Source organism: Mytilus trossulus, chromosome 7, assembly GCF_036588685.1.
Source record: "Mytilus trossulus isolate FHL-02 chromosome 7, PNRI_Mtr1.1.1.hap1, whole genome shotgun sequence".
NCBI lineage: Eukaryota > Metazoa > Mollusca > Bivalvia > Mytilida > Mytilidae > Mytilus > Mytilus trossulus.
This window is the reverse complement of record NC_086379.1, coordinates 72,857,348-72,929,436: the sequence shown is the minus strand read 5'-3', so window position 1 is coordinate 72,929,436 and position 72,089 is coordinate 72,857,348. Positions and strand designations below refer to the sequence as shown.

The 72,089-nt window shown below is 31.8% G+C and overlaps 5 protein-coding genes across 5 annotated transcripts; 2 read left to right on the top strand and 3 right to left on the bottom strand.

Annotated features, from left to right (window-relative positions):
• Positions 1–71: 71 nt before the first annotated feature.
• LOC134727249 (uncharacterized) lies at positions 72–7,004 on the bottom strand. Its single transcript, XM_063591627.1, has 2 exons — positions 6,876–7,004; positions 72–730 (listed from the first exon to the last, which is right to left on the bottom strand). Exons 1-2 carry the CDS (start codon positions 6,951–6,953, stop codon positions 449–451), a joined length of 360 nt encoding a protein of 119 aa, XP_063447697.1. The 5' UTR covers positions 6,954–7,004; the 3' UTR covers positions 72–448.
• Positions 7,005–45,487: 38,483 nt separating this feature from the next.
• Positions 45,488–47,567, bottom strand: LOC134725761 (elongator complex protein 6-like). The gene is made up of 2 exons (XM_063589887.1): positions 46,825–47,567; positions 45,488–45,637 (listed from the first exon to the last, which is right to left on the bottom strand). The coding sequence occupies exons 1-2, from the start codon at positions 47,482–47,484 to the stop codon at positions 45,518–45,520; spliced, it is 780 nt and encodes a 259-aa protein (XP_063445957.1). The 5' UTR covers positions 47,485–47,567; the 3' UTR covers positions 45,488–45,517.
• A 329-nt stretch (positions 47,568–47,896) lies between these two features.
• LOC134725760 (kinetochore protein Nuf2-like) lies at positions 47,897–60,145 on the top strand. Its single transcript, XM_063589886.1, has 12 exons — positions 47,897–47,921; positions 48,978–49,095; positions 50,358–50,432; positions 51,697–51,776; positions 53,328–53,389; positions 53,783–53,880; positions 54,354–54,464; positions 55,163–55,282; positions 55,844–56,106; positions 56,534–56,725; positions 57,852–58,014; positions 59,169–60,145. The coding sequence occupies exons 2-12, from the start codon at positions 48,979–48,981 to the stop codon at positions 59,253–59,255; spliced, it is 1,368 nt and encodes a 455-aa protein (XP_063445956.1). The 5' UTR covers positions 47,897–47,921; position 48,978; the 3' UTR covers positions 59,256–60,145.
• A 2,065-nt stretch (positions 60,146–62,210) lies between these two features.
• On the bottom strand, positions 62,211–63,611 carry LOC134726659 (uncharacterized). The gene has a single exon (XM_063591069.1). The coding sequence runs from the start codon at positions 63,609–63,611 to the stop codon at positions 62,211–62,213; it is 1,401 nt and encodes a 466-aa protein (XP_063447139.1).
• A 743-nt stretch (positions 63,612–64,354) lies between these two features.
• Positions 64,355–66,031, top strand: LOC134726658 (uncharacterized). The gene is made up of 2 exons (XM_063591068.1): positions 64,355–65,146; positions 65,456–66,031. The coding sequence occupies exons 1-2, from the start codon at positions 64,355–64,357 to the stop codon at positions 66,029–66,031; spliced, it is 1,368 nt and encodes a 455-aa protein (XP_063447138.1).
• The last annotated feature ends 6,058 nt before the right edge of the window (positions 66,032–72,089 follow it).

Sequence of the window (72,089 nt, the reverse complement as noted above, 5' to 3'; positions counted from 1 at the left end):
ATTTGGCAGCTAGTTTTTTTATAGGCGTGTTTATATTTTTCCTCGATGAAATTCTTTTCATTTATTATCTTATAACACATAAAGTCCTTGTCTTAAAAAAGTAAAACAGAGAATTCACCTTGATTTCCTTATTTAAAAATGAATGATTATTATGCATTTAGGTAAAAAAAAAATAACAAGGAAAACAAGTAGTTTCATGTCCAACATTTTGGTTGCGAACTAGTTGAAATCTTGTGCAACTGTTTCTTCTGAATTTGATGTAGTGGTGTATATTGTGTCGGTGAAACAAAGGACGGCATGAATAGATCGTTCCCTTATTATTTTTCCCTCAATCTCTAAACCACACTGCAGACTGTTCTGGTTGAATCGCACACTTGCAGAGATTAAGACAAACTCAGAAGTAAAACATAGAGGTGATAATTGCAAAGGTCATTTACACGATCTTCAACTATGGTATTTTTTTTACATCCGGCCGACCAAATCTATCAACACACAATGATCTTCCAATATCCAAATCATACTGACATGTTGGGTAACCAAGGTTAAAGTTCATGGTACAAACATGCCCCATTTTACACTCTGAGTTTGTAAAACACATTTTGTCTGGCATACATAATCCATTGTCACAGTAGCCATCCGGGCATCCTTGTTTACAGTTAAGTCTTGGATAACAAATAGCTTTAAAGGCACAAAACTGATGTTCACAGCATCCGTCTGAACAATACTGGTACTGAAAATAAAAAGATAAGTAAAAGCTTTTATAATATGTCTTCTACGTTTTGTTTATATTCCTTATTTTGTTTCTATATAAGAAAATGCCTGTAGCAAGTCAGGAATATGAATTTCTTTACCATTTATCGTGTTATCTATTTCTATACAATTTGAAAACAAAGAGAGACCGAATGGATCAAATGGCGATCTTCTAGAACTTGTATCCATTTAACGGCGTATTAAAATATATATAAAAATAGCACCCATTGTAAACACATTCGAAATTGAGAAAGCATTATGTCTTGAATTCGTTCTCCCTTCTACAGCAAGTTACGCAACCATTATTAAATTAATACCACATTAATTGTCAATTTGATAATATTTATGAATACTAGTGATACGAGTATGTACGATATGGATATGATAACGGCAATATCAAAATAATACATCGGAAAGGCGCTGAGATCAATACAGATTAGCTAATATGCAAAGACCTCATATATGTGGTTTGTCACTTCCTTTAGATATAAAATAAAAAAGAACTAAAAAAGTTGTAAGTTGATATGATTCTTATCAGATTCCCTATATTTAAAGTACAAATCTTAATAACGTAGAAAGATGCAGAAGCCTCCAAAAGTTATCAATATTGATTTTGTGTGCGTAGATATTATTCAAAACATTTATCAAATTCAAACAAATTTTGTCACATAATGAGGTTAAGATAATAAAGTTATGCAAAACGTTTGGAGTAAACTTTTTAAAAAGTGTACCTAAAAAAGCTTGTGATGAATATTTTTTATTCAAATAAAGAATCATCACGAATGCTCAATCGAATTTTCAGTTAGTGGGGATTCTATTTACGATACTTTATGAACAGAGTTAGATAGCAAAAATACCAATCTCCAAGGAGAGTTTAGAACGAAAAGACCATAATGGAAAAATACCTGACCAAAAATAAAAGAATTCTTGATCACAATTTTATATTCAACACGACCATTAAAGCGGGAGGTTTGGCATGCCACAAAACCAGGTTCAACCCACCAATTTTTATTTTGTTTTTATTTTTATTTTTTAAATATGTCCTGTACCAAGTCAGATATATAGTCAATGTTAGATTATAGTTTGTTTCTGTGTGTGTTACATTTTAAGTTTGTGTTTCTTTTGTGTCGTTTGTTTCCTCTTATATTTGAGTGTGATTTCATTATTATAACATGTGTCACGGTACTTTTCTATCCCAAATTCATGTATTTAGTTTTGATGTTATATTTGTTATTCTCATCGAATTTTGTCTAATTCTTAGTTCGTTTCTGTGTGTGTTACACTATGTTGTGTTGTCATTCTCCTCTTATATTTAAAGCGTTTCTCTCGGTTTTGGTTTGTGCCTCGGATTTAGTATCGATTGATGAGTTTTGAACATCGGCATACTACTGTTGCCTTTATTAATCTCTAAGGAAAGGTCAACCTCCACGAGTTCAACATTTTTAGTTTTGAATGCTTGTACTTAATGTATTTACCTTGTTCATTTGTATGTTCTATACGTTGTTTTTAGAGTGTAGTCTTCTATATGTTATTATTTTTCTTGCTTTCAGTTTTATATAATTTTTGGTATCTTTTGCTTCTTTTTACTTCCCAAAACGCTTGTTTTTGTCTCGAGTGGACCAAGAAATTATAAGCGTAAAATGTATACCGTTATTATTATATTTGAATATAACTTATTGGACGTCATTATGGATGCATTTTTAATTCTGCAATAAAAACAGTAGTTTTTCAAGTTTGTTAGAATTAAGACAAAAAGGCAATTTTATCCACATTGATTTATTCATACGTTAGACCAAACATCGGAAAAATGCAGTGAAACTGAGATGGGTTACAAAATATGGGATTCTCCATACTTATATCAAATTACATGCTGTCTTCATATAGATTGAGAATAAAATTTCTGTAACATACATTTTTCGTTTTATATGAGTAGGAAATAAACATATCTCACCAGGAATGTAAATTCATTTATTATTAATAACTATTATTACAGTATCAACTAATTTACTCTAAACCAATCCATTTATAAGCCATAGAAAACAATTCTGCAGGAGAAATTGTTTACTGAAAACCGAAATCTGATTTCTCAAATCACAGACATGTTAAACCAAAATTTTCACTAATGAACTTATTATATCTGACCTAATGATGTTTTACAATAGAATCAATATAATATACCTTATGTCGTTGTGTATTTTTTTGAATTGGAGATGATATTTTCAAAACATATCCAACGGGAATAAAATTCGGCAACACTTTTTTTTCGAAATCTACAATGGTGTATTTTACATGCAAGAGATATTGCTCTCTCTAAACCCAGATCAGCAATTGATCATTCCCTTACGACGGACTATCATCGGGTTTTAAGATCATACTCGCATAGAGAGCCGAATAAAAGGTCCTTAATTTTCTTCCCATAGAGGTGATCGAATATGGAACCTTTGTGTTTGTAGTCTGATGCGTTAACCATAACACCCCGGCATTCGACATGTTCATTCCGATATACGCAGAATATATACCACTCTTATTCTCGTTTATTCTGATAAATTTGAAAATGAAGACACTGTGTGAACAAAGAGGATAGGTTCATTACTTAAACGGAGTTATGAAGAAGGACGACTGAACTCCACTATTCTAGTTTAACGGTTACCACCTCAAATCGGATGGACCATACTTTTTTTTCAGTGTCACAACCCACTAGCGATATACAGTCACAGTCTTATTCATATCTTTATCTACCAAATTAATACTATTGTCTTAATTTATGTTTTTTTTCAAAACCAGGATCTACAAAATATTTGCAAAGATTTTATATTTCCTATTGTAAACTAATCAATCACATTGATAAAGTTGACGTAATTGACTCGAAATATGTTTTACAATTGAGTCAATATAACCAGATGTAGACGTTATGTACGCACTCTGACAAACCTCTCAATATTATAAAATTTCTTCCGTGAATCGTTTTTATTACTGTTCCATTAGGTTCCACGAAATTATAACGAATTTAGATACAGCAATTGAAATGGCATGTTTTTCATTTCTAATTTGCTTTAGCAGACCGCAGGAAATAGTGTCACTCAAATCTTATCAGGAAAGCATTGAAGGAGATTTGAGACAATCAACAGATAATGACATAGACGATGTCTGTCACTCCTTATTCATTATACACGCAATGTCCGCACAGGAAATTAGAGAACAAATTAAATGAAAACTAACCGTAGTAAAAGTAAACACCGAACTTATTAGTCCTAAAGAAATTAAAACTGTATTCTTTTCAAAATACTGCTTTATATAGACTCACAGAGTTGTAAATTTCAAAGTTCAGAAATGTCATCACGAATTCACTGTATGTAGATAACCCCATTACTTATCAAAAGCAATGATAAGGGTTATCAAGCATCTGGTTATGAAGAAAATTTATTGAAAATGCTATCATATCAAGCTTGCTTTGAGAATGAGGCCGTTGTTAAAAAATATTAAAACAAAAACCGTGATTTGGGGAAATAATCAAAGATTAATGTACCACTCAAAAAAAATATCCCTAGTTTTATTTCTCCAGAGAGACCTTTTCTTACCTAAATATCGTAGACAAAAAAAACGTATAGGGTTGTGCGGTCGCTTCAATATCGCATTTTATTCTGCATATTTAACATATCTACAAGCCGACGTGTATAAATGCATATAAATTCAACAATCATAAGTCGAAACGAAATGAAAACGTAACTTATAAGAAGGTTATTTGAGTTAAGTGGGAAAAAGTTTACTAAACTTACATATATGTCCTAACTATATTGCAACGAACGTCGCATTGGTCAATGTTATCTTCAATTGTCTGTATATACTGACCTCTGCACTCGTCTGTGCGAAAGGAATTTTATGGATACAATCTTATCTAATTTGTAGATAGAAAACCTTTATTTTAAACATAGGACTTATGGAATTGTATCTGTAGACTTAAGTTTCCGACGTCATACCAAAATAAAGTGAAGCATGGCAACGCTCTGGTTTGTAAATATAAAAACCTTTTAAAAAACGTCACGAGTATTATTTCTTGAATTTCAAAAGTGAATTGAGGGAGCTGTTTGAGATGTTATACTTTGATGTCTATAAAACACATTTTTGTTCTGGCACATTTTCGTATAATAATTCCTAGCTAAGATCTTTTATTCGTTTCGGAGACAATTTATCAATCAATTCACCAGACGCTTAGCACGTAAGGTACATATCCGGATTAGAAAAGTCGGTCCTGAAATATTGAAGTGATAATGGATATAAAATTTGCGTGACCGTTATATATTTATATTTATTCATTGTTGTCAGATAAGTAGAAAATATTTGATAAAGATGTGTGAACGATCGAAATTGTTCTTATGAATTTATTACTACTACACACTAGGGAAATGGACATCAGTTCCCAGCGCCAAAATATTTGTTACTTAATGTTAACAAGACTAAACATGAGCTGCTACGTTTTTTTATATGGCATGAATTGAAGGTTGTATCTGTTGTAACTATATCTTCAGATTAATAAAACTCCTTCAGGAAGTGTTGACCTAAGACAGTTTTGACCATTTTAAATTTTGAATTTCATATTTGGTTTCCCATTTATATGATTAATGCAATTGAGAATGAAAATGTGTCAAAGAGACAACAAACTGACTAATGAGCAGAAAACAGCCCAAGTTTTTGAACTGGTCTTCAATTGTTGTTATTAAAGAAAAAGGTTAGACAAATTGTTTGATTGCGTCAAGAAATAAAAGTTAAAATATTTAAACGTTTTATCAATTATAAGAATTATAATTTAAGAAGACTGTTTGTTTTCACTCTGTGTTTGCGATAATGATGATCAATAGAATTGTAAATGGAATTGTAAATCTGTATTCTATTCCCTCAGTTTTAGTTTGTAACACCGATTTTGCTTTTTGTCTATGAATTTACGAGTTTTGAACAGCGATATACTACTGTTGCCTTTATCTATTGAAATACGTTATATAAGTTGAACCACTACAAAAAAGAAATAGATTTAATTTGTATGTCTTCTCAAAGATTTTTGTTTTCTATATAATTTCAATTTTAAATGGGTTTTTTCACTACAATATTCGGATATCAACAATAGAATAGAATTAAATAAATAGATATTTAGATATGTGTTTGAATATATATTTTTTACATTAAACGTTTTTACTGGGTTCTGGATTTTCAAATGTTTGGGCCTCGATCATCACTGTAGTATTATTAATTTGTCGAAATGGTGTTCTAGTGCATAAAAATAGGTACCTATTCTTTTGATTGTGCCAAAAAGACTTTCAAAGATTTGTTAAAACAAAAACGTATTGAAAATACCCAACGATGTTAAGGTTCATATTCCCGAACTGGAGTAAATAAAGCCCATTAGTTAGCACATTAATATATCATTTAGAAAGGAAAGGTTTGAAATATATACATAACTAGGTTTGAAAAATTACAAGTTATACGACTGTCGTTTATGTATTAACCACAGTTTCAAAAATCAAACACCATGACGTTGTGAATAAATCTAAAATGTCCATGTACTCATTTTTATCTATGTTTAGCTTAATTTATACAACGTGCGGTTTTTTACGTAAAACTCTCAGAAACTAATAATATTCATCCGTAACCATGTAACGTTAAGGAATATGGCAATTGTCTGGGATAATATGTCATAGTTAACGAACAGGATGTTTAAATTGATATTAATGTAGTATAGCCGTCTGCTCTTATTTAGGTTTCAAGCCAAGAACAGATATGTTTTAATGAAAATTAGTTTTAGTTTGTTACCCCGATTTTGTTTTTTGTCCATGCATTTATGAGTTTTGAACAGCGTTATACTACATATTTACATCTTCATTTATCATTTGAATAATAATTGTGCAATACCAATTTCAAAATAAATCTGAATTGTGAAATTATTAAAAAATGTTTAGTTCTTTCAATTCAATATAATCTATATAAAAATTAACTTTGCAAAATAAATTTCTTCATTGAAATTTATTTACAAGAATATGTAGACTACTGTACTTTTACCTGAGTCTTAAACTTCTCTTAAGGTATAAAGAAACATAATATGAGTGAATTCTGCAATGTATAATGGTATAACTTACCCGTCCACCGTCCGTTGTTCCCAACATCAAAAGAAGACAAAAACATAAAATAATATTTTTCATTTTAAAAACTTCCATCTCACTTGCAGTGAAGCCATTTCCGTCATTAATTCATCTCGGAGTAAAGTTGCATGCGACAATACCTCGGCTTTTTATTGATGATCGAAGACGTCCAATTCCATAGAGTTTTACCGTATGCAACCTTCCGCTATCAGTTATTTATAAGCCTATATAGATGCTTTATTAATATGTTTCACTGGGGGAGAAAATACGATATCAATAACATATAAATATGACAAAGAGCAAATTATCAAAGTTTTACGTCAACTCCAAACTTCATTAGAGACAATCTCTTCCTGGAACTTAGAATAAAAAATGACATTACACGATGGTCGCTTTTCAATTGCTTTTATAAATTATCAACTTTATGTATCCTAGCAACACAAATTAAATTATGAAATATTTTATGTAAGTTTAATGGAATTTTAAAATTAAAACACACATTATCTTCAAAATCACGACTGAATGCAGATCAATAAAATTAATGATTTATAAAGGAAATTTAGATTGCCTTCTGTTTATATGCATACAAAATTCGATAACTCATTTAAGTTCAGTTAGAGATGCTTCTATTAGTTGGCAGCCTTAACTGTTTTAAGTTGTTTTAAAAGGCACATTATTAAACATTGAACGTGTTTAAGATATTAATCGTCCAAACAATGTCATTAACGTCTTAATAAATTTGACATCTCTTTAGATGTCGATATATTCAGTGAATAAATCCATAAGACGAACGTAATTCACACAAGAGTTATTTACTTCTGCTATTTGTACCAATTGCTTTAAAACTCCCTAATTATGTTTCTTTGATACATATTTGTTTGTTTTGTGTGAATAAATTGTTACACAATGTTGACTATTGTACCCCTTTTTTGACATTTGTATATTTTATGCTTGTTTGTTTATTCACACATAGTTGTAAATATAATCGGGGGGGGGGGGGGGGGGGGGAAATAAAAAAAGTCAAATCACAAAAATACTGAATTCCAAGGAAAATTCAATAGGAAAGTCCCTATTATTGTATGCGACTGTCATACAAGTGAGAGGTTCAGCTAGCTATAAAACCAGGTCTGTTTGATCATTTTCTACATAAGAACAGTCCTGTAGCAAGTCCAGAATATGACATCTGGTATTCATTCGTTTGATGTAATTGAGATTTTGGATTTGCCATTTTATTAGGGAATTTCCCTTTTGAATTTTCCTCGGAGATCGGTATTTTTGTGATTTAACTTTTGATTAATTCTTTAAAAAAATATTTGACCTAATTCGTTTCACCATATAATCGTGAAACAATTAGTAAGAATATCTCTTACAGAAATGTGAGTCACATTTAAAAGTTATTTTGATTTGATATGTATTAATGGATAGTATAATTATTATTTTTATTTTGGTATAATTAAACACGGACATTAATATTTTACATAACAAATTTCGTTGATCTTCCAGTATATATGTTAAGATTTGCATAAACTTGTATTTTTATGAAAACCTATTATGCAATGACTGTAACACACTAGGGGGGGAAATATGTCAATTAATTTTGATATAATTTACATCGATACAAGTAGTTTACTCTTTAATGAAAAAAAAATTAAGATCATTGTCATTTGTGCAATAACATAATAATACTCCTTTATCAACATCCGTTGACAAATATTTTAACCTAAAACAAAACAGAAAAATCAGTTAAGTTTCAATTTTACTTTAACAGATCAGTAGATCTCAAAGGACCTCTCGGCTGTCATTATTCAACTTTCGTTAGGAAAGCAATTAAATCCCAGTTGAGTACTTTTCGTGATTTTTTACCAAACAGGGACATGTAGTTGTCTGAAACCTTCAAGGAAACCATTTAAAGATTACAATTCCCAGCACAATCTGCATTAATCAAGATTCCAAGACATCTAAATGATTTATCAATTATTCGTGTTATTTTCGCACATAGCTGCAGTTTTATATGTCATTCTCATGACAAAGATATATCAAACTTGACTTAGGCGATATAGTTATGATCAATGTACCAATATGTTACAAGTCAGATAGAAAATTAAGATGAAGTTATTTTGTAAGTATCATTCATACCATTTCCGTTAGCAATCACATCACATTTTCTTATTTATATTAACCATTCGCTCGATTAACAATACTTTTCGTCTTTAGATGCATTGGAACAGTAAGGCAATAAATCAGAAAATGTTAAATAAAGATATTTTTATATACTGTTTTAAAATAAAAGCTAAAAAAATCTCTAATGAACTTTGTCATAATTTTGAATCTTGTTATTTCTGTATAAAAGTGCATTGCTTTTTAATTTGAAAATAGCAGCTACGCTATAAATTTATTTCTCAGTATATATCTATCTTGAAAGTTTATAATAAAGAATGTATTTCCTTCTTGTAAAGCTCTGATTTCTTGTCCATGTTTTTGTTTACTTTTAATCTTTTTGAGATTAACTGGATTTTCAACGTTGTGATTAGGTTTTGCATTTTCCTATTGCTCTTCAAATTCTTATATTATTTGAGAGTCACATTTAATTTTTTAGTCAAAATGCGTGTCAATTATATAAAAAGTATACTCTTAGTATCATGATGAGTTTATCTATCCCGATATCTTTTTGATTAAGTAGGTTAGTCCAAATCCTTAATTTAAATAAGTACTGATTTTGTCTTTTTTAAATCACTGCTTTGTTCGTACTGAAATGTTATAACTGTAAGAAAATTAGGGCAAATGTAATAATGTTTAGAGCTCCATAGAGAATAGGGCAACATAAACAAAGCTGTATTTGCAACAATGACATAAAACTGGAATCTGTGTGTAACGTTTACATTATTATTCTTAATAAACTCTTCAGGGAAATCAGAACCTGTTGAAATAAACCAAGTCAGATATGAATAGCGAAGAATTAATCACTGATTACACACAAGGTAAATTAAGAATTATAACAACTTATACTATGAATATCACTAATAAACAAAGCTCTGTATGCACTTTATCGCATATATATAGTAGTATATATAGACTTGAAATATTGGTCAATTTTATAATTCTCAGATACAGCGCAGAACAATTGATCAATTTATAAGAAAACTTTGAACTTCAGAATACTTTACACCCATCTTATATTTTGTGTAAAGTAACTTATTATTAACTTATTTCTCGTTTAATATACACGAATGTCTTTTAGAAATAATTCTTACAAGTATCTATTTTGTGGAAAATATCATCTTTGTGTTCAAGTATGATTCTAATTGCCAGTTTAATGAGCTACAATATATTAATTTTTGGCAGCTTTTTATATGTTCGTCCGAAATATTATTTTGAGTTTAATTCTTTGTTGTCAATATAAAGTGATTTTATGCGACTTTCATACAATTGAGAGGTAAAGCTAGCTATTTCCTACATTAGAGGTGCCTGCACAATGTCAGGAATATGACAGTTGTTATCAAATCGTTTGGTGTGTTTGAGCTATTGATATTTCCTTCTGATTAGGGATTTCCCGTTTTGAATTTTCTTTGGAGTTCAGAATTCTTGTTATTTTACTTGTTCTCATTTTTTTACTTCGATACTAAATGATATATATCAAATTATTCTAAAATTATCCGTTTACAAATTTCAAAATTATATAGTAACAAAGGTTTTCACTGCCGCATCCAAAGTCGACCTCCGATGGATATTACTATTTTTATGTCCTTACTGATACAGGTAAATCCAGAAAAAAATCTTCAGACAAATTGTGTTGTTCCCCTGTTTTACTAGACTTTTTCACACTGAGTTACTTCTGCTTTAAATATTTTTGCATGGTGACACTGTTTATTTTTACTTACAAAACAACAAAAAGTCAATAAGTAGAAAATAAATTACGTGGATCAACAGGTGAACAGTAAAGTATAGTATTACTATAAACGTATAAACAATGGTAAAATTTATAACTAGGGAAAATAACATTTTTCAGTATACAGAAATTTTCAAAAAACAAATTGAACGAGAAAAATATAACACTGTCAGGCTGAGTGAAGTAATCTAAAACTTTTTGTAATCTCAGTCAATATGAAAACAATATTTGTTACGAGTTGTCATTAATTATTTTTCAAAAAGCCTTTTGGGAAATCAGAGAGCAACTGACGAAAATAGATTCAACCTTAAATAATACAGTCACTATGTTTTGTTTGTTCCATAGAAATACAATATCTAGTACAGTTCTTATGTAATCACTTTTAAGTCTAACACCGGTGTCTGTCATCTAAAACTTTCCACAAGACAATACAGTGTCAATCTCCTGATTTTGATTTTTTTCCTTTGAAAATACATGTACAGTAACGGAATGGTTTTTCTTTGCAAATACTTGAGTAGAGTTTGTGGCAGTATCGTATTGATTCTAAGACTTTGATATCAGAATTTAAATATTGTATTTGCACCAGACACATGTTTCGTCTACAAAAGAGGGATGATTTCAATTTCACCATTTGGAACTCTTGGTTTAATAGCAAAAGACTCGTCAGTCTAAATAAAAATGTGTACTAATTCACTCAAAATGGACGTCATGCAGTGAATAGTCGATTGGAAAAAACAAAATGGGGGTATATGTGTTCATAACTTAGCTATAAGAGAAAATATAGTTGTTCAAATGAATGGTGGCATTCCAATTTGCTATTGTGTGCCCTGAATTATTTTGCAGTGCATGTTAATTGCAACATTTTCTTTTCACGAATTAACCCCGTCTCCCTTGAAAACGCTCTATGGACTACTGGCATTAAAGAATTTATTGATGATATAAAATTAAGCATACTTATTTTGTCTTGAATAGAAACTCCTAAAGAAGATATTGAGTGATACAATATGCCTAATTTTAGTTTTCTTTTGCGAACACTAATTCTTTCAAATCAACTAAACCGATTTGATCGCGTCAGGGATGTTTCCTCGAAATTTGGATGCTTATTATTAGCAACGTTGCAAATATAAATGTGTTAAATTTGAATCCATCCGCACATGCTTCTGCATCGTATGGATAATTCTAAGTATAACAAAAAGACATAATTTTTTTTTTAAAACTGTGACATATTTATTAAATTATTTTTTTCAGTTTCTGTAAGTTATTTTTTTAGTTCACGTTTATGAAAATGGAAACTTGGAAAATCATATAATTTTTTTTCAAATACATTTTAAGGTTTTGTGAGAACTGCAGATGCAACTTATTACTAAAACATTGTTGATCAATGCAGCTGTTCGCTTATTCATTCCACAAGTAGATTTTTATGCAACCAACCATGAAATTGCCATTTAGACTTACAAATACAGATATCAGACGAAACATCAGTCGGGAATAACAGCTTAATGGAATTAAAAATATCAAATTCACTCATTAGGTTTATTATTATACCACAGGGAAATGTTCCGTATGGGTTCTAATGAATATCGCTTTATATATTTTAGGATTATAATCAATTCCTAATGGTAATATATAAAATAAATAATTCATCGTTATTGTAGAATCTGAAAGCAGCAGTGGTGAAACAAAAGCTTTGATGGAATATCTATAGAACATTCATAAAAGTGTCCATCGAGGTTACCATACGATATATTATTTCTTTCATGTGTTTGTTTATACATATGAACTTCTGAACTACAGCTTTTAATGTTAAAATTTTATAAATTTGATTATCATATACTTAGACTAAATAACATATGGTTTTTACTTTATGATAATAGCATTAAATTAACGTAAATTCCATATTTTTCGATTTGTTTATCACATACTTCGATTGTTATAACATGTTTTTCCGTAACGTTATCGCATGGCATTCTGGTGATACTCGGCTAATTCAAATCAATTAAAAACACCGCAATGCTACGTTTTCTATGAAAAACATTACACAGTAGTGTAAAAAACAATTATTTTGATACTGGAAAGTATAGTATGTAAAATAATTTAAAAAAAACACCGACAATACATTATAAAATAAATGCATCTTTAAAAGTTTCAAACATAATTTAGAAAGTTTATTTAAAAAGTTAACTTTTCCAAACAGTGTTCATTGTGTATATTTTTGTCAATTCGTCCATATCAAAATAGTTTTCTTCTCTGTTGAGGCATGTGATAGAAATATTTCATATCGAATGTACTAAATTTGGGGTCCGACTTCCGTGAACTTTTCACTCTTTGAACTTCTATTTGGGAACCACGTAAAAGAATCAATATGTAAAATTTGTTATTTTTCTCCATGGTTGAAGTATATGATAAAAAGATCATAACATGCCATTTTTATTTCGAATCTTTTATAAGCCCTCGGTCAATATCAGCCCTCGAGCCATGCGGCTCTTGGGCTGATATTGAACCTAGGGCTGATAATACATGCGATATGAAAAATGCCATGTAATAATCTGATAATATTGCTATTGATATCTTTTAGATTTATCAAATGATATTAATAGTAATGGCAATCGTTGAAGTGACTTTTCCTTGTCTGTACCAAATCAAAAGAGTTGTTTTCTATTCGTCCCGTTGGTTGACACATTATCATTCAGTCAAGTGATTGATGTTGTTAGGCTATACAGATATTTTTATCCCCTTATTATTTTACCTCTGTACTTTTATAAAGTTATAGTGAGCTTTTATTTTTGTAATTTTACTTTTTATCTTTTCAAATATAACTTACTTGAAGTACTTATTCTACTCTCGATACATTTCTGGGAATATCATTGTTTAAAAACTAACATATGTTTTTCTTATTTATTATAGAAGATAATGATACCAGAAGGACTTCATAAATAGAAAATAAACCGATATCGGCATGGCTAAAAATGAGAAAGATAAACAGACAAACCACAGAAAACACGACACAACAAAAAACACTAAAGAACAAACAACACGAACCCCACCAAAAACTGGGAACGAACTCATGTGCTCCACGATAAGCAGATCCTGCTCCAGGTGTGTCATCCGTCGTGTTGCTTACTTATACTGACGACAGCATGTAAAACGTTTGTCAATGATACAACTATCCAGAATGGCATTACATTATAGTTGCACGAGTCAGTGCACCAATTTTCAATGGAATAGGTAATTATGAATCGGACTTTTGAGTATAAATAATAGGAAACATTTGTTAGTGTACAAAACGTTAGTTGTACAATACTCCCTATCAAACATGATCAAAATATTTCTTCCAAATATATAAGTTTCAGACGATAAATGAATATTAAAAAAATAGTTGTATTAAATTTTGGAATATAGTTTCTTTTCGTTTCAGTATAAGTTAACTCTAAAATCATAAACTCTTAATAATCAGGATGCGTTGTAAATAAATAAACTCATCATAGATACCAGGACTAAATTGAGTTTATACGTAAGACGCGCGTTTCGTCTACAAAAGACTCATCAGTGACGCTCGAATCCAAAAAAAATGGTTACCAGGCGAAATAAAGTACGAAGTTGAAGAGCATTAAGGACCAAAATGCCAAAAAGTTGTAAAATTCCAAAGAAATCATCTGTCGATTTAACCCAACTCGTCAAAGAAAAGTATTAAACATATTTTAGTATATCGTATAATATTCATTATTATTTAAACGCCAATTAATGTTTTTTCAAGATGGACTTATTTTCGAAAAACTTAGGATTTTCTTATCCCAGGAATAGATTACCGTACCAGTATTTGGCACAACTTTTTAGAATTTTGGGTCCTCAATGCTCTTCCACTTTGTACTTGTCTGGTATTATAACTATTTTGATCTATGCGTCACTGGTGAGATTTATGAGGTCTCCCATATTAAATTATAAGCCAGGTATGATGTTATAATACTAAACCCCTAACGGGATTGTGCCTGATATTCATATGATGAAAACATACTCTTTTAATCAGTTCAATTGTCTGGAGCTGGCATGTCAGTTAACTGATAGAAGTCTGTTTTTATTTATGCATTATTGTCAATTTGTATATTTTCTTTGGTTACATCTTCTGACATCAGATTCGGACTTCTCTTGAACTGAATTTCAATGTGTGTATTGTTATACGTGTACTTTTCTGCATTGCTTAAAGGTATAGGGGAGGTTTGAGATCTCATTAACATGTTTAACACCGCCACACTTTTGCACCTGTCCCAAGTGAGGAGCCTCTGGCCTTTGTTAGTCTTGTATTTTTTTTTAATTTAATTTTCTTGTGTTAAGTTTGGAGCTAAGTATGGCGTTCATTATCACTGAACTAGTATGTATATTTGTTTAGGGGCCAGCCCAGCTCATTTGAAGGACGCTTCCGGTTGCGGGAATTTCTCTCTGCACTGAAGACCTGTTGGTGACCTTCTGCTGGTGTGTGCTCTATGGTTGGGTTGTTGTTTCTTTGACACATTCCCCATTTCCATTCTCAAATTTACCTTCAATAACATATTAGATTAAGATTTTTTCATAACATTAGGGATTTGCAGCCTAGCAAGACGTCTTTTTTCGTATCAGACTTTCTTTTTTCCTGTATGGACTATACATTTTTATCTTAATGTTCTCTGTTACATCAAAACCCTTTTTGATTTTTATGTTCAGGATATTAACTAGCAATCTCAAAATGAACTTGGAAATTGATACAGGCAATTATATCACATTAACATCAAAATCGAATCCTTAATTATTTTTGATAACATTTTATGTATAGAGTCTGTTTTTTACAGGAAGTTAACAATGGTACATTTACAAAAATTTCATTAATTGGACATAAGTAACAAGAAATGCCTGACAATCATACCATGAAAGTGAAAACATACATTTAGGCATAAAGGTACTTTATTAACAGATTGATTTCTAAACAAGTAATATCTGAATTATAAGCGAAGCAGAGCAAATGTCCTGTTTTCTGGAAGCATTTGAATACTTGTTATCTTCATTAAAAAGTAAATAAAGGCAACAGTAGTATACCGCTGTTCAAAACTCATAAATAGTAAACTATTTACACCGATATATAAGTTACTAGTTAATTAAAATGGCAACCCTTTACTATTCAATTTATGTATATCATTTAAATGATATATGTATGAATTTATAAATGTATTTGCGTGTGTGTAAATAATTCATAGTAAATGAACCATAAAATTAAGGGTGTCAATTGGGAATCTGTCAAATAACTTGACTAAAGAGCAGATAGCAGCCAAAGGTCACCAATGGGTTTCAATGCAGCGAGAAATTCCCGCATGACTGATGCTACCGTTTAAATTTTGTCAGGCATTGGTTTAAGCCCGAGAAAGAAGACAGGGTTAATGGATTCGTAAATGGATTTCTGCTGTGAGGTCTCTGGTACAAATTATAATTTTATTTGGTATCTGACTGCAGATGCTATATTAATCTGAGATACCTAAATGTTACAAAGCCCTTATCCGACCTCAAAACCAAACTGGTGTTGTCCCTTAAGATAACCCAACAAACATTATCGTTGTGTGTGTACATTTCAATTCATTAATTGCTTGATAAATATATAAGTTTCTGACAAATTACTTGAAAAATCAAAATATACCCCAACGACACAAAGTTGGAGTACCCGTTGCCAGCGTTTGAATACTTTTTAAATGAGTTGGGATATGTTTATTCCTTTTTGCAGAATAAAATTGGTACATTGATACTAAGGAAGGGGAAATTTTGATAATTTCAAAAAATAAATGGTCTCGTTTGTCATACTTTATTGTACTGAGATGACTGCTTATGTCAAATTTGAGGTTTAAGTCTAAACATGAAGCAGAGGCAGCCGTGTTTCTTTAATTTCTTTACTGGATCATTAAACCAATTCGAATAATTTTATCTCTTATGAAATAAATATGAATATGCTGATACAAGTGCCTACAATTTTGAATTACGTTCTAACTAATAACACGAAGGTCGAAAGATCAGTCATTATTAAACAGACCACTGAAACCATAAACCCCTGATTTCTCAAAAAAACAGATATACACACAAATAGTTATCAAGGTACCAGGGTTTTAATTTAGTACGCCAGACGCGCGTTTCGTCTACATAAGACTCAGTGACGCTCAAATCAAAAATATTTATAAACCTAAACAAGTACAAAGTTGAAGAGCATTGAGGATCCAAAATTCCACAAAGTTGTGTCAAATACGGCTACGGTAATCTATGCCTGGGATAAGAAAATCCTTAGTTTTTCAAAAAGTTCAAAGTTTTGTATTCAGGAAATTTATAAAAATTACCACATTATTGATATTCATGTCAACACCGAAGTGTTGACTACTGGGCTGGTGATACCCTCGGGGACGAAACATCCACCTGCAGTGGCATCGACCCAGTGGTGTAAATAGTTATCAAGGTACCAGGGTTTTAATTTAGTACGCCAGACGCGCGTTTCGTCTACACAAGACTCATCAGTGACGCTCAAATCAAAAATATTTATAAACCAAAGCAAGTACAAAGTTGAAGAGCATTGAGGATCCAAAATTCCAAAAAGTTGTGCCAAATACAAACATTTATGTCATTTGACTGATATTTGTCTAATTTGCATTAATACCTAACCTCTTTAATTTACAAAAATAAAAGCGTATAACAACAACAATTACAAAGTACACATAGACAATCAAAATGTGTTTGTGTTTTATATTTGCAAAAATCTTCTTTTATAAAACACGAGATGTGGTATGATCGTCAATGAGACAACTGTCCACAAGAGACCGAAATGACACAGACATTAACAACTATAGGTCGACGTACGGCCTTCAACAATGAACCAAGCCCATACCGCATAGTCAGCTATAAAAGGCCCCGATAAGACAATTCAAACGAGAAAACTAACGACCTTATTTATATTTATTTATATAAATAAAAATAAAGAAAAAAAATATGTAACACATTAACAAACGACAACCACTGAATTACAGGCTCCTGACTTTGGACAGGCACATATATAAATGATGTGGCGGGGTTAAACATGTTAGCGGGATCCCAACCCTCCCTTAATCTGGTACAGTGGTATAACACAACAACAAAAGAACGAACAATAAAAATCAGCTGAAAAAGGCTTAACTCATCAGATGGATGGACAAAAATACAAGTGGACGTAGCCGGGTACTTGTACATCCCGACACAAAAAGACAAAATAAACAGATCTGAGAGTACTCACAGTAAACTGACAGCTACTTCAAAGCCACTAACAACTAATAAAAAAATCATGCATCTAAGACTTAACTATCAATCCGTACACATCCAACATCCAATGGATTTAGTGTAAAGACGCCATAAACAGCCAGAGAAAAACATGACCTTGTGCAATGCCAAATTACAGGTATCGACAGATTGTAGATTCATGAATATTTTGTAAGCTTTTAATTTACTGATAACAAAATCAATATTTATACCAATAAAAACAATATTCAAAAATCTTATTACAGTGTTGAATAGGTTACCTTTTAGAATTAGTTTATTTAAAGGAGCGACAAGTTTACATGGATCATTTCTAAATTTCCAGGCACGGTTAACAGCATTTCCGTAAAAATGAGGATGTGCTATCCCGTTTGAAATAAGTTTTCTACAGGTTTTGCGTAGTTGGATCATATGTCGTAAAACTAGAACAACAAAAGATAAAACAGGTTGACCACTAAGTTGAACAGGGAAATAAAAACAACGGTAGAAAGTTTCGAACAAAAGCTGAAATTATTATTATGACTACACAGTTGGCAAATGTAGTAAAAACAAGTGGGTTGATATTCCTTCCAAAGAAAACACAATATATCAGATATGCCACCTAAAAGGTTTCCCGAAATCTGATCTGCAGTATTTGTAAAAACCATTACGAAGACAATAACAAAAACCAAGAATTAAACAAAGACTCTCACAACCAAGAGATATTACATCAACAGTTATGAATAATAAATAAGAAACAACAAAAACTCCATTAAAAACCGGGCGTGAAATCAGGTCCTCCGGAAGGGTAAACATTTCCTGCACCGTATACGACACCCGTCGTGTTATTTCTTTGTTCAGTCCGGTAGTGATGGAAGGTAATTATGACTGAGAAAGATTATCAGATATGAATTCTGACACACTTCTGTCATAATAACCAATCAGCTCATGATGGCGACAGTAAAATTTCTTGAATGATGACCTTAATTAGATTGATTCATAACCCTGTCTTAGCAACTTTTGAGAAAGCAGTTTTCCTCGTTCAACAAAATCAACGTACTTTGAGCTAGCTCTAGAGTAATGTATCAATTGAGAAACATATTGATACTGTTACGAATTTACAGTTTAAGAAGGTCATAATATTTCTACAATTATATTTTCCGAAACCTCTATGAATTTCCCATTTAACCATTTTATCGTTGAAAATTGTATCTAAATTCATCCCTTTATCCTATCAAACGCTTTACCTGTGCAATTGTTGCTAGGCTGCTCTCTTCGAGGTCCGCGTTCGAAGTATAAATAGTGGGTAGCTTTTACCGAAGTCAGCAGACAGTGAACATCAAAAAAGAAGTAGTTTATAGCAAGTAGAACGTTTGGTTTTAGTAAAGTGAAGTGCTTGAATATAGAAAGGGCTGATACTTTTTGTTCAGTATAGATTGGCCGAACAAAACTGGTGCTAAGGTTTTGAGTCTCACATCTCTCACTATTGCAGTGAGTGTTTGTTGACATACCATACCTAAGTGCTACCCTGTTGTTCCGACAGTTATATACATGTTTTTTAAATAACGTTTCATACGAAAGTTTACACCAGTTTAAATAGTTCCCAAACATTTGTTTCATACATTGAAGTTCCAAATATGTAGGTTCCAGACCAGTTCCAAACATTAAGGTTTCAGACAATAGTTCCAAACCGTCAGACTAGTTCCAAACATTTAGATTTCAGACCAGCTCCAAACATTTATGTTTCAGACAATAGTTCCAAACCGTCAGACCAATTTCATCCATTTATGTTTCAGACCCGTTTCAAACATTTATGTTTCAAACCAGTTCCATACATTTAGGTTATAGACTATAGTTTCAAATAGTTTTAATTTAACAGGTTCGTGTTAGGTTGATAGGCGTTGAAATTAATTTTATGTAGTAAAGTATTTGTTTCATATTTGATAGTGATAGTGTAAACTTTTTATTGACTTTAGAAATTTTGAATTGCTTTTTAAATCTTATGAAACTGGTACGAACCCGAGGATAAAAATATCTATACGTTCCCGCCCGGTTATACGTTACAATACTAACAGAGAAAGCCTCTCTCGTCATGCCTGCATTACCTGTTAGGAGAATCCCATCTCCTCCAAGTAGCAGCAATATAAAATAGGACGTAGTCAGTGAATTTATAGAACAGACAACTGTTATGGTTTCTTGAGATGAATGACCGCGATAACATATCTCTCGTGAATTGAGACATGTCAATTCATTCGTGATGGTAATATTTAGTGTAAAGAACATAAACGAAAATGTAGGTTAATTGAAATATCATAAATTGAGTCGGATGTGCATACCATTTTTCCCTGGATGAAAACTTACCATTTTAAACGGACAAGATAGAAATTAATCAACACACTTTTCGACAGAATCAGCAAATTTTAGTCAAATATTATCTTTAAAAAAAAGAAAATGAAAATACTTTTCCCTGAAATCATGAGTTATCTGTTACAAAAGTGGAATTTTTTTTTAGAAGCATTTAAATTAATAAAGACTTCCAAAATGTGTGAATGATTTGCTCAATCATAACAAATATCTACTGTAAAATAAGTTTTATGAATATGTTTTCGTAATGTCATTAGTGTTTGTCATTTTGTCTTTTCTCTGTCTTTGTCCTGGCGTTGGCAGTTAATTTTCTGGGAGTTTAAATACCCCTTTTAGATATTTGACATAGGGGCTCGAGCAAATGCTTTTGGTATATTCTCTTGTAAATAGTCGAGTTAATCGATAGGAATAGCACGTACGTTAACTGTTATTTTTATTTCAAAATGTGATGAATCTGTCTGGCTTGCAAAATCCCATAAGACTTGAATTAATTCGATCAACAATAATTTAATGCATTACACAATGATTTGGATAACTGTTTTAAAGTAGCTTTTATACTGTTATAATGAATTACTAGTTGGCATTTTTAATACAAGAAATTAATTCGTTCAGCAGGGAATAGTCTTACACGTTTTGTTAAATTACTAATAGCTGAATGAACCACATTAACATTGGTAAATTAACCTTATAACTCATTTATTCTTCGAAAAAGTCATAACACCATACATGTAGCAGTCATCTTCCTCATAACTTGTAATTTGCCCTGGTCGTTTATACGGCTACAGAACTTAAGAACTTATGATAAAGGATTTAAATGGTTTTCAAATATAAAAGAAGATGTAGATATACGTGATCATTAGAACAACACAAACAATCAAAACATATCTGTACTATATACTGTCAACATTAAAACAAACAAGAGTCTGTATACCTTGAGTCTAAATATTTGTAAGCTTATTTATGATGTACCAAATATTTACAATCAACACGATGTATAAGCAATATAACAAAATGAAAACACGAAGATATAACAGAAAACGACTAGTGATGAAGTCCTTGACATGACAATATCATCTGCATATCATAAATTATCTGAAATAATACCTCAATAACAATATACGGTTTCAACAATTTCAGGAGAAACTAAGTAGGCAATCAAATTGTGTTACAATTTCTTGCAAGATTAAAAAAGTTACTATTCATATGTTGAGATTAAATATGAAATGTAACACTTTATACTGACTGAACAGGTAAAACAAATTCTTCTTAAGAAACAGAAAAAGAAAACTGCTTGGAACAGCACCAGGTTATGTATTGGTATTGTATGAAAAAAAAACTCATGGACGATATGTTAGTTGTACTTCATATACTAGTAACGTATTGTTTTTTCAAAAGTCTACCGGGTTTTTCATGTATTTTCTGTTCACATTTTCACAACAATCGTTCAAAAAGACTAAACTGACTTTGTGAAAGTTCGCCAAAAAATCTCGTGCGTTTCTGCAGAAAAATATCACGCGCAATTTTGTGAATGAAAGGGAAAGTAGATCCTTACGCGTTGTATTCGCGCATGTCATTTGCGTACTAACTCAATAATTTTTATATCACGGCCAGTCCACTAATACTGACATTATCAGCGAATACACATCAAAGGAAAAATGTATAAATTGCCGATAAAATATGGTATTTTAACATTTACAGATAGATCAGGATATTTTCTAGAGAGCCAGAAAGTGAAATTAACCGAAATAGGGCTCTCCACGGTTAGTTCGGCCATATTGGATAAGGTGCATATTTTTTAGAAAGAGGTGCAAATAGTATGAAAGTATTGGAAATCCTATGTGTGTTTCCAAGGAATTGCTCTTTTTTAAATATGTTTTCCCGTATTTTTCACACTATTTTTACCTCTATTATGAAAATCTGCCCCCTATCAAATATGGCCGACCTAACCGTGAAGAGCCCTATTCACAGTTGTAAGGATGCGAAAAGAACTAAGTAAAGATGTTTAGCTATCAATACAAGATTCAATCTACAATTTTCTACATAAGGAAATGCCTTTACCAAGTCAGTAATAGGACAGTGTATTTCCATTCGTTTGATGGGTATGAGTTTTGTAATTTTGTCTATCGATAGGGAACTTTCAAGTTTGAATTTTACTTGCGGGTCGTAAAATATTTTACCTTTTTTTCATTACAGCACAATTATTGACAATCTTCAGATAATTGACGACTAAGCAACAACAAAATTTATGCATTGCATCTTGATACATGTCTTTTCAAACACCAATTGTTTTTACTGATAGCTGCTCTGCTTCGTCGAATTATTTGCATCTTTTGATGAATTTAAACTTTACAATTTGTGCAGGATTATGAAACAGCAACAAATCAATGCTGCAAATCTTTCTATTTATCGAAAATATGAAACAAATTATAGAGGGATTAAAATCGCAGAACATTCAAATGCGTTTAATTATAACATATCTGTATATCGTACATATTCATGTAAAACTGTAAACTATCTCTTAGAAAAAAATCTACAGTAAACAGTATGTTAAACAACAAAATCTTTGAATAATAGAAACAACAAAATAGAGGGTTTGTCAAGTAAAACATGTATCATTATCTTTTATATAAAGCAATACTAGTATAAAGCAGTAAATTGATTCCTCGTGACATAAAATATTATAAATATGAATATTGATAATTGATGACAAAGAGTTAGGCATTGATCATTTGACATCTGTTTTGCGCGTAGGAATGAAAAACGATCTTACAAAATGATGGATTTAGACAAAACGAAGAGTCATGTGAAACAACTAAAGTTAAACCAGGGATTTATCAACGTCAGAATACATTATTATTGCAGTACACTGCAGAATGGTAAACAGTCAATGCACATTTAAAGACAAAATGATGAATAAGATTCGAAACTCTTGCATCTGAATATAACTATATATGATTATTAACATGATTAAGGTCATCAAATCTGATAGTCCTGATACCTTTGATAACTATTTACACCACTGGGTAGATGCCACTGCTGGTGAACGTTTCGTTCCCGAGGGTGGCACAGCCCAAAGTCAACACTTCGGTGTTGACATGAAAATCAATCATGTGGTCTTTATTATAAATTTAATTTCCTGTTTACAATACTTTAAATTTTTCGAGAAACTAAGGATTTTCTTATCTTAGGCATAGATTACCTTATTCGAAGGCTCTTCATTTTGGTATTTGTTTGGCTTTATAGATATTTAGATATGAGCGTCACTGATGTTTCTTAGACGAAACGCGCGTCTGGCGTACGAATTAAACTCATCATAGATACATTAGAATCCTGGTAACTTTGATAACTATAATCAACGAAAATATATTTGTCAATTTTTAGATGTAAAAAGGAATACTATAATCTATGAATTTACCAAAGAGGTACGAACTACTGAACATTTAGACGCTATTCCCTGTCACAACAGCGATAAAATACTGCTAGTAGGTTTTCATCAAAATTCTTTACATAATGTTTCCTCACTCGCAAGAGTAAACTTAAAAAAATATTCCTCGTTGTCTTTCGTTGTAGACACCGAATTTTCCATGTTAGAACGTACTGGATTAACATATGCAAATTATCACAGAATTGAACTTAATAAATGTCTAGAAAATGGAGGTGTTGTTGTGTTTATATCACTTTTAAAACTTTGCGATTCTGTAAAATGATTTATTAAAAAATGAAACCATTCAATGCATTATAAAATAGATTGAACGAGTAGGGTAATAGATATGGAAACATTTAAACATTAGTTAAACTACTTTAAACGTGGCACTATAACTTTCTAAACTGTTTGAAAATACTGGATAATTTGGGACAAAACATTGACACATTCATAATGAGTACTTTTTAATAAATGTGTCCGATGATCACAACTGCCAATTTACGTGTGCGCCAAAGATTAGTATAGTACATAAGAGAAAATGAAAGCATGGTTCATTATCTTTTAAACTGCTATGAACTTCAGTGTTTCTGCTGTTCCATTTATCTTCAAATCATAAATAAGAGGGAAAACAACGGAAGAACAAAAACACTGAAGTGCAACAAAAACAAAAGACAGAAGACACACACAGAAACACAATATAAGATAGCAACTATCATTTTCCTGACTTGGTACAGGACATTTAAAGAAAAAATGGTGGGTTGAACCTGATTTTGTGGCTAACCAAACCTGCAGTTGAAACTGATTCGGTGGCTAGCCAAAGCTCGCACTTTTATGGCATTGTAACATATAAATATACTTCATTTTAATTTTCCTTTGAAATGCTTTCAAATCAACACAAACTGATTTGATGACATTAAGGAGCGTCCATAAATTGTGGATCCCCATGTATAGCAACGTTACGAACAACATGCGTTAAATTTGAAATAAAAAATATAACAAAACGAATTATCTGATTATAAAAAACTGTACATATTCGAAAAACTATTTTTTTCAGTTTATGTTGATCATTATTTTCCTTAACATAACAATATTGGCATACTGAAGATGGAAATAATTTTCAAAACTTTGAAAACTGTATTTCTATTTTCAAACGAATGTGTTAGCTTTCTAAGAACTGCATCTGATTACTAAAACTTTTCATCAATGCAGCCTATCGTTTTTTCGTTCCAAATTAGAATGTTTATGCAACCAGCCATAAAATTGCTATTTAGACCTACGAAAATGATATCAAACAAAACGTCAGTCAGGATTAATAGCTTAATGGAATTAAAAATATCTAATTCACTCATAAGGTTTATTATCGTACCACAGGGAAATGTTCCGTATGGGTTATGATGTATGTCGCTTTATGTATTTAATGATTATAATAAATTCCTAATGGTAATATATAAAATAAATAATTCATCCTTATTGTAGAATCTGATAGCAGCAGTGGAGAAACAATAGTATTCATGGAATAAACATAGAAGGATCAACGGGGTTGCCCTACGATGTATTATTTCTTACTTATGCTTGTCGCCGAATATGAACTTCTGAACAACAGTTACTATATTTTTTTAAATTTTGTACATTTGATTATTTATTTTTATTTTATATAGATTTATCAAATAGTTTTAGTAATGTCAATTGTTAAAGTGACTTTTCCTTATCTTACCAAATCAGGTATATAACGGTTGTTTTCTATTTGTTTTGTTTGATTATATATGATCATTTAGTCGAACTATTGATTTTGTTACACAGCGAAACTAAGGAATTTCGTGTTTTCGCTTATCCTTTTATTTATAATTTTAACATTCAAATCCTATGATGATATTACATGGAACCCTATGTTTGCGTTTCATGACATCATGGTTCTGATATCAGAATGTTATCCCTGAAACACTGTATGACCAACAATAAAAGGTATCATGGATGACCTAAATCAATTTGTACCTTCAAGTCTACACGAATCCGTTAGTGAATATTGCTTGAACATATCAGTAATTTGTGTCTGATCTCCAAAATATTTAGACTGCTATGAAAACTATCAAGTTAACACTGCATTAGATTGTTTCTCCTTTAAAGACGCAAATGATAAATTGGTGTTAATTTGTCAATTGCCAGCTGTTTGTTTCTAGTACTGTTTTTTAGTCTAAAGCCTAATTAGAATGTTCTTAGCAGGTAAAGTGTAAAAAATTAATAACATTATTGTAATTGTGTTACACAAAACTATATTTGGAAAATAGCTTACTAATACTAAAGACAGCATGAAAAAGTTGAATTCAATGTTAAGATACTAAGGAAGTCAACAATAATATGAGTATAAGGACATTTGGTATGATTGTAAATGATATATATGTCAAGAATGGCATTACATTACAGTTGTTCAGGTTAGTGAAAAGTAAAATCACAAAAATACTAACTCCAACACATCAAACGAATGGATAACAACTGTCATATTCCTGATTTGGTTCGTGGCATTTTCAAATTTAAAAAATGGTGGATTAAACCTGGGGTTATAGCGCTAAATCTTTCAGATGTACGACAGTCGCATCAAATTCCCTTAGATAGGGTACAACAACATCACGAACTCCATCCAAATCTGGGGGTAATTTCAGGTGGTCCGGAAGGGTAAGCAGATTCTGCTTCACATGTAGCACCTTTCTTGTTTCTCATGTTATTACAAAGCCGGTAAATATTCGAAATCGGTAGATCACATTCGTGAAAAGGGAACAGGATTGTAGTTACGAAAAACACATGGATATTACATAACGGTCAACCAACTCGTGATGGCGTCCGAAAAATTTACGAAGTGATGATAACCATAGTTTTCCATGCAGTAGGTAAACATGATTGGACCTTTGAGTACAAATAAAAGTTGAAGTGTATAAAGAAATGTGATGATCATATCTAAATTATCCAAATAATCCAAATAATTAATTTATTTTTTAATATTTAATTTTCAAATGCTATATGAATATTAAAAAAAGTGGTTTTGCATTTCGGACTATAGTTAGTTTTCGTTTCAGTATAAGATTTTACCTCTTAACAATCAATATGCGAGGTAAACTTTCAAAGTTATAATCTGTACATTGAGCCTTAATCAATAGTCGAGATGTTAAAGGGTATCGTATAATATTAGTAATTATCTAAACATAAAAAAGAAGATGTGGTATGATTGTCAATGAGACAACTTTCCACAAATGACACCGGAATTAACAACTATATGTCACCGTACGGCATTCAACAATAAGCAAAGCCCATACCGCAAAGTCAGCTATAAAAGACCCCGAAACGACAATGTAAAACAATTCAAATGAGAAAACGCACGGCCTTATTTATATTAAAAAGAAATGAACGAAAACCCAGCCCTCCCCCTAACCTGAAACACTGGTATTACGGTACAACATATGAACGAATTTTAAAATCAGTTGAAAAAGGCCTTGCTCATCAGATAGACAAAAATACAAGTGGATGCGGCCGGGTACTTGTTTATCCCAACAACAAAAAGACACTAGGAACAGATCTGAGAGTACTCGCAGTTATCTGACAGCAAGTTAAGCCACTGACAACTGATAAAAAATGCATCTAACACTAAATTATCAATCCGTACACATCCAACATCTAATAGATTTAGTGTAAAGACGTCATAAACAGTCAGAGAAAAGACATGACCTTGTGCAATAAACGTCCCTATTTTTTCGTTATCTTGATATTTTTTTACAATGGACGTTTTTCCTGTCAATACTTCCATCACATGATAGACATTTGAATTTGATCATTACGTGTTCTATGCTTTGCCTGTGTGTACAATGTTTTTGGGTTTTTTTTCTAGATTTAATGTTCTCTGTCATTTGAAATTGATGTTCATGATGTAAACGAGCGATCTCAGCAAGGACGTGGAAATCAATGTAGGCAATTAATGCACAACAACATAAAAATCGCATTTTACTTTACTTTAATAACATTTAATATACTAGGTCTATTTTTATAACTTGTATTAACAATGGAAACATAAACGAAAGTTTCATTATTGGGGCATAGATGTTATACACGCAATGTGTAATGGTTATTAAAGGTACCAGGATTATAATTTAAACCAAGAGTTCCAAATGATGAAGATGAAATCATCACTTTGTAAATTTAACGGATGCCATCAAGAGTTGGTTGACCGTTATGGAATATCCGTTTCACGAATGATATCGGATATGTTCCTTATGTCGTAACTACAATCCCGTTCCCTTTTCACGAATGTGACCTACCGATTTAGACTATTTACCCTTATTTGTGACATTTTTACCTATTGTTTTTGATTGTTTTGTTCACACAACGTTGTCAATATAATATAATTATATGCGACTGTCATACAAGTGAGAGGGTTAGCTAGCTTTAAAACAAGGTTCAATCCACCATTTTCTACATAAGAAAATGCCTGTACCAAGTCAGGAATATGACAGTTGGTATCCATTCGTTTGATGTGTTTGAAACTTTGATTTTGTCATTTGAGTTGGGACTTTCCTTTTTGAATATTCCTCGGAGTTCGGTATTATTGTGTTTTTACTTTTTGATACGCCAGACGCCGTTTAGTCAACATAAGACTCATCGGTGACGCTCAGATTTAAAAAGTTATATAGTCAAACAAGTAAAAATCATTGAAGACTCAAAATTTCCAAACATTGTTCCAAATACGGCTACGGTAATATATTCCTGGGATAAGAAAATCCTTAGTTTTTCGAAATATTTAAAGACTTTTTAGTCAAACTATGAAAATGAATAAATGCATTCAGGTATAAAGGTATATGATTACCTGAGTGATTTCTAAACAGATACTCTGATGTTGTATGAAGACGAAAAAGCCATGATTTCGGCAATCATCGAGAAACTAGTCATCTTTATCTCTTTTTCAATACGCTAACTGTTGTAACAAAGGTAAAGACAGAAAAAAATGGCAACCCTTTACCACAAAAACATGTAGATGATTAACATGGTACAAGTATATTCATATATCTGAGTGTGTGTGTGTGTGTGTGTGTGTGTGTGTGTGTGTGTGTGTAAGTAATTCAGAGTCAATACTGAGGATACAAGTTCACCATGCCAGGCAATAGGTCAAACTCGAAAAGCAGATATAGATACTCTTTCCGAATAGATTTAAGCTGCTGAGGTCGTTGATGGAATTCAAACAACCTATTGTGTATATGAGGGTATATAAGCGCGTGTATGTAACATAAATCTTTAGACACCCATTTGTTGTAAAACACCTAACCTACCTCCATGACAAAAATTGTCGAAATGCGCATCTGGTGCAAGAAAATTGGTACCGTTTATTTATTACTACCACTGAGTCGATGCCTCTGCTGGTGGACTATTAGTCCCCGAGGGTATCACCAGCCGAGTAGCCAGTACTTCGGTACTGGCATGAAAATACGGATTTTTGTGTTATTAAAATTTGCTGTTACAAATATTAGAAATTATTATAAATTAAGGAATGTATCTCCCTCGTGCAAAGCTCTCATTCCTTTCACGGATTTGGCTATACTTTTTGGACCTTTTGGATAATTGCTCCTCATCTTTTATATAAGCTTTGGGTTTTTAATATTTTGGCCACGAGCATCACTGAAGAGACATGTATTGTCGAAATGCGCATCTGGTGCAAGAAAATTGGTACCGTTTATTTATTACTACCACTGGGTCGATGCCTCTGCTGGTGGACTATTAGTCCCCGAGGGTATCACCAGCCCAGTAGCTAGTACTTCGGTACTGGCATGAAAATACGGATTTTTGTGTTATTAAAATTTGCTGTTACAAATATTAGAAATTATTATAAATTAAGGAATGTATCTCCCTCGTGCAAAGCTCTCATTCCTTTCACGGATTTGGCTATACTTTTTGGACCTTTTGGATAATTGCTCCTCATCTTTTATATAAGCTTTGGGTTTTTAATATTTTGGCCACGAGCATCACTAAAGAGACATGTATTGTCGAAATGCGCATCTGGTGCAAGAAAATTGGTACCGTTTATTTATTACTACCACTGGGTCGATGCCTCTGCTGGTGGACTATTAGTCCCCGAGGGTATCACCAGCCCAGTAGCCAGTACTTCGGTACTGGCATGAAAATACGGATTTTTGTGTTATTAAAATTTGCTGTTACAAATATTAGAAATTATTATAAATTAAGGAATGTATCTCCCTCGTGCAAAGCTCTCATTCCTTTCACGGATTTGGCTATACTTTTTGGACCTTTTGGATAATTGCTCCTCATCTTTTATATAAGCTTTGGGTTTTTAATATTTTGGCCACGAGCATCACTGAAGAGACATGTATTGTCGAAATGCGCATCTGGTGCAAGAAAATTGGTACCGTTTATTTATTATTTTCACTTGGACACTCAACATTTAACCCAAAAGCAATTTCCTAGAAGAAAATTCCGAATAACCATATCTCTTTTCTGTCTTCCTTTAGAATTTTAATCAAAATGGATCAGCCATCAAATGCCTAAATTCCATTAGTAACCTTACAAACAACGATATCTTACTTGGTCTTCCGAGCGGTCCGTCTGATTTACTAACATCAATCTAATCAGTAATTAACCTTTTCTAAAGATGGTGTGAATCACAGGTGGAAAATTCATAATTTCGAAAGATCTTTTAGAGTAAATTCTAAATTCCAATCAAAAAGACAAATCAAACGAAATTGTCCTGCATTATTTATCAAAAACAATAATGACCAACGTAGATATGGGCATTTTTCAATAAAAACGTTCTTTCTTGTCCTAGCCACTTTAAAAAACATGTGTTTGATCTTTGCAAATAATTTTTTGTGCAGTCAGTTCATTGAATTAGTTTGAACATTTTAAAGCAAAGAAACAGTTGATTTTCAGAGGGATTGATAAGATATTGATTCCTGAATGGTCCAAAACAACCAAAATGGCATGTCCCTAGACCGCCTGTTCAACATTCATACTCAGAAATATCGTAAACAAGTGAAGAAATAAATATTATTTTTACTTCATATAAGTTCTTTAATAATTCAGAAGTATGTTTAGAGCCAACATATTTTAATAAACAGCTTTTAACATTGGATTTTTAATTTCAGAAGGTGTGTCCCTAACCAAATGTCCACTACGAAACGAAGTCATTAAAATTTGCTAATAGACAGTTTTATAAAATCAGTGTAATTTTTGTTGGCGAGAGATATAAACATTAGGGTCTTACAAAAGAAGTGATGCTTTTATAACGGCAATTAAATTGTTGGTAAGAAAAATTGAGCACATTAAATGCACCAGAGTGATACCGTATTTTTGTAAATGTCCACTACGAAATACGAAACGGGTCAAATCTCCTTCAGTATCTGGTTTTAAAATTATGAAAAAAATATCAGTGTACAGCTTAATACATGCTTTGATGAATACAGTCAATCTTTATACTATTGTAATAAAGGGATTGTGGTGAAAAAATGAATCATGCGAATACGTCCCCTACGAAACGGTCCCCTACGAAATAAGTATGGCAGAAAAACGTTTCGTAGTGGACACTACCACTACCATGCAGTCTTTTTTTAATCTTTTTTTTACTTATATTCGTGCAAAACAAATAACAAGGGTTAGTTTCATGTAATTTTTATTATGTTTTTATTAACATATAATAAGGTTGATGTCAATTACGAAACTTTTTGTCCACTACGAAACGGTTTTGTCCACTACGAAACGCATCAAAATGTCCACTACGTAACATGAGTTGTACCTTCATATGTGAAGTACTGTCTACTCTTTATCGATAAAAATGGTTTTCCAATTCAAACAAAAATGAGATTTTTCTAGTTTTTAAAGTAAACAAACTGGAATGTCTATAGGAAACATTTAAAATTGCAAAAAATATGTGTGTTAAGAAGAAGTTTCGTAGGGGACACAAGTCCCCTACGAAACAGTACACAAATTATGAAAATTATATCATTTTAAAGAATATTTAAGATTGCAATTTTGGTTTACAAACAGGTCTATAATAGAGGTATTCAAATTAACTCTTGAAATTAAATTTTAGACAAGTTGATTTTCCACTTTTTTTAGGTCTGAAAAGTACGCTTTTATTGAAAAACGCCCATATACGTGTCTTGTCTAAGGGGTGGGTAGAAAACCCCTCGATTCGAACAAAATAATCTCTGAAACAGACTATTTCAAGATGCTTGATTTCTTTTTTGGAACAACTTTTATCCATTTTATCCATTTAAGGCTTAATTCATACAAAAGCTTTTTAAGCAGAATAAGAAGAAGCTGGCATATTTCTGTAACTTCACTTCCGCTATAAGTTTTTACCGTATTACTAATTAACTCAAAGTAGACTAGCAGAGTGTACAATGTAAGCTTCTTCTATCATGCCTGCATTACCTATCAAGCTAATCTAAAGTCATCCAAATGTGACAATACAAAATATCATCCAATCATTAAAATAAGTTATAAAGCAGACAACTATTTTTGGTATCTTAAAATGAAAGTCTGCGAAACATATCTCTCATGAATTGAAACACCTTAGATGTAATAAATTTGGTCGGATGAACAAAATATTATTCCCTAGATAACAACTTATCAAAATGGTTACCCTACAATTTCTATATTCATTTGTGTTAACAGATAGGAATGTTCGTGAACTTTTATTTATATCCCAAAAAATGTGATGAAACTGTCTGGTTTGCTAAATCTCGTGAGACATGAACTAAATTTATCAACAATAGTTTAATACATTTTACAATGATTTGGATAACTGTTTTTAAGTAGCTTTTCTACTGTCATAATGAATACTAGATACAATAAATGAATTAATTTGTTCCGCAAAGAACAGTCTCGTCCGTTTTGCTAAATTAATGAGGTGAAATGAACCACATTAACAATGGATAAAAAACATCAATCACTCATTTTTTCATCAAAAATATCATAAAATTTACATGAAGCAGTCTCTTCTTCACTTTGACATCATGTTATGTAGATGTCAACTCTATATCGCAGGACGGGTTCATTGGACAGAATTCATAACTATTTTGTGACATACTAGTTTCTGCTTGAAAAAAATAAACTGCCAATAAACTGAGTACATGAAAATGAGGTACATCCGGTTTGATTAATTATTAATTATTTTCCAGTAGATCAGATAAAAATTAAGTACTGATCTATGGATGTAAAAGACAAAAAAAATTGAAATATACAAATTATATTTTAATCATCATCCTAATATGTCATATGGTTACTTAAAACTTACAACTCCCGTTAGCGCCATGTGTCATATGGTACCCAGGTTTAATCAACCAATTTCCACATAAGAAAATGACTGTAGCAATAGTTATCAAAAGTACCAGGATTATAATTTTATACGCCAGACGCGCGTTTCGTCTACATAAGACTCATCAGTGACGCTCAGATCAAAATAGTTAAAAAGCCAAATGAATACAAAGTTGAAGAGCATGAATTCAAAAGCAAGTCAGAAATATGACTCTATAAGTGCTTTGTTCATATGTCTTTTGTGTTTCTTTGTTATATATTTCTTTGTTTTTATTGTGCTTAAGATCATCACAAAATGTTGACTCGAACCTATTTATGTCATTTTTACTATTATGTTTATTTGTTTTGTTTACACGTCGTTGTCAATATCATGGAATTGTATGAGTCTGTTATAAAGATGAGAGATTTAGCTTGCTATAAATCCAGGTTTAATTAACCATTCACAACATACGAAATGTCTGTAACAAGTCAGGAATATGACCGTTGTTTTCCATTCGTTTAATGTGTATGAGATTTTGATTTTCCATTTGATTAGGGACTTTCTGTTTTGAATTTTTGTCGGCGTTTGGTACTTTTAGGGGTTTATACTTTTTTTCTTAATATTTGAGCTGTTGATTTGTTAAATATTCTAAGGGACTTTCCTTTGGAGTTTGGTACTTTTGTTTTTTTACTTTTTCTGATCATTTATTCGACTACAGTTTTGTCAATAACATTTCTTTCCATTGAATGATGAACAGAAAAAGCTATATATATTCTCTCAGAGATGTATTTTGCTAAACATTTCAAAAATAACATTGATTAGAATGAACTCAGATATATGTGGAATACATATGAATTAAAGAAGATGTGGATATACGTGACCATTAGAAGTCAACAACAACACATCTGAACAAGATATTCTCATCTCCATAATAAACAAATGTCTGTTAATATATATATATATATATATCGAGTCTAAATTTTTGTAAGCTTTTTCATGATGTACCAAAAGATCTGCCATCAACAATTATTAGCAATAAAATAAATAGAAAACACGACGTTATGACAAACAACGATTAGTGACGAAGTCCTTGACATTGATATATTATTCCCTTTCATGATAAAGCTAAAAAGTAAAACAACAAAAATAGAGAACACCTCAATAAAAATATATAGATCAAACAAATTAAGGCGAAATGTAGTAGGCAATAAATTGTGTAAAAATTCTTGCAAGATTTATAACAACAAAAATTAGTAAAAAATTCAGCATTTTATACTTCATGGATTATTCAAATATCAGAACTCTTATTGCTGGAAACTATTTTTATGTTTCTGGCCAAACTCAGTAAAGACATGTATTTGCTACATTTGGTTGACACATTCAACAATACTTATCGTTATCTGGATGATATTTTTTCGTTGAATAAGTTCTCAGTATACCACCATAATTTACCCGAAGGTACTTTAAAAAAAAATCTAATATAAACATTGTTATTGCCCTATTCTAGATATTTTTTTCTTTTCAATTTCTAAAAGGAAACTCCTTACTAATTTTTACGACAAAAAGACGATTTTTCATTCCCTATTGTTATTTTTTTTCTTTTTAAGACGGCCATGTTTCTTTGGCTCCATCTTACGGTGTGTTTATATCCAAAATCGTTCGTTATGGCTGTGTGTGAAGTATCATAGGGAAATACAATAAGGTATTTAAATAAATCTAGAAAAGCACAGAATATTTTCTTCAAAGCTTGAAAAGTTTAATATCAATAACCTTCGCTCAAATAACGTGTTTCCTGTGTACAAAACTTTTGAATTTTTCGAGAAAAAAAACTTTCTCTATCTATTTTTTATCCCAGGGATAAATTACCTTAGCCATATTTGGCAAACCTTTTTGGAATTTTGGATCCTAAATGATCTTCAACTTTGTACTTGTTTGGTTTTATAAATATTTTGACATGAGCGTCACTGATGCGTCTTATGTAGACAAAACACGCGTCTGGCGTACTAAATTATAATCCTGGTACTTTTGATAACTATCAAAGTAAGGATATAAAAAGAACTAAATGGTAAGAGCTAGAGGTTCAGCTAGCTTTAAAAATGGTTTAGCCAATCATTTTTTACGTAAGGTATTTCCTGTACCATGTCAGGAATTGGACAATGTATTTCCATTCGTTTGATGTATGACTATTTGATTTTACCATTTGATAACTGACTTTCCGATTTGAGTTTTCCTTGCAATTTGGTAGTTATGTAAGTTTACTTTTTAGTAACGTGTTTTCACTACAGCACAATCTAAAGGGATTATTAGGAATAACGTTTCAGACCATTGACGACTAAGCAACAACAAAATGTATGCATTGCATTTTGATACAGGTCTTTTCAAACACCAACTACTTTGACTGATATCTATTTCGTATTTGCATCTTTTGATGAATTTAAAATTTACAATTTGTGCAAGGATTTAAACAAGAATATATAAATGCAGAAAACTTTACTTTTGATAGAAAATATAAATTCTTTTAGAGAGGGTTTAAAAACTTGGAACCTCCGAATGTGTTAAATTAAAACATATTTTTTTATTGAAGATATTCATGTAAAACTGTCAACTATCTATGAGACAAAAATCTCCTATATATGTCAAATAACAAAATCTTTTGAACCATACATACAACAATATATACAGTTTGGCAATTTAAATGTGTCATATAAATAAATAGATATTAATAAAGTTGAAATTGATCCCTCGTGACATAAAATATAGTAATTATAAATATTGATAAGTGGTGTCAAAGAATGAAGCATTGATCATTTGACATCTGTTTTGCGTGTAGGAATGAAGTACGATTTAACAAAATGATGGATTAAGACAAAACGAGATGTCATCTGAAACAACTAAAGTGAAAACAGGGACTTCATCAATGTCAGAATAACTTATTTGTTGCTTAACGGTATACACCTTATGCTTATTTGAAAACAAAATGATGAAAGAGATGTTAAAAAAAAACATATGAGCATGAGCATGATTTAGGTCATCAAATAACAATATAAGAAAAGGTATATGTGTGTGAATGAATACTATAATCGATGCTATACTTTAAAAGCTATAACTACACATACTAACTGAAAATTCTAAAGCTATTAAATATATCTAGTCCTAACAACTGTACCATTATAGTTTCACTTCCAAATAAATGTTTTAGATTAAACATATCTGCTTTTGACGAATTTGCCGTTTTTCGTAAAACACACGTGTTTTACTTTAAACGTTTTACTGTAGACAACGGAATTGTATAGTTTAATTTGCGGTTTGACAACATAAAGTAGTCGAATTAGCTTCAAAAGCAAAGCCGAATACCTTAGTGAAAAAAGACACAAGATTAAAAAATTACCCTACAATTCCGGACAATAAAATTATTCCTATTGTAATTCAGTGTTTCTGTTTTTCCATTGTTTTCCTCTAATAGTTGATATGATTCCTTCGGTTTAAGTTTGTTAATCGCATTTATGTTTGATTAATCGCCTTATGACTGTATGACTTTCGAATAGCGGAGTAGAACAATGTTGCCTTTATTTATGGCTGTTTCAAAGTTTCCATTGGAATGGCGAGAGTCTGTTGAAAAACACGTCCTCCAAACGTCACAAATATGTTGTCAATCAAGAAATCATGCATCTTTGGATATAAATTTTTATTTTAAATCGACCGTTCTTTTCAATTTCGTTTATTGATTAATGTATATCCCTTTTGTGGAGTAATATTGCATTTGTTTGTGCTGTTTTTCCTTGTTTCCTCATTTTAGATGATGGCGGTTTCCCAATTGTGAACTTTCCATTTCAGGCTATGTAGCAACATTCCAGCAGCGCCTGCATACGGAGTTCCCAATTGGAACGATTTCCCGCGCTTGTATTTCTAATCATGATTTCCATGATAGCAGGAAGCTGCTCATAAGGAAGCTATATTAAATCAAGAATTTAAAATGGTGAAGTTGAAATCATCCCTTCGTAAATTTCACGGACGCCATCACGAGTTGGTTGACCGTTATGGAATTACCATTTCGCAGATGATATATCGGATATGTTTCTTACGTCGTAACTACAATCCCCTTCCCTTTTCATGAATGTGACCTACCGAATAAGACTATTTACCTGGTTTGTAATAACATGATCAACACGACGGGTGCCACATGTGGAATAGGATCTGCTTACCCTCGGGGATCATCCTCGTTTTTTGTGGGGTTCGTGTTGCTTTCTTTAGTGTTTTATGTTGTTTCTTGTGTACTATTATTTGTCTGTTTGTATCTTTTTCATTTTTAGCCATGGCGTTGTTAGTTTTTGTTCACAGGACTACATATCTCTGAGTCAAAGATCGACTCTCATGAGATACGATTTCATTGTGCTTGCGTTCTTTTTTTCATTTGATCAATGGATGGTCGATAATGAAAAGGAAAATCGGTTATGTAAAGTCTTACGGACTTTGTGATAGTATGATTTTGTTTCCTTTTTGAACGACTTATACAGATGACAATGGATATGTTCAACTTTTTGTACTAAATATTACATGTATTTTATTTCGTTTGAAATAGGGTTTTTCCCGTTTGCTATTTGTAGTTAATATTTACAGATGGGAACTAGTATAACTAGTTCGGATACGGGTTTTGTAACAGTATGTACTATTTATAAGTTTGATGTTAGGTGCAGGAGGCACGAGAAAAGTTTTGGCGGTTTTTATGGGTGGGGTTTAAAGGTACTATATAAAGTTTGGGATTTAAATGTATTAGTATCGAAGGTGCTCGCAGTTACGTCGAATTGAAGTTGGTCACATAGGTATATGTGCAGTTGCTGCTATGTTTATTGTACGTACAGGTGTTGGAGGCATTAGCCGGGGGAAAAGAAACGATGCGAAAGAGGAACAATGTTATAGTCATGTGTTTATATAATGTTTCGATTGACGAAATATGTACAATTCAGTAAAATAAAATTTTGTATCGCAAGAGAAAATAAGATGTTACTGCGAGCAACTAATCCTATATCTGTGTTTGTCTTGTTTATAGCCTATTGAATTAGAGATAAAATGCTTTAAATTCGGACGAGCAGGGCGAGGGAGAATTAAAATCATCTTATCTTCACTAACGAAGTCATTGAATTATATTCATGACTTCTATAGAGATAAAAATGATTTCTTGTGTATACTTCATAATTAGTTTTCCGGCCTTAGATATTGTAATGTTTATTGGTCGTCAAGTTTATAATCAAGTAGAATCTTAGTGTAACAATATATGGTTTACGCCCGAGAAAGAGTTACACAGATTTAGACGTTTGGCGGAGAAATTAGTGGCCGGGTCGAAAGTTATAGGGGTGATCATAAGGGACTCTCTATGCTCCATAAGGGTAACATATTGCGAACACCCCTATCAAGGAAATAGTGGTATCGACCAAGAGTATATAAGAGAGTGAGAAACGGCACTCGAGGCTGTCGGTTGGCTGTCGATGAGCTGTCATCCTTCAACTGAGCGTACGTCAAGAATATTAAGTGCTAGTAAGAGCTTTAATATTTACAGGACACTTCGTACTGGGTACAGAGTGGACGTACACGTTGACAGGATCGACATAGTAGACTGTCCAACTCGGAGGACAGGCTGTACCAGCCCGTACTGTCTGGTAGTGACAGGTTGTCCCACTCTTGAGGACAGGCTGGTTTATTGAATTATATTTGTATATATATTTGTCTGTTGTTACTTTATTTCGACAAAGAGTCAGTGTGTATATTTTAGTTCATTGTGCATAATTTAGATAGTTGTAGTTTTTAGCATTACCGTATTGTTTGTGGACAACTTGGATCCAAGTATTGACTGGAACGGACGTTTGGGATATTAACGCCTGGTTACACGTTACAATATCTTTAAAGTCGTTTGATCTGTAACTTTCCTAACTGTGCTCTATTCCAGATTATGAGCTTTTGATATGGTTAATTTTAGCATAGCGAGGGACGCATATGAGGATACCCGGTCTTGGTCATTTAGTACTTTAAGTTAAGATCCCTCAGTTTTTGTTTTTAACTTGGTTTGTCTTCTTTTGTCTTCCAAATCGATTTACTAATATTTGAACATCGGTAAATTACTGTCGCCTGATTTTATCGTAGATTCGTCAAATTCACCGCTCTTAAGTATTACAGCTAATTTCCGAATGCTTGTAGAGTAAAACTTTGGTTGGCTTGCTTGCAATGTTTGAATAAATGTTTATTCAAGCTATGTAATTAAAATTGCCATCTTTGAAAAATATATATACAATGTAGGCATAGTTAAACCTGTATATAGCATACTTAAATTTAATTGGACCTTATCCGAATATAAATGTACAATATACAAACAAAGTAAGCAAGCTAACCAAATGCATGCCCTACATGCATTAGAAAATTAGATGTAAGTTAATGAAATATTATCTGTGTCTCTGGTTGTTCTGAGTTTGCCATTGTAATATTTAGTGGATCAACATATGCAAATTATCACAGAATTGAATGTAATAAATGTCTAGAGACATGGAGGGGTTATTTTGTTAATATCATTTCTGAAACTCAGCAGTCGGTAAAACCATCGGATTGAAAGCATGAAAATATTTATTGCATTATCAAATACTATACACCTCACCCTGCATGGACTATAGCATTGAAGCGTCCTAACCTAAGAAAACAAGCACACTTCTTGATTTCTGTCTGCTGTATAGTAAAAGACAATGACAATAGGCAATACATTCTATGTGACAGATGTGGTGAAATGTTTTTAGATCCAATAGTTCATACTATTTCTTCGTGTGACTATCTTGACGAAACACGTGAGAACTTTTGGTGTGAAATTATAAACATCGATCCAATTACTTTTAGTATCTTCCTATCAAACATGTCGGATGAAGAACTATTTTATTATTTACTTTCTTGTAATTCGGACAATTTTCTACTAGAAACCGACCAACTAGAGACATTCCAAGCTATATGCGTTCGATATATCCATAAATTTGGGACTTTACTACAATATTAATATAACTGTAATATCCGCTACTGACAATTTACTCACTTCAACTGATCATGACATTTTCTGATTTAATTTAATTGTTTATTTTGTTCAATTGTTTAATTATTGTGTTTATCATGTTCATTATTTTCACTCTCCTCCTGGAGGCAATAAAGAATATATATATATAGCATACTTAAATTTAATTGGACCTTATCCGAATATAAATGTACAATATACAAACAAAGTAAGCAAGCTAACCAAATGCATGCCCTACGTACGGGGCACCGAATGGGACTCTTGTGGTTTTGTACTCAAAATTCAATTTTGTACGGACAAAAGTGACTTTTGTTCAACAAAAATGAGTTCAGTTTAACAAAATTTGTATCATACTACAAATTTGAAATTTTGTCATACAAAATTATCTATCAGCGGACAAAAGTCACTTTTGTCATGACAAAATTCATTTTTGTTACACAGACTTGACTTTTGTTACCTAATTTGAAAATTGAGCGACAAAAGTCAATTTTGTATTTAAATTAGTTTAGTTTGGTTTCTGTGAACTAATTTGCATACAAAATCGACTTTTGTTACACAAAATTGACTTTTGTTACACAAAATTGACTTTTGTGAGACAAAATTGACAAAATTGACTTTTGTCTCAACAAAATTGACAAAATTGAATTTTGTCTCAACAAAATTGACAAAATTGAATTTTGTCTCAACAAAATTAACAAAATTGGATTTTGTCTCAACAAAATTGACAAAATTGAATTTTGTCTCAACAAAATTGACAAAATTGAATTTTGTCTCAACAAAATTAACAAAATTGAATTTTGTCTCAACAAAATTGATTTTTGTCTCACGAAAGTCAATTTTGTCTCATAAAAGTCAATTTTGTTGTTACAAAATTGAATTTTGTCATCACAAAAATGAATTTTGTCGTCACAAAATTGACTTTTGTCTCAACAAAATTGACAAAATTGACTTTTGTCTCAACAAAATTGACAAAATTGACTTTTGTCTCAACAAAATTGACAAAATTGACTTTTGTCTCAACAAAATTTACAAAATTGACTTTTGTCTCAACAAAATTGACAAAATTGAATTTTGTCTCAACAAAAATGACAAAATTGAATTTTGTCTCAACAAAAATGACAAAATTGTTTTTTGTCTCACAAAAGTCAATTTTGTCTCACAAAAGTCAATTTAGTCTCACAAAATTGAATCTTACCGTACACAATTGACTTTTGTGATTTAATTTCCATATCAGGTAACAAAAGTCAATTTTGTATGCAAATATGTTTATATGTGCATACCTTTAAGACAAAATTGACTTTTGTCATGACAAATATGAATTTTGTCATGACAAAAATGAATTTTGTCTACACAAATGAATTTTGTCATCACAAAATTGAAGTTCTCACAAAACAAGTCTGTAGCACATAGTTTTGTAAAACAAAAATGATTTTGTTATGACAGAATTAAATTTTGTACAAAACCACAAGAGTCCCATTCGGCGCCCCGTACTACATGCATTAGAAAATTAGATGTAAGTTAATGAAATATTATCTGTGTCTCTGGTTGTTCTGAGTTTGCCATTGTAATATTTAGTGGATCAACATATGCAAATTATCACAGAATTGAATGTAATAAATGTCTAGAGACATGGAGGGGTTATTTTGTTAATATCATTTCTGAAACTCAGCAGTCGGTAAAACCATCGGATTGAAAGCATGAAAATATTTATTGCATTATCAAATACTAGTAGATTGAATGAGTAGGGTAAAAGATATGGAAACATTTTAGCATTTGTATAATGTTATCACCAAATAGTTTGCCTCTAGAACTATAACTTTCACAATCTGTTTAATGGATTGTGTAATAATATCAACTGACATTGTTATTAAACGTAGTACTGCATTTAAATTATGAGACAAAGCAATAAAATAGTTGTTTGCTATGTTGGAAAAGAGGGGGTTAAGACAAGTTCCTATAGTATACCAAAATAGGAAAGGCTAAAATGTATAGAATTCCATAGGCAGATCCAGGAGGGGGACCTGAGGGCCCCGTCCCCCCTTTCATTGAAAAAATTTGGTTGATTATATAAGGAATCACTGAAGCATGACTTGAGTGCCCTTTCCCCTTTTAGGTTAGTGCGAGCACACCCCTTCCCCCCCCCCCCCACACTTATAAAAATTTCTAAATCCACCACTGAATTCTTCCCTTCAACCCAAAAAATATTCTACTGGTATTTCTAGCTTATTATAGGTCTTACTTTCACGGTTGGGGAAACACAAGACTTTGCCGTGATCAGTTTTACGGGAAAATGATGCTTGTCAAATTATTATACTTCGCTTGAATGTAAGCTTTAAAAGGTAAGTATTTACATATCATCATGTCATAGGACACCCCCTCCCCCTCATCATATGCATATATGTATCGTGCGAATTTTTTTATGCAAATAAAGTTATATTTCACAATTTGTGAACAATTTTGCTGTTACACTTTATCTCTTTCTATTATAATATTTCAGATAAAAACCAGAAACTGAAATTAACAGTTCAGGGAGCAACCCAACACAATTTCAGGGCAGATAGATCTTCACTTAATGAAAAAAATGTCCCTTAATGCTTTAGTTTTAGAGATATAAGCAACAAGAGTGTACACACTGGAATGTCTCGCCTTCTTTACTAATCATTGATATTATGTTAATAGACCTAAATATAAAGCTTTATTACGACTGTCAAATTAACTCAACATAAACCTAGAAAACGAAACATTGAGCAATGAACCATTAAAAATGAGGTCAAGGTCAGATGAACAATGCCAACCTGACATGTACAGCTAGCAATTCTTCAATAAAACTAATATAGTTGACTTATTGCTTACAAATTCAGAAAAATAGACCAAAACACAAGAACTTGACACTGAGCAATAAGCCGTGAAAATGAGGTCAAAGTCAAATAAAACCTGCGTAACAGTTATATAGATCATAAAATATTTCCATACACCAAATATAGAAGACCTAATGCATAAAGTATTAGAAAAACAGACCAAAACACAAAAACTTAACTATAATCACTGAACCATGAAAATGAGGTCAAGGTTAGATGACACCTGTCTGCTAGACATGTACACCTTACAATCATTCCATACACCAAATATAGTAGACCTATTGCATATAGTATAAGAAAAACTGACCAAAACACAAAAACTTAACTATAACCACTGAACCATGAAAATGAGGTCAAGGTCAGATGACACCTGCCAGTTGGACATGTACACCTTACAGTCCTTCCATACACCGAATATACAAGACCTATTGCTTATAGTATCTGAGATATGGACTTGACCACCAAAACTTAACCTTGTTCACTGATCCATGAATTGAGGTCGAGGTCAAGTAAAAACTGTCTGACAGGCATGCGGACCTCGCAAGGTACGCACATACTTAATATAGTTATCCAATTACTTATAATAAGAGAGAATTTAACATTACAAAAAATATTAACTTTTTTTTCAAGTGGTCACTGAACCAGGACAATGAGGTCAAGGACATTGGACATATAACTGACGGAAAGTTCGTAACATGAGGCACCTATATACAAAGTATGAAACATGAAATATAAAGCTTTTAAGAAGTTAGCTAACGCCGCCGCCGTAGACGCTGCCGCTGGATCACTATCCCTATGTCGAGCTTTCTGCAACAAAAGTTGCAGGCTCGACAAAAACTGCATTTTACCCCCATGTTCTCTTTTTAGCCATGGGTCTCATCTTGGTTGAAGGTTATTGGATTTTTTTCAAAAATAGATACCTTAAGGATGATTATGCCAAATCTGGTTTAATTTGGCACAGTAGTTTCCGAGAAGAAGATTTTTGTAAAAGTTAACATACGACGGCAGATTATGGAAGCGAAGTAATGAGAAAAGCTCACTTGACCCTTTTGGTCCAGGTGAGCTAAAATGTGTATATAAATGTTGATTATTAACGGAGGAATTATTTTCAGGGCAAGTATTTATGCTCGTTACAACTATCATTGACTTAATATGGTAGTTTGTTCATTTAAGATAATGAGTTTAATGAAAACCAAACACCTGTGCATCATATGAAATTACTTTCATGGACTATCGATCATTGGGTCTACATAAATATAGGAAGATGTGGTGTGAGTGCCAATGAGACAACTCTCCATCCAAATAACAATTTATAAAAGTAAACCATTATAGGTCAATGTACGGCCTTCAACATGGAGCCTTGGCTCACACCAAACAACAAGCGATAAAGGGCCCTAAAAATTACTAGTGTAAAACCATTCAAATGGGAAAACCTATGGTCTAATCTATATAAAAAAAAACGAGAAACAAGAAACATGTATGAATTACATAAACAAACAACAACTACTGTACATCAGATTCCTGACTTAGGACAGGTGCAAACATTTGCATGTATGTTTGGCATGTTGTCATCAAGGGTAAAACATACCCAGTAGTCAGCACTCCAATGTTAAGTATCATTGATATAGTCTTCTTAACTTCTGATGAGTCGTATGTAGACAGGACACATGACTGCTATACCAAATCATATCTTTTCAAAAATTAGAAATTTTTATAAGGGGGGCTCTGATTAACCTAAGAGGGGAGAGAGCACTTCAGTCATGCTTCAGTGATTAAAATTGAGAATGGAAATGGGGAATGTATCAAAGAGACAACAACCCAACCATAGAAAAAACAACAGCAGAAGGTCACCAACAGGTCTTCAATGTAGCGAGATATTTCTGCACCCGGGGGCGTCCTTCAGCTGGCCCTTGAAGAAATATATACTTATTTAGTGATAATGAACGACATACTAATTTCCAAATTGTACACAAGAAACTAAAATTAAAATAATACAAGACTAACAAAGGCCAGAGGCTCCTGACTTGGGACAGGCACAAAAATGCGGCAGGGTTAAACATGTTTATGAGATCTCAACCCTCCCCCTATACCTCTAGCCAACGTAGAAAAGTAAACGCATAACAATACCCACATTTTAAATTCAGTTCAAGAGAAGTCTAAGTCTGATGTCAGAAGATGTAACCAAAGAAAATAAACAAAATGACAATAATGCATAATAAACCTTTTAGTTTTCTGTTGAGTTGACATTTCAACCTTAACACTGTGGAGAACTATCCTAGTAACTTTTAGAATACTGCAATAAGTGTAGCACTAAGCAGAATATACACTAGAATGTACATGAAAACAATTATCTACGATTGTTGAAGCTTTTTTCACTTCAGACTTTTTGTGTCTATAGAAAGGATTGTTGTTTTTCTATACAAAATTAACAAGGAATAGTACCAGGTAATAGCAAACACGCTAGTAGAAATAAATGGAATTCATTAATGTACATGTAGATTATTTTAATTTTTATCTATTTATAGAACAGCTGATGACATCCCTGCAGCAAACAAAACAATATTCTTATCTGTCAGTTTATACTGCATTCTTTTTTCTTTTCCTGGTTTTGTTAGAGAATGTCTGTGTTTAACAGCAATCTGAAAAAAAGATTTCACATTTATTTTTTTTATAATATATGTTTTATTCAGATATTCCAACACAAAACTGCAGAATTTATTGATTTCCAATTGCTTTTTCTATTTTAGTTTATACCTGAATAAATTATCAACATGATGATCTGAGGAAAATTTCTAGACATGTTTCTAAAGATCTTGAAAAAATATGCAAACAGTTTTCTACCAATAGGGACCTACAAGTCATGATGTTTACAAAAAAAAATAATAGCCAAATAATTTTTTGATTATTAACCCTGTTTAATCATGTTAATTGTAGTGTTTGGTGTTGTACATTTTTTAGACAGCATTTCATGTACATCTTATTTATTTGTGTACAGTATTCATACAATCATATGAATTTCTGTGAATTCAGAAAGTTTTGCATGCAATTATTATTGCAATATAAAAAATTGAGGAATAGACAAAACTGTGAGATTATCATTGCAAAAAAAGAAGCATACAGATATATATGTTGTGATTTTACACTATTGTTTCAGATAAGGGTAAAGGTTTGGTACCATTAAATTATAAAACATTTAAAACCCAATGCAATGGTTTGCACATGTCGGGGAATCTGATCTTCTGTAGTTGTCGTTTGTTGATGACAGTGTGGTTCATAAGTGTTATTCATTTATCTTTTTTATTATATACATTGCGGATTTTACCATTGGTTATCACTTTTGAATGATTTTACACAGTCACTACTGACTAGTTAGTTTTTGGGGGCCCTTTATAGTTTGCTGTTCAGTGTGAGCCAAAGCTTCGTGTTGAAGACTGTACCTTTACCTATAATGGTTTACTTTTATAAGATATAATAGTGACTTGAATGGAGAGTTGTCTCATTGGCACTCATACCACATCTTCCTATATCTATATGTATCAGATATCAGAATTGGAGTTCTAATTTTTGAGACAATACTCACCTAGATGCATTATTCCCATTAATAGTGCAATAATTTCTGAATAATTTACTATCAATACAGTGTACAATGTATACCTAATCTAATAATACAATGTCAAATGGAGTTGTTTTTTATACATGTAAAGCATTTTACTACAGCTTAGATAGGTTAAACATTTATCTTAATCCTGTTATTGTATATCTACAATGTAGAATCTGAAGTTTTCTAAAAATAATGGAAAAAATAATTCATTGAAAATGTGTGTACCTCTCCATGAACATCCTTACAGTAACCAGTTGCTAGCCCACACACTTCCATGGTGACAGTACAGTTATGACACATCCAGTTCCATAAGATTTTCATTTTTTCATCACCATTCTGTTTACCATTGCTTGCATAGAGGACAAGACATCCTTTCTCACCAATGTCTTCATGTATTAGTTCATGTAAATAATGGCAAAATGTAATCACATCTTTTGTGTCAAAACCAAGAACTGTAAGAACAGATATGTTGTCTATGATGATAGTTGGTGAGCAACCATTCTTCTCTTTAAGTTCTTTGTAAGATGTGCTAATGAACTGTAACAAATTAGTTAAAACAGATTTGTCATCAACTGGATTGTCTCCCTTGTCACAATCTTTACAACATGTATTCCCCAAAAGTTTAAGTCCTTCAACAAATACGAGTTTATTTTTTTCCTTTTGTGTTGTTAAATTTGTACCAAACTTTTGACTAATTGCATTATAATGTCCAAAAGACTGACTGAGTGCAACAAAACAAACTGGAGTCGACGTTTTCAAAGAATGTGACAGAAAATGATGAACTAGAAATGATCCTTCAACTGATGACTCCGATATCCCAGCAAACCAACCGTTGAGTCTTTCTGTTTGTTTGACGTCTATTAAATTATTAATTTCGAGAAACATTTTTAATTTTAAACGCGAACGTGAAGAACATGTACTGTAAGTGTGGCAGTCTCTACCAAAGTGAAAGTGAAAGTGAAAACAAATTACAGAATTTATTTTCAAAAACGAACACAAAAATTATCTTTATTTAGGTATTCATTTATGAAATTACGGCATTTTTTTCAAATGCAAATATTTTTTTTGTACAAAATTTATTGAATATTTTAATTATACAATTAAGTTTTATTTTTTAAGCATTGATACAAAAATTCGTTTTACAATATTTATATTTAATTTACCGGAAGGAAAATATATTTGGCGGATGTTTTAAAAATTGTCAACATTGTTACATCTACAGGTAAAACTTTAGTATTCGCAGTGTCAGGGCAACTTAGCAAGTTATCTGTTTAAGGCTATTCCCAATATATAATCTCGCAACCAACTCAAAAACCACTTGGGTATGGCACCCCTTTCTTTTCTAATTCCCCAAGAAGATATAGACAAAACATAGTTGCAGATACTGAAATAGTTATTCTAGTCTAATATGAGGCAGGCATTACCTGTAAATGGGGACGAAGTCTATATGAAATATTTTTTTGTAACTTAAATATTTCGGTTAAAACAAAGAAACGGAAATACCATAACGTTTCCGATTTTGGTTTTGTTGTTAGGGATTTTAGTTCTGACGTTATTCAACTACATGTATGACGTCATATGCAATGTCAACTAAGAAATGCTATCATCAGGTACCGTTTTTTCATATCAAAGAATTATTAAAAATGAAATTGGTATTGCATTCCTTCCAATTTTATACTAGACTGATAAATATGTATTTTCCTCAAAGATTCATACAATACAAGACCGGAAAAAGGAAGTACATTGTAGATTTCTGCGCAGGTCCTGGATTTCAAAACATGACATAAAAAAAAATTGAACGATTTTGAGTTCATTAGTACAATGAAAAATTCGGGAAATTTTCCCGATTTTTTTTTTATTGAATTTTCTACTGTTATTGGGGACTTAGTCCCTATATAATCAAGAAGTCTTGTCAACCACTCTTAATATGAGGCAGGCATTACCTGTGAATGGGGACGAAGTTTGTATTTTTTTTTATAATTCAAACATGTTGATAAAAGAAACGGAAATAGACCACTTTCGAGTTCATCCGTCACTGGAAAAAACTGGTCAATTATACACGCCTTTGTGACGTCATTTAACAGATAGAGGGAGTCACCTGTATCCCTGCACTATTGACGTTCATCAAGCGTCTTAGTGATCGTCATTGTGCAGGATAAACTAGAAATAATGATTGTTCTGTAGGTACTTAATGGCAATTCCCTAATGACAGCAGTGTTGATTGTCAATTTTGAGAATTCAATTTGCCGAATAATTCGTACAATATAGAATTATAGTTTTCCAACCACTCGCTCAACATTGGAATGGAGGTGACGACGCCCCTAAAATTAGATAATGTTTCTGTTCACAGAATATTATCACAATATATATTTTTACAGAATGTCTGGTGATGACCAATCATTTCAGTTTCCTCCTTTAGAAATACACGAGATTGTTCGTCAACTCAGAAGTATAGGCAACATTTTGACCGAGGAAAATGACTTCACAAGACCAGATGTAAGTAAACTTAGTAAAACAATTAATGTAATTTAATATGAAACTTCAGTGATTAGGAAGAGAAATGACCATACCAAGCTGCTCACAGGAAATATATTTAACTAACAGAAATTGCTCCATAAAAATGGTACAGCCAATACAAGTGACATCAACAAATCATACATTTGTACATGTATAAAATATATATCCAAATGTTATACATTTTGTAGCCAAAAGAAATAACCTGCAACAACATGAACAAACATTTTATAGTCGAAATAAACAACCTCTGCAAAACATGTTATAGCCAAAAGAAATAACCTTCACAAAACATGTTATAGCCAAAAGAAATAACCTCCACAAAACATGTTATAGCCATAGAAATAACCTCCACAAAATATGTTATAGCCAAAAGAAATAACCTCCACAAAACATGTTATAGCCAAAAGAAATAACCTCCACAAAAAGTGTTATAGCCAATTGCAAAAGAAATAACCTCCACGAAATATGTTATAGCCAAAAGAAATAACCTTCACAAAACATGTTATAGCCAAAAGAAATAACCTCCACAAAAAGTGTTATAGCCAAAAGAAATAAACTCCATCAAACTTGTAATAGTACTAATAGCAAAGAAATAACCTTCACATAAAGGGTTATAGCATGTTTTAACAAGCAATACAACTCGTCCCACACCGAATCATCCAATACACAAATGTTTTGTGGAGATTATATCTTTTGGCTATAACAAAACATTTTATAGGAAAGAAATAACCTCCACCAAACATGTTATAGCAAATTAAACAAATAACCCCCACAAAACATAACAGAAAACAAATTTAAAATTAGCAATAACACAAATTCCATCATGTTTATGAAAAGCCTAGAGAGTGGTCAGAACTCCTGGAGTACATAATCAGCAATTCTTGTCAGCATGAACAATTTACTGGTCAAACCAATTGCATGTACGTGTAGTTTACTTAAGAAACTTGTTTTTATTTTTAAACATCCAAGGCCTTCAAATATTCAGCTCTATGCATTCCTGAGGAAGGTAAATCCAGAATAGCATTTTGTACACATGAATTTTATAACAAGCTGCTTCGGGTAAAAACCAACCTTATGCAAATGAAGTATTACATCTATAAATCATCTGGGGTTAAACAAATCTGTAAGGAAATTTTGTAACTATTCAAAATTGGGATGTTATCAGGTTATAAAAATATACCAAAATTTGTTGTTGTTTTTCACATTTTAAAACTACTTGTATTATATTATTTGCTTTGTAGCCTAACAGATGGGCAAAACTTTATCCACAGATTTTAGAAGCTTTAGAAGGTGTACCATATGAAAGCACATTACAGGTAAAATAGTACTAGAGGTTTTTCAATATTATTGGTGAAACCATGATACTGGTTGAATTAAATTGAGAATGGAAACAAAGAATGTGTCAAAGAGACAATTAAAAAGCAGAAAACAGCTCATGAGTCCTCAAAACAGCAAGAAAATCCTGCACCCTCAACATTAATGTATACATGTACATTGTGTACTTGTAAATTGATGTCACATAAAACTCTAACATGTATTTTATAAATGAACCAAAATTATGAAATACATATACAAGATTATCAATTCACAAAGAGCAAAGGTTCCTTAAATGAGACCCATGTATCATGGTTAAACATGGTTTGTGAGATCTCAACCCACCCTCTTTATGATGTGAATTAAACAAACACACAGTAACATGCACAGTAAAACTCAGTTTAAAAGAAGTCTGGAGTCCAATATTAGAATAGGTAACAAAGAAACTAAGCAAAATGACAATGATCAACATAAATTACCGGTTTAAACAAAGAACTGCTATCATTAAATATCACACCAGCTCCAAACCACAATTAAACTGGTTGAAAGATTACAATACATTTGTATATGTCTCCAGTAATGAAAATCAAGCACAATCTCTCCTGTAAGGGGTTTAGTCCCATAATAAATACTACCATTCCATCATAAAATAATGAGAAGAACATAACATGGATAACCTGTATCATGCCTACAACTGGTTTTACAGGTAAAATTATATGAAAAGTTTGTCAGTAGTTTATGAAAGCATGTTGCAGTGATATGAGAGGTTGGTCAGTACTTGTAGGGGCCACATCTACATATATACTATGGAAAAGGTTGTGAGTTTGAACCCTGCTCGTGCTGGTGCACTTGACTCCAATCTTAATTGACTAGGATTGTCAGTTTTACTATCAGGGTCTGTGGTTTTCTTCAGGGAATCTGGCTTTCTCTACCAATAAAACCTGGCTGCCATGAAATAGCCCAAAAATGGTAATTATAAGTGGCGTTAAAACAAGTCAAAACCAATAAATGAATTAAAGTAAGAATTTATATGTGCAAGTAACTACATGTACATGTACTTAAAAATGATAAGTAAATAATGTTTCATACCTTATAAAGTAGAGATCTAGACTTGTCTAAAGTTGAAGACCTTATTTTGACCGCTAAATGTCATTGTTATGCTGCTACGCTTCTGAGATGATACTGTTCCTCTTTCTATATTTTTATATCTAGGTCTGCTTTACAATGTTTTATATAAACTTGTACTTGAAATGTTGTATTTTTTAGAATTCCTTACATTTCGCATCATTTGAATATCCAGAACTGTATGAGGAGTCCATGCCAGCAGTGGTACTAACCCTAGCATTGTAAGTACAGATTTTGTGGAGCCTGCAACTTTTGTTGCAGAAAGCTCGACATAGGGATAGTGATCCAACGGCGGCGGCTACCCCGGCGGCGTTAGCTAACTTCTTAAAAGCTTAATATTTTAGAAGGTAGAAGACCTGGATGTTTCATACTTTGTATATAGGTGCCTCATGTTACGAACTTTCCGTCAGTCACATGTCCAATGTCCTTTACCTCATTGTCATGGTTCAGTGACCACTTGAGAAAAAAGTTAATATTTTTTGTAATGTTATATTCTCTCTTATTATAACTAATTGGATAACTATATTTGGTATGTGCGTACCTTGCAAGGTCCTCATGCATGTCAGACAGTTTTCACTTGACCTTGACCTCATTTCATGGATCAGTGAACAAGGTTAAGTTTTGGTGGTCAAGTTCATATCTCAGATACTATAAGCAATAGGGCTAGGATATTCGGTGTATGAAAGGATTGTAAGGTGTACATGTCCAACTGGCAGATGTCATCTGACCTTGACCTCATTTTCATTGTTCAGTGGTTGTAGTTAGATTTTTGTGTTTTGGTCTGTTTTTCTCATACTTTATGCAATAGATCTTCTATATTTGTTGTATGGAATGATTATAAGATGTACATGTCTAGCAGGCAGATGTCATCTGACCTTGACCCCATTTTCATGGTTCAATGGTCAAAGTTAAGTTTTGAGTTTTGGTCTTTTTATCTAATACTATATTTTATATCTATATGTCAGTCGCACAGGTTTTATTTGACCTCGACCTCATTTCCATGGTTCATTGCTCAGTGTTAAATTTTTGTGTTTTGATATATTTTTCTTAAACCTTAAGTAATAGGTCAACTACATTTGTTGTATGGAAGCATTGTTAGCTGTACATGCCTGCCTGGCATGGCTCATCTGACCTTGTCCTCATTTTCATGGTTCATTGGTCTTTGTTTAGTTATCTTGGTTAATGTTAAGTTTATGTGACAGTCTTTAATAAAGCTTTATACTTAGGACTAGCAACATAATATCAATGATTAGTAAAGAAGGCGAGACATTTCAGTGTGTGCACTCTTGTATAATTGAGAATGGAAATGGGGAATATGTCAAGGAGACAAACAACCCAACCAAAGAGCAGATAACAGCTGTATACAAATAAAACATTAACATGACAATGCCACTGCTTCAAACAAAAATATATAAATAATGAAAAGAAGAAAACTATGTGGGTTGAAAAGTTGAAATTTGTGTTAATTGTCTAGCACTTTCATCCCTGTGAATGTTGTGACGGTTTTATGTCATATATACACAGAAACATATCAAATCTACAAAAATTTACAATCATAAAAACTTGAAGAGTCAACATTGGTATGGTATGGGGCTGACTGAAAAACTAAGGGGAAAGTGTCTGTAAAACAAAACAAAAAACCGGAAAAACCTTAAACACCTAGAAGAAATTGATTTCAATTTTTTCATAAATAAAATGACAATGCGGCCAGTACATAATGAAAGTAGTGGAACCATTTGGACAATTCATCTAACCTGTTGATTTCATTTTAGATCGAGAGTCTTAGGATCTTGTGGCATAAAGAACTTCAGTATAGCAGATATACATGAACCAAGTAAGAACTGTTAGTTATATGAGTTTATTCTGTACGTTTTCATGTTATAAGTGTGTCCATCTCTTCCTTTTCCAATATTTATTGTCCATTTTTATTATAAATGTGCATCTGTGATTCAAACTGCTATTCACTTTCTCCTGAATTGTTACATTTCTTATAAGAGGTTATAAGAATACTGTCAAAAGACTGGTCTTATTTTAAAATTATTTATAAAAACAATATTTAAGAGGAGAATGTATAGGGATCCCTCTGGCATGGATATTATAGATACTTGATAGTGTTGCCATCACCAGAGAGTATGTTGTTGATATTTACCATTTTTTGTCAATTTGTGATTTGAGAAACTTCAAGACTGAGAGACTGTTGTTAACTTTATTTTGTTTGTTATTTTAGAACCTGCCAGATTGAGGAGGATTTGCAGTGCTGTAGTAAACTTTATATTGTTTAAAGGTCAACAATGTGACGTGTACAGAAATCTACGAGAGGAAACGGTAAGTGTTTTACTAGCTTTGTTTGGAAAATAATACACAATCTAGTGAAAAACCCATATTATATTAAAGGACGATGTGTTTGTCTCACAACAAATATTATTTGCTATGTAGTACATGGATACATAGTCTTTTCACTGTAATTTAAAAAATATCTAGCTATGTCAATGTGACAGTATTCTAATCTTTAATACCAAATAAGGAAGATGAAATTCTAATGTATCTGATGTTTGTTAGACTATTTTTTTTAATCATTTTAAGATTCTTAATGCTCTAGTAAATCAATAAAGGGTTGTAAGAGGCAGCCTAATTTCGTCTTTGCCTTTTTCACGAATTTCAGGTTTAAAAGAAATTTATTGTTTAATTTATTTTAGAGTGTGTATACCAAACATAAATATTTTACCTAAAAAGTACATGGTATTTTCAGATTTGATAGAAATAGTAAAAGACATTTGAATTTACTAATTTATTCTCAGGAGAGTTCTGTTAAAGAGTTTGAACATGTGGCGAAGATGAATGCTGAACTAAAAATGAAAATAAATGCTATTAAATCTGTACGATCTGAGCAAGAACCAGAAATAATCAGGGTAAGTAAAGTTTAACATGAATGTCATACAAGTGAGAGGTTTAGCTAGCTTTAAAACCAGGTTTGATCCACCATTTTCTACATAAGAAAATGTCTGTACCAAGTCAAGAATATGACAGTTGTTATTCATTTGTTTGATGTGTTTGAGCTTTTGGTTTTAGCATTTGATTGTTTTCCTCGGAGTTCAGTATTTTTGTGATTTTACTTTTTTCTATTTTAGGTCACTTTTCTTTATACTCACTCTAATGCTATAAAATCTGTTGGAGCTGAGCAAGAACCAGAAATAATACTGTATTAGGACATACTTCATTTAACTCACAATATGAAGTAGCCAAGGAAATAGAAAGTTTTGACCAATCACTCAATCAGTTATTTCTGTTTAAGGATGCCTACTTTTAAGCAGACAGCAACCTTACATGTTAATATAGTCACATATAATAAGATGATCCCTATTGATTTTGACATCACCTTGTCAAAGATGAAGGTCGTAGGAACTAAAAATAAACTTGGATTTAGTTTTCGTTGAACATCATGAACATGGGTTCAAGAAGTACTGTAAGAAAAAATGTTAGACAAGCTACAAAATTGGCTGAACCATGATGCTTTGATTATTTTAAAAATAAGATATGGTTTAAACCAAACTTTTGACAGGATGTAGGACTATAAGTGTAAATGATAGATAGATAGTTTGTATTGTAGGTACAACAAGATATACAAGCCAGAACTGTCACCATGAATGAAATGGAAAAAGTTAAGAATGAAAAGAAAAAGGCCAGTAGTGAAATAAAGGAGGCTGTAGCTGAGAAGCAAGCAAATAATGTATGTATCAGTTTATTCTTTATTAACATATGTAGAAAGGGTGCAAGTGATTTTTAACAATTACGTTGAAACCAATACATGTAATACATGACAGCAAGTCTTTCCCATTACCACGTCTAAGTTTTTAACAACCGTTATACATTTTTAATTGTCATATAGCACATTTATTAGAAATGCTGAAAGCCAAGTTTGTTATGTTTAAATTTACACCAGGGGCAGAGGACATAATTGTATTTCAAAATTATTGATATGATTTATATCTTTTTAATAATTCCTGAATCAGATGGTTTTCTAGCATTTAGTGACACATTAAATAGAGTTTTTAGATTTATGAGAACATGTTGAGGTATCACCATGATCACTGTAACTTTTAGAACATATAAATGCAAAGATAAGTCTTGAAATGAAGTCAGTTATTAGTCATAATTGAACAGTACAACAGTCAAATTGGTTTATTTTTTTAGTTCAAACATATTTATTTATAGTGAATTGGGAAACAAGTTATTGCAACATATATTAATTCTAGTTTGCATGAATTATGTATTTGTTTAACTGTTTTAGGAAAAGATAAGAGTAATGACACTTAAGACAAAAGAAGAAATGGACAGATTATCACAGAAAATTGTACAGTCACCCGAGAGAGTGAGAGAGGGACAGGAAAATATGAAACAACAACTGGTCAACATGAAATGTGGAATGGATAAGAAATGGGAGTCATTACAGGAAATGGAACAACGATTGGAGACTGTGATTCAGGGCACTACAAAAGTGGATCAAATGTTAAAGTTATTAACAGACTTAAAGAATGACAAAGACAAGGGGAGGTAACTTAAAAGTGTAATTTCAAACAAATTTTCCCATGATTAAAATGAGTTTATTAGTAACACAGTGTGTAATTGTCCTAATACAAGAATTTATCCAGTCAATAAAATTCATTTCGGGTGAGACAACTTCCTGTTTACCAAACACTTGTATGATTTTACACATGATAGCCAAGTTGAAAATTTTCGTCACATTTTTCTCAGGAACTACAATACAAGGATTTCTGAAATTTGGTTTCAAGATTTATATAAGTCAGCTATACCGTGTGATGCGTTTTCAGATTCATCACTCGACAACTTCCTGTTTACCGAACACTTGCATATTTTTACACTATTAATATTATCCACTTGCGGCGGGGGTATCATCAGTGAGCAGTAGCTCGCAGTTTCACTTGTTTATTATGTTTTCACCTTTGTAAATTAATTTTAGTGAAATTTCCAATGAAATAAATCATATAGTAGAGAAAAGTCAAGAACAAAGAATGACACTGACACATCTACGTGCCAAGAAAGACCAATTACAACAGATAATGAATGGAAAGTTAGAGAAACGGGACAAGCTAGACCTACAACAACAAAATAAACACCAAAGTTTGATGGAGGCTGTTAATTCGCTTCAACAGTAAGTACTCTGTACATGTTTGTAGTAAATAAATCTAACGGGTGGGTTTGGACAAGTGTGCCCAGTGATTGTGCTAGCGCTTGTCATTTATGAAATAGGTTTAACAATGTCAAAAGTATTACAAATCAATGTTGTCGCTTAAGTATGGAAAGTGTAAAAACATTTTTGTATGAAATACTACAATTTTACCTGACTTCATGTTTCTAACAAGTTTCCTGACCATTGGCTTATTAACATTTACAACAGGTGTTATAAGTTGTGGCTACAAATAATCTGCTTATCACATTGGATGGGTCACTCAGTCACCCCATTAATTATAAACCTCATAATTGACCATCCGAATATTTTTTCTCAGTAAAAATTGTGATCCCCATTGCTGGCATGATTGCATTTTTATTTCCATATTTCTGAAATGATCTCAATATGCTCATTTGTCGTAGTTCAGTCATTTGAAGGTATTTTACTCATATTTGATATAAATTTTCATCTAATTTTTTTTACAATTCCAATTAAAAAGATGGACCTGTATACAAAACATTCAGAAATATTTTCAAGAGTCAAACAGGTCCTCCTTTACTACATGTACTATGTACATTTTTGTACTGCACATGTAAGAAAGTATTCCGATGAATTTAAAAACACTAAATACGTAAAATATGAAATCATTTAGAATCAAATTCAACAAGAAAGAATAATATTTATCTCTTACTAGGCAAATTGTATTTAATAAATTATAATTTCCTTCCTTTTTTAATTCAAACTTAATTGTGATGGATCTGTAATCATTATGAACATTTTATCCATGTGTCACTGCCCATTTTCAATTATTTGAAAATCCAGAGTAGACAAATGTGATGATCTAATCTTGATCTATTGACAACCTCTTAACAGTCATTTGAATCATTCCAATAAGGATTTGTACAAATCCTAGTTTCCAAATTTGTAGAAATGAATTCCAAATATTGATTTAAACAGGGTTTTTTACTTGAAATGTATGACATGATTTGTGAAGTACCACAACTTTTATGATGGGCCACCCAACTTTCCTTTGAGTTCTTTTACCCCCAAAGCCTTTTGTTTTTCAAATATAATGATTTCTTCTAATATTGGTGTTGTATGATTTTAGACAGAAAGAATTTTTCCGACAAAGATTTGATACTGATGAAGCACAAAAATCTGGTATAAGGAAACAAGAACAACAAATTATAGACAGTATAAATGAAGAATACAGAAAATTTGAGAGAAAGAAAGAAGTAATAATGAGCCTGTATCATCAAATTTTAGAAAGGGTAAGATAATCGTATTAAAAAATAAAATAACAAAAACACTGAACTCAGAAGGAAAATTCAAAACGTAAATTCCCTAATCAAATGGCAAAACCAAAAGCTCAAACACATCAAACAAATGAATAACAACTGTCATATTCCAGACTTGGTACATTTCTTAAATAAAAAATTGGATTAAACCTGGTTTTATAGCTAGCTAAACCTCTCACCTTCAGAGGGGGCTTCTAACAATTAATATATATAAAGATCTAGCATGTTCAGATAAGGTTCAGATATGGATTTTACAAGCCCTCTATAGATATGTTAGAGTTAAGTACCAAACAATATAACTTCAATGTCTTTATATTAGTAGGTAAAATAACAGCTCACTTAAAAAAAAACATAAAATCTTGGATAGCAACTCATAAAAGTATATTATTTAAGATTCAATGACCATGTGCAACCAGCTTTGAACATGTTGAATACAAATTAAGTAACTTAAGAAAAATTATTGTCTCAGCTTTTCTCCTTCCCTCATAGGTGGTTATGAATTATGAGAGAGAACCATATAATGTTTTTATCAAACACAAGACTTTGCTGCCAAGTTATGTATATTAAGAATAAACAATGAAATACAATAACATGAATAGATGATTTCATTATGTAATGATACCCATTAAAATCTACTGACTCCCTAAAATCTATAGCTTTCTGACTGTGGAAATAATGGGATTTTATGATAATTTATTAACCAAATAATCTGTTTCACACTAAGATGTAATTTACTTGTGTAACAGTTCCAGGTCGTTGAGGTTGCATGTTATAAATATTGCTTAAGGTGGTACCCAACACTTTCACTAAAATTAATTTGGCTTGTTTAATTTTCATAAAATTTTGACTTTGACAAAAATATGAAAATTTCAAAATTTGAACCAACCATTTTATCAGAAAAAATACACTTGTTATATAGCAGTTGAACAAACACTAATTTTGATCATTTAAAAGCTTATATCCTTTACAACACAACGTAATTAAAATGTTTACCTGATTTTACATAGTTGTCTCCCTGTAGTATTAGGTACCACCTTAAGAAATAATTCTTTCACACCATACTCAATGCTGATTTTACCATTAGTAAGCATTATACTTGTTATAATAAGTTGTTATTCTGTTTTCAGATTGACAATAACCATAAAGAATTAGGAGGTGGTTGGGAAGCCCTATGTGAAATCATGCACAAAGTTACAAAGCAACTGGACAACTGACCTTATTCAATGCATATATGGTGGAATTATGTTTCGAGATGAAAATAACCATAAAGAATTTGGAGCTTTATTTTTGGTCATGCGCCAAGTTTTACAGCAACTGGACAAATAAAAGTAGGCTTATTCAATGTACATATATAGGATGGAATTGTGCAATTATCATGTTTTTGAAATGTTATTGTATATATTTCACTGATAACACAGCAATTGTTGTTGAGGATAAAGATACAGCCCATGTATGTTATAACAACTGCCAAAGCTCAAAGAGTGAAAGAAACAGATGTCTGAAAATTGGATGTTTAGAAAAATCTATAATCTTGTTGGGGGGAAAAAAACATTTTAAAGTTTATTTTGAGGTTACAGAAAACATTTTTAACAGAAAAAAGAATTTCATGTTACATGTATTATTTAAATACCATATTTTTTTATTTGACCAATTGCTATTTTCAATTACCTTTTGTAAGCATAATTGCAACTGCTCAAATGTTTTGAGTCATCAAAAAGATTGTTATACTTAGATATATGTAAATATGTAAATATAGACTTGCTGAAACAATGCCTCCTTGATACCTTGTAAGGTTCTGTTTAGTGGATACCAATGGTCTGCATGTCTCTCAAATACACTCAAATTGACAAAAACACTTTTAAATTTAATTGTAACTTTTATTATTATACATACTACACAAATTAGATCTGGGTCCTCAAAAAGATACTACAGAAATAAAATTCCTGATGTACGAGGTGCGGTCATTATGTATGTGACATTAAATTGTGCATCTTCTTGTGTGTTTTGTTATGGAATATTATATGTATTAATGTCATTATGTAGATAAAAATGTATAAAATAGAATGCAATGAAACTAAAATAATAAAAATTCAGAACTAATCCATTATTGTCTATTAATCTTCTTTATCTTGAATACATATAAATATTTGGAGGTTAATTGTATACAAAACTGTGTTGTCAAATAGAACAATTAGTAATACATTTGTAAAAAGGATAATATCAGTGTATATAGATTGTATATACAATTATATTTTTTCTAATTTGGAGGATACTTTTGAGGCTATTTCATATATATTTGTGGGAAGAAGATATTAGATCAAAGCTATGTCAAAAAACAAGTTAGAATTTAAAAAAAAAACATTCAAATTGTTTGTGCAGAAACTAAGAATTTAGTATTATAATATAATATATTACACCATCAACATAAAACATATCTTCATTGAAACTATTGCAAGAATGGAAGTAAACAACAAGTTACAAAACTTACAGGAGGAATCTGGAAGTAAGGGCCTTTTAAACTTGGGCATATTAGTTTTTTAAAAAATGTTAGGAGTATAAACAGAGTTTAAATTGTAATATTTTGAAATATATTTTTTAGTGAGATTTTACAGTCAAAAGATAACAAATTCATTGTTTATGCCCAACCTACAATAGAAGAGGGACATTGTGTTTTCTGGCCTGTTCGTCCATTCGTCCGTACATTTGTCCCACTTCAGGTTAAAATTTTTGGTCAAGGTAGTTTTTGATGAAGTTCAATCAACTTGAAACTTAGTACACATGTTCCCTATGATATGATCTATCAAATTTTAATGCCAAATTAGAGTTTTTATAACAATTTCATGGTCCATTAGACATAGAAAATGATAGTGCCAGTGGGGCATCCATGTACTATGGACACAGACTTGTTTAATACTGGGTTTTTTTTAATATTTGTTAGTAGGAGATTAAGCATAACAAAAACATGAAAGGTGTTAGTAGATGTTGTTCATTTGACATTATGACAAACATTGTTATAAATTATTAAAAGTTTGGTCTTGTTGGTGATCTATATTAGACTATATATGTATTTTTCATGAATAAACAAGGAAGGGCCTTTTTATACAACTCCACATATGTATTTACTAGTATACATTATGCATTTATAGTAAATTGACCAAACCATACTCTGGTTAGTGTTGCACATTTCAACCATACTCAAGTAAGTGTGCTATAATATGATAAACAAAGTCTTTAAATTAGCAGTTAATGTCCCTGAACTCGGGAAGAAAAGACCAAAACCAATTTCAAATCAGAAGAAAATTCTTCTTAGATAGTATTAGATACATACTGTGCTAGTGACCTTATACGGTATATATGGGGTCAGTTAATCCCATATGGAATTTACTGACCCCATATATACTGTATAACATCACTTGCACACTATGTAACAAAATTTATCTTACCTACTATCTTAACATGTGAAATTTAGACTAGTGACCTATCACAATGAGCAAATCTTCATACTATTAGCATTAAGGAACTACGTCCATTGATTCTACAAAAGCAGATGCCAACACTAACAACTTGTTAGGTTTAAGTGTGTTTTATGAATGTATTTCAATCATCAATTTCTTCGTTTGTATGAAACCTTTAAAATTTCTCAGTACAGTTTTGTTTTTATAAAGGGATGTAACACAATTACTAAGTGGGTATAAAATAAGCCCCTCCTCCCTTCTAACGTAATATGGAATATAAAGGGACGTAACACCACTACTAACCATGTTTGAAATATACATGGTTTCCAAGTGGACACTTTTAACCAATTATATTCATAGAATTGTATAGGAGGTAAGATAATAGGTTACATTAGATATTCTATAGAAATTTCCTTGAATAAGATCAAAGCATTCTCTACCTATATACCAAATATGACAAACAAACAATTGTTAACACAGTTATTAAGGTTGATTATTCATTTACTATGAAATATAATTGATGATTTACAACCAAACTAAGTAATATCAAATGTACATGTATTTGGTTTCAAGATTTAAATGTCTGTCTGATATTATCCCATAACCAAATTATGATTTTCATTATTCGTTCACTGAATATCAGTTGAGCAGGCAAAATATTTACCACTCTAATTGTTCATTATAAACAAAGCTGATCCGACTTGAGAAATATTGTCAACTAAATGTGATACAGTATATTTTTGGCTCTTCGTCGTCATCACCTGACATGTCACATCCAATCCACAACTTCCCAGCAGCATCAATACATAAACTTAGAGGATAGTCTATTCCTATATCATCTACAAAACTACATGTTAAAAGGGTCTTTCCAAGTACATGAATAGAATGTTTCCCAACATCGCTTATTAAAAACAAATTAGAATGAGTTTCTGCAATGTCAAAAGGACAAAATTCAAAATCATAGCAATTTTCACATTCACAACCATTATATAACCATTCCCTCTCACCTGATCGATTTAAAAGTACAACTTTTCCCGCGTATGTACTCAAATCTGTGTTGTCTATGATTAGTAAATCATCTCGTCTTGTATTCAAAATTCTACTTGGATAGTCGAACATATCTACTATCTCATCTTCATCAAAACTGTCATCATAATAGGTATAACCTCTGTAACTTTCAATCTTTCTTTTATCAAAGACATTTTTTATATTTCTGTGCTGATCTGAAACTACAACAATGCCTAATTTCTCTCCCTCGTGATTTGGGTCTTTGACAAGTGCTCCAACAAAAAGTTCATTTTCTTTATTTACATGCACGCATAATGTAATCAAGTTTAAATAAAAGAATGTTTTCAACTGTCCAGTTTTTGTTAAAATTTTTAAATCTTCTCCAACGGACAATATTGAATGTCCATCTTTTGTCTGTGACATATCCCTCACCTTTATGTCTTTCAATGTTTTTAGAGTTTTATATGTGTCATAATTCAGGTCCTCTTTCTTCAGAATATCTTCATAACTGTTGCATATCAAGACTGTTTCCCCTTCGCAGTGACTGAGACAGCTGACATATTTCATATCTGTTGGATAAACGGTAAAACTGTCTATTTTTGGCTTCTCAATAAGGTCACCAAGAATTCCTTTGGTTTCTATTACTTTTGGAAAAAACTGAAATAGGCTGGCGCGTTTGTCAACCATTGGTTGATGTGATTGTGTAATGTTATCAAGACATTCATCAAATACAAGTCCCGGATCATGTGACGTGAGGGACGAGTGTATGTTTTCTTTCCTTTTTAGTAGCTGGCTTTTAGTTTTAGAGCACAACTCAATATCATTATTTATTGATTCTTCTGTGGTAAGCCATTCAGTTTCTAGTTCATCTAATATATCTTTGGTTTTCATTGCAACACCTTGTTTCATATCATCTTCTCTTTTTCGGATTAATGTTCGAAATTTTATATGATGATTTCTGCCCTTTGATTCACATTCTTGCAACAGTCTCTCTTCATTTTTCAAGAAAGCAATGTTACTTTCGACTTCCAAATTCAAATTTTCAATATCTGAAAGTTTATCTTCGTATGCATCGTCAATTTCACAGAGGGTATGATTTTGATGCATATTTATAATACAAGAAGAACATATTGGCTTGTCACAATTTTTACAGAACATGAAGCAGGTTCTATCATTGTGCGTTGTACACTTCATTTGTTTCAAGTCCAATTTCCTAATATTGTTGATCGTTTCTCTTGTTCCACATTGGTCAAGGTGAACAATTTTATGCTCTATGGAGGACATTACTTTAGAATGAATTTTTGAATTACAAATTCGACATAAAAACAAGTTACAATTTAAACATCTCCAAGTGATCTCTCTTGAAGTTTCACAAAACTGACAGACTGCAGAAATCTGTGCTTCCATTCTGAAAGATAAACAATCTTTCAAATTATTTCTCTTTGTCTCCTCTCAAAATATTTATTCAATATGGAGTATTGTGCGTATTAATGTTCAATTCCAGATTAACTGGGATTGGGCACAATACAAAATACATGACAGTGGCAATCAATTCTGAAATAATTCATGGAAGCCAAAGATTTGTTGGAAATGTACACATGGCTGGCCTGGGCCGTGGTATTCGAATCTTATCTTGAACATTAGGTGGAATATGAAAAGTCATATTTGGATATTTTCTACTATAAGTGCAATTTTATTAAGAAATAGTACATACCTAGAGCCAATTGTTCTACTTAAGAGTCTAAATATTTTCACTTTATTGATTTCATACCGGAAGTTTACATTTCCAATACCAACTGGAAAACCGAAAGTAAAAATACCTGTAAAGCTTATTGAGATCTATTGATAAAATGGAGGAAGGCAATGCTCCTAATATTTGTGAGTTTTGCGAAGCTTCAAGTGAAATTAAACTAAAGTGTGTAAACTGTAACTTATTCCTATGTCGAGGTTGTCATTTAAAGATTCATTCAAAGATTAAAGCAACAAAAGATCATATTGGAATTGACATTAAAGACTACTGTACCGAAAGTATCGTGGAAAAGAGTAGAAAAGTAAATCTTAAGCAGATGTCATGTGTAAAACATACTCAAAAGACGTGTTTTATGTTCTGTAGGGATTGTGAACAGTTAATTTGTTCAACTTGTGTCATCGATTCACACCAACAGCATAAATTAGAAGAGATTATTCATGCCTACAATGAAAAAGAGAGGACTTTGAAAAACGTAACGGTACAAATAGATAATGAAATTCCTAAAGTCGAGTATCATGCAACTAGATTACGTGAAATGAAATATACAGGTGAGAAAAATTTCATAGACATTCAATTAAAGATTCTTCAGCATGAATTTGATATTAAAGAAAACATTTCAGTCGAAGCCAAAACTCTACTCAAACAAGTAGATGATAGATGGGAGGTTACCAAAGACTCTATAATCAGACAGAGAAAACAGATACAGAAAAGTATAGAGGATTTAGAAAAGCAAAAGGCTCAACTGAATATAGTTTTACATTCTAGACAAGCCGTTGACATTTTTGTAAAGGACACAGAAACATATTGCTTGTTATCAAATACGTGTCTAAGTCATGTACAAACTGAACAGTTTCGGTTAACTCCAAGTGAATGCGATTTAGAGGGCATTGGGGTTTGTCATAAAAAGGCGAAATTTGAATTTGTTAATTCTTTTCAAACAAATTTTCAAAACATTTCCAAAATACTTAAAATAGAAGAAAACCAGTATGTTTTATTTAGTTCTGTCGAAAACAAGTTGCAACAGGTTCAATTCGATAAAAATACTTTCACAATTCTTAAAGAAGTGGACAATATCGAAGTGTCAGATATTGCAATTACTAAAGACCGTCAAATGTTAGTGCTGGATTGGTTGGATTTGTATTGTCTTACTGACAACGATGAATTAATGAAATTTACACTTGAGTCTTTTGAAAATTCGGAGTATTTACAATGCATTCATGTAAACAATGAAAATCAAATCGTAGTAGGGAGTCGATTTGAGAATGAAAGCCCCTATGAAGAGGAGTATTTTACTGGTATGATAATGGTATTCAAATCAGTAGACAATTGTTATGAACGAACGCTAGAAGAGTTTGTTGAAGAACTACTTTTCAGCAAAATATTATACCGTTTTCTTCCAGATAGAATCATATCTACAAAAGACAATGATTACTGTCTCATTGTGAGAGAAACTTTACATGAAAGAAAACAGATAGCACGCTTCGATGATGAATTTGGTTTCAAATGGACATATGATGGTTGTTGTGAGAATGATTTTTATCCCATAGACCTCACAGAGTCACCGACTGAATTGATATTTGTTGTTGATAGTTATAAGGGTGGTGCTATACATGTTTTAAATCGGGACGGCAATGTCTTGACGTGTAATCTCTTTGTGAATGAAAACTTTCCAGATCCTCTTTTAATTGATATAAATGGAACGGAAATGCTTTTAATTGGCTGTAAAAAAGCAAAGGAAAACCAGCTAGCACATATAGATTTATTCAAACTCAATTGATGAGATTATTGATATCTCATTATGAGAATAAACGACTTTTTTTTATCGAGTTTAAATTTAAATAAAATACATCGCCCTCTTTTGCACTCGATGTGAATACTAAATGTATTAGCTTTATACTGCTAAAACATATGATCAGTCGAAGATCGTAGAGCTCTGTAACCGAAATAATCTTGAAGTTATATTAAATTCTATAGGGACCACATATATGTCACAGTTCAAAGGGTATTAAAACGAACGCCGATGTCCTGAGTATTCCTGAATTATATTCTTCTGGATTCCGACAGCAATGGCTTCTCAAGTCAAAGTAAACCGTTTTGGTTTTGCAGCATTACCTCATTTTTTTTCTGACACTTTAAATAAATTAGATCAAAATTTTCGTTTCATGCTATGATTCATTTACCTTTGAACAAAACTTAAACCTAACTATAAAGTCGTTTAGAAATTGAATTATATGTATTTTGAGCGTGCACTTAGTTTTGTTAAAGATCTACAGTATAAATATTAAGAAAGGAATCAATATTATTTAGGCAATTTCAATAAATTAAGTTCAAACTGTCTGTCTTTATTGCAACCGAATCTATACTAATACTATAACTGAAGGAATATAATTGATCTTGTAATACAGCCAAACGAAGTTGTATTAAGTCAACTCATCATGGTTTCAACTTTAGACACAACTTTTGAGTACTCAACTTTGTTGTAAACTTTGAATATGACAGTTCTTGTCTATTTGTTTTTTATGCGTATTATAATCCTGGTACCTTTAATAACTTGTTATTTGATTTTGCCATGTGATTATGGACTTTCCTAATTAATTTTCCTCTAAGTTCAGTATTTTTGTGATGTTACTTTTTTGTACTTGATTGGATATCTAACTATTTTTATCTGAGCATCATGCTGAAGACGAAATGTGCGTCTGGCGTATTTAATTACAAGCCTGGTACCTTTGATACTGGGTCGATGCCACTACTAGTGAACGTTTCGTCCCGTGGGTATCACCTACCAGCCCAGTAGTCACCACTTCGGTGTTGACAAGGAATATTAATTATATGGTAACTTTTTTAAATTTACTGTTTGCAAAAGTATGAATTATTTGAAATACTAAGGGTTTTTTTTATCCCAGGCATAGATAATCTTTGCCGTCTTTTGGCACATCTTGTTGGACTTTTGTGTCACCAATGCTCCTCAACTTTCTTACTATTTTGATCTGAGCGTCACTGATGAGTCTTATGAAGACGAAACGCGCGTCTGGGGTATTACATTATAAGCCTGGTACCCTGGATAACTATTTACACCACTGTGTCGATACTACTGGTGGACCCGAGGGTATCACCAGTCCAAGAAGACAGCACTTTTATGTAAGGATTATATATTTTTAAGTCTATAGTGGTAACTGTTGTTAAAACAAATCTTGAATTTCTTATATAATCTGTCAGATGATTAAAAAAAAAGACGGATTACTATTGACATTGCATATTTTGCATTTATACTTTGAATTTAAAAAATGCAAATAAAAGTTAAAAAAAGAAGTAATTCAAAACACTTTTTTTTTAATGATGGAAAAATAAACAATGTAATATGGGATTTTCATATGATTATGTACCCCAAATCATAATGTATCCGTCTGAAAAAGTGGAAATCATGGAATCACTTTTATGTGTAAAATCGTTTTATCCCGTGTCACTAAAGATATAAATATGAGCCGAATTTACATTTCCAATTCGCTGAGCATGGTTAAATTCGTTATATTATTGCACTCATGTTTAAAGATAAAGCATTACAACTAATAAAAGAACTGGTGTTGGATTGAATCAATGGGGCTAATGTAAAATCACATTAGCATGACTTATCTTATTGTGCAAGCGATTTCTTTCGAGTTAAAAAATAATCGAACTTTTTTTTAATTTCATCCGTCTGATTAGTGAACCACTTTTATCTGTTATAATCTGTATCGGGAACTCTTCAAGTCGAACAATTGACAGTTAATAATGTGTTTAAACCGATTCAATGACCAAAATTTACCTAAAATAATAGGCAAGTCCATCGATTTTGACTTTAAACGGTCAATTTAAGAACGATTTGTTATGAATCATGTCAGGTGATGAGCAACAACAAATACATATAAAGAAAATGATTTTCAAAAGAGCAAAAGCTGTCAATTTGTGTTTACCGATTTGATTCAAATTACTATATTTGATTCATAACACACTTAATAGTTATCAAAGGTACCGATATTATAATTTAATACGTCAGACGCTCGTTTCGTCTACACAAGACTCATCAGTAACGCTCATATCAAAATAGGTTTAAAGCAAAACAAGTACAAAGTTGAAGAGCACTGAGGACCCAAAATTCCCAAAAGCTGTGCAAAATGTTTATCCAAGTTTTAAGATAAACAATCAACAATACATGGACTCCATAATATGTATTAGCATTTCGTGTTTATTTTATTCTAGACGCTTTCTAATTTGCCATCGAAATTACCCCACAGGCTATCGACGGTCATATTATTCGATATAGATAGAAATAGAAGTAGAAAGTCTTACAGATCAAGTGTAATTGAATTTTTCTATGTCAGTTTGATTTCATATAATAGGTTTAAGAATATGTTAATACTTTTTTTACCTTTACATTGAATTGTGGATTGAATCATTCAACCAACTGGTTCTCTTTTGTTTTGCTTTAATATTGAAATTATTTTCCTTTTACAGTATAATGTTTACGTACAGGTATTATCTTTGGTAAACTTGCTTTCTAGCAGAACCATGCAATCATTATGAGCTTAGGCATAGATTACCGTAGCCGTATTTGGCACAACTTTTTTGGAATTTCGGATCCTAAATGCTCTTCAACTTTGTACTTGTTTGAATTTATAAATATTTTGACATGAGCGTCACTGGTGAGTCTTATGAAGACGGAACGCGCGTCTGGCGTATTAAATTATAATCCTGGTACCTTTGATAAATATTTACACCACTGGGTCGATGCCACTGCTGGTGGACGTTTCGTCCGCGAGGGTATCACCAGCCCAGTAGTCAATAATTCGGTGCTGACATGAATATCAATAATGTGGTAATTTTTAATGAATTTCCTGTTTACAAAACTTTGATTTTTTCAAAATACTAAGGATTTTTTTATCCCAAGCATAGATTACCTTAGCCGTATTTAGCACAACTTTTTGGAATTTCGGATCCTAAATGCTCTTTAACTTTGTACTTGTTGAATTTATAAATATTTTGATATGAGCCTCACTGATGAGTCTTATGTAGACGAAACGCGCGTCTGTCGTATTGAATTATAATCCTGGTACCTTTGATAGCTAATTAGGTACAACCTTAATTTGGTCGTAGTCACTAGTTATAAGTAAGCATTGTGAAACCAGTTTAATAATATGTTTTCTATCAGACTCTAAAATGTTATGAAAGTCAATTTAACAATAGCATTTTGAAGGCGTATAGCAACCATGCATAGATTGTTAAGATATATTGTTCACAGGCTCACAATAAACAACAGGATTTCCAAGGATGTGATTCCATTTTAGGGATATTTTTTGAGTCATAGAAACCAATAGTAATTTGGAAAAATCTTTACAAAGTAATGTTTATTTTCGGAACGTTGCGACTGCCATGTTGGTATGTCCTAGCATCCTATACGTTCATTGTCATTTTTATACTAATAGCAGTTTTATATTTGAGAAATAATGCATTGGGCTTGAATAAATAATGTTTTTACCACGGGTTGGCTCTTTGTGCTATTTTCCACGAACGAAAGACCAAAATGAATTATTTCTATTTTCATACTTACAAATACGACAATTGTCTTAGATCAATGCACTCTATGCGCAACACTATGACGTAAAACAACCAGGAGAGGACTGAAATAGTGGCATGCCGACACTCTTTACATAAATGTACTTTGATAGTTTTGGATAAATTCAATAACAACCTTGCTTATATGTAAAACAAAAGGCTTATAATTTCTTATCCCAGACATAGATTACCTTAGCCATATTTGGCACAACTTTTTAGAATTTTGGATCCTCAATGCTCTTCAACTTTGTACTTGTTCGGCTTTAAAAATATTTTGATATGAGCGTCACTGATATATGTCTTATGTAGACGAATCGCGCATCTGGCTTACTAAATTACAATCCTGATACTATGTTAACAAATTTAATTATCGTTTGTTTATGTATCTTTGTTTTGATAACTTTCAGTTTCACAACCTTGCATTTTCTCTTAAAATACTTATATGCATACGTCAGTGTTCACAGTCATCACTACACTGATTACCGTTGGGTTTGGTAGCTCATTAATAAAAACAAATCATGACGGTTGCCGATCAGCTTACATACAATATATGCATACTTTGAAACGGGTAAGTACTCAAAAACGTTTGAAGAATATCTTATCAGAAATATCGAATGTATTCTTATATAGCCTAACAATGACATTGAATACTTAAATTTTAAAAGGATTTTTTTTCCAATTTTGACTAATTTCTTAATAGACTGCTGACCAGCGTTCATTCGTCTAACATGGAATAGAGAATATTTAATTAACTTGATGAAAACATCCTAAGTCTTTGGTTATTATACTTCTTTAAAGGATCGAATACATTCAACAAAATGCCTTTCCAGAAAGGCGAATAGGACGATCTAAATCTATAAGTTTGAATTTACATTGTCTAGTAATGAGACAAAAACACCGCTGGTATACAATTTTATACTGTAATCTTGCTAAGGGTTGGCGTTATCATGAGGTTTTTTTTAACTGTTGATTTTTTTATTTCCAACAATTACAAACATGCATATACATGACAAACATACAATATAATACATATAAGATACATACAATGTCATTATTATAAATACATCTAAATTGGAAATATTTTACATTTTCTATTGAAAAGATAAATAAAAATAAAAATAAAATAATAAATAAAGTAGGAAAACCAAAACCAGAACACAAACGGATTACCCAGTTTCATCCATATCTATATTTTAAATATCTCATATTCATGTTTTCAAAATGAACGAGACATATTTCTTTCGTAACAGCCATCAACACAGATTAAGTGCATACGTGACAATACTATTTTCTTTAAAATGAATTATAATTAAATAGTCTTAAGTAATTGTAACAAACTAAAGGCTCTAAAGAGCCTGTGTCGCTCACCTTGGTATATGTGAATTAAACAAAGGAAGCAGACAGTTCATGTCAAAATTGTGTTTAGGTGATTGTGATTTGTTTGTACATCTTACTTTACTGAACATTCTTGCTGCTTACAATTATCTCTATCTATAATGAACTTGTCTGGGTAGTTTCAGTGGAAAATGTCAGTAAAAATTTACAAATTATAAAAAACACAAATTTTAAACTAGATACATCAATGATGATTGTGGCCAAGTTTGGATTAATTTGGCCCAGTAGTTTCAGAGGAGAAGATTTTTGTAAAAGATCATGGAGATTTGCGAAAAAAGGTTAAAAATTGACTATAAAGGGCAATAACTCCTAAAGGGGTCAACTGACCATTTTGATCATGTTGACTTATTTGTAAATCTTACTTTGCTGAACATTATTGCTGTTTACAGTTTATCTCCATCTATAATAATATTCAAGATAATAACCAAAAACAGTAAAATTTCCTTGAAATTACCAATTTAGGGGCAGCAACCCAACAATAGGTTGTCTGATTCATCTAAAAATTTCAGGGCAGATAGATGTTGACCAGATTAACAATTTTACCTATGTCAGATTTGCTCTAAATGCTTTGGTTTTTGAGTTATAAGCCAAAAACTGCATTTTACACCTATGTTCTATTTTTAGCCATGGCAGGCATCTTGGTTGGTTGGCCGGGTAACAAAACACAAACTTTAAACTAGATACATCAATAATGATTGTGGCCAAGTTTGGATTAATTTGGCTCGGTAGTTTCAGAGGAGAAGATTTTTGTAAAAGTTCATGGAGATTTACGAAAAAAGGTTAAAAATTGACTATAAAGGGCAATAACTCCTAAAGTGGTCAACTGACCATTTTAGTCATGTTGACTTATT

Coding starts and splice junctions, on each gene's coding strand:
- LOC134726659 (XM_063591069.1), bottom strand. CDS start 63,611: ATGCATCAAAATCATACCCTCTGTGAAATTGACGATGCATACGAAGAT.
- LOC134727249 (XM_063591627.1), bottom strand. CDS start 6,953: ATGGAAGTTTTTAAAATGAAAAATATTATTTTATGTTTTTGTCTTCTT. Junction 731..6,875: donor GAACAACGGACGGTGGACGG/GTAAGTTATACC, acceptor TTTTATTTTCAG/TACCAGTATTGTTCAGACGG.
- LOC134726658 (XM_063591068.1), top strand. CDS start 64,355: ATGGAGGAAGGCAATGCTCCTAATATTTGTGAGTTTTGCGAAGCTTCA. Junction 65,147..65,455: donor GCGATTTAGAGGGCATTGGG/GTTTGTCATAAA, acceptor GAAAATTCGGAG/TATTTACAATGCATTCATGT.
- LOC134725761 (XM_063589887.1), bottom strand. CDS start 47,484: ATGTTTCTCGAAATTAATAATTTAATAGACGTCAAACAAACAGAAAGA. Junction 45,638..46,824: donor GTAAGGATGTTCATGGAGAG/GTACACACATTT, acceptor TCTTTTTTTCAG/ATTGCTGTTAAACACAGACA.
- LOC134725760 (XM_063589886.1), top strand. CDS start 48,979: ATGTCTGGTGATGACCAATCATTTCAGTTTCCTCCTTTAGAAATACAC. Junction 54,465..55,162: donor AAGAACCAGAAATAATCAGG/GTAAGTAAAGTT, acceptor TTTGTATTGTAG/GTACAACAAGATATACAAGC. Junction 58,015..59,168: donor ATCATCAAATTTTAGAAAGG/GTAAGATAATCG, acceptor TTCTGTTTTCAG/ATTGACAATAACCATAAAGA.